This window comes from Erpetoichthys calabaricus, chromosome 4 (assembly GCF_900747795.2).
Source record: "Erpetoichthys calabaricus chromosome 4, fErpCal1.3, whole genome shotgun sequence".
Taxonomy (NCBI): domain Eukaryota; kingdom Metazoa; phylum Chordata; class Cladistia; order Polypteriformes; family Polypteridae; genus Erpetoichthys; species Erpetoichthys calabaricus.
In genome coordinates this window covers 141,041,331-141,113,419 of record NC_041397.2, presented here as the reverse complement: position 1 = coordinate 141,113,419, position 72,089 = coordinate 141,041,331, and positions in this window count along the sequence as shown.

Genomic DNA, 72,089 nt, shown 5'->3' with positions numbered 1-72,089 from the left:
AACTAAAACAGTGGTTTCATAGTCTCGATGCAGTAACTTCAGCGTTCAATGTCTTGTTACCATCAACTGTGACCTTGATGGCTGACGAATTGTATGCTGCTGCCGATCTTCTTGTTGAACGCTATAACACTGACATTTCACCAGCGTTTTCTGCTCAATTGTTGTCATTTCATGCATGATTTCAATCCATCTTGTCAACCAAGTTGACTGTTTTCGCAGTAGCTGAACTGTTGCTGAGAGATCACTGTTCACTGTTGTCTACTTTCAGTGACGTTTACAAGCCTTACGTGTTACTGCTGACTATACCAATAACTGTTGCTGCATGTGAACGATTGTTCTCCAAGTTAAAACTCATCAAAGATTACTTCAGAAGCATCATGTTGTAAGACAGACATAACGGTTTGTCTATATCCTCAATAGAAAACGAGTGCGCCAGACAACTTGATGTGTCAAACATTGTTGAGACTTTTGCGCAACAGAAGGCACACAAGCAAGTATTTTAAGGTACTACTGATATTATAAGTAATATGATTTGTGACTTGTTAGTCAGTTCAATTTTTGTAAGCTTTAACAGTTTAACATACCTGTAATCTATTTTATTGTGTACCTTAATATGGCTTATTGTGTCACTACTGTGAGGATTTGTGACCATGACCACCTGATGATGTCCATTTTCTCAGAACTTGTGTAAAACAGGTCAATTGTGTAGTAGTATCCTGTCAGCCTGTGTTGTCGTTTTAATTTGTTACAAACTTAAATTGATTCATTTTATAGCACAGAAGTTTCTTCTTTCTAGCTTATGTTACATTTTAATCATCTTCAGTCACAAAGTTGTCTTGGAAAAGTAAGCAAGTCCACATTTTACATATATTTATGTACTACTACTACTACCCACACTTCCCACATTCCATTCCCACAATTTATTTTATTTTTGCTAACTTACAGTGGCTGTAATAAAGCAATTAAAAAAGTTATTACAAATTCCATTTAGAGAGCTGGTTTGTTTGTCACCAACATGTGATCTGATAGAGACGCGGTCGTGGACGCCACTGCCCAGCTGGCTCCTAGGACCTAGTTGCAAATAAATTACTAACAGTTATGCTAGACAGGAGTATCCCACCTCAGTGCGCTGCAGAAGGGCCTTCAGCAAGCAATTACACCACTAGTCACTACTCCATACTATCCGATCCTGGTAGTTGCATTGTGGAACTAAGTCGAGCCTTTTCTATTATCTTCTGCTCTTCATGATTTTTATTGACAGAATATTAAGAAGCGGCTAAGGTTGGGGGTGTCAGATGAGAGAAGAACTCAAACCTCCAAATATAATATTTCGATCCTCTCCCAAAAAAGAATGCCTTGTGTCATTTAGTTCTGTGATGAGCGGCTGTCTCACTTAAAAAATGTCAAGCTTCGTCGTTAAATTGACTAACAGACTGGTGCACCAGAAGCAGTCTTGTAAACATTATACTAGTGAAGTTTAAAGTGTGGATCCTGGGAGGCTGGGCTCATTCTCTGTGATTTTGAAAATCTAGTAACCCAAAATATCTCACCCCAGGAGCATTTCAGACCTTTAAATAAATAATGGGAAACTAATTGCTTAGTGTGACGCAGTCCTGACAACTATACTGTATATTGTTCCTAAAATGGTTCCTTATTGCCAGGAACGAAGGGTCTCAGATGCAGGACTGCAGCTCACTGGCAGGAGACAAAAAAAGAAAAACACTCAAGAATGGCAGAGGATACAGATTAATTGTCATCAATATTATTCTGGTAACTGTTTTTGAATGATGATTTGTGTGTTCCATACATAATTCTTTTGAGGATTGAGACAATAAGAGCATAAGTCTGGTGGTTTAATTTACCCCCTTTTCTAATTATGTGCTTAATTATGAGTTATGACATCAGCAATGCATTCTCTTCTTGAAAGTTTCACTGATTTGGTAAACTTTAGAGTAGACACTGTGCAGTCTGGAAAATAGTGTTCTGACATCTGCCAAATCCTGGTACGTACATCATACTACCAAATAGCGATGTGTGATTCCTGAAGACACATGACTCCAGAAGACAAGTTTTTATTTCTCCAAAGTCCAATGGCAGCATGTTTTACACCACTCCAGCCATCACTTGGCACTGAATATAGTTATTTTAGTCTTCTGTGCAGCTGTTTGGCCGTGGAAACCTATTTTATGAAGCTCCTGATGCACAGTTTTTGTGTTGATGCTGCTTCCAGAGGCAGTTTCGAAATCGGTTGCAAGTGATACAACATAGTATAGGCAATTTTTAATCTTTATGTTCTTCAGCTGTCTGTGGCTTTGCTCTGTGTGGTCTATCTGTCTGTGGCTGAGCTGTTGTTACTCCTAGATGTTTCCACTTCACAATAAAAGCACTTACAGTCCATCAGAACTGATCTAACAGATGAGAAATGTCATGTACTGACTTGAGGCAAAGGTGGCATCCTATGACAGTGCCACATTCAAAGTCAGTAAGCTCTTCAGTACGACCCATTCTACTACCAATGTTTGTCAATGAAGATTGTATGGCTATGCACTTGAGTAAGGTGGCATCCTCTGACAGTGCCACATTTAAAGTCAGTAAGCTCTTCAGTACGACCCATTCTACTACCAATGTTTGTCAATGAAGATTGTATGGCTATGCACTTGAGTTTTTTCCTACTGTTAACAGTGTGTGCATAATTGAATCTCAGAAATACTTTGGAGTATCATACCTATAGTACTCCCCAAAATAGTGGTGCATGTGCATAATAATAATAGCCAAGTGTTATTTGGGTTTGGAATTTACTCACATGTACCGTTTTCACTCCACACTTTTATAAAATGCAAATGAATTACAGTTTCTCAGCTCCTGATCAACCTGAAAACTAGCACAAGAAATTCTAAAGAATGGTGAGACCTCCTGATGAGTGGGATGCTTTAACAGAGGATGTTTACATTATAAAAAGTTGTGTTCTTGTTATTCTACAGTCACAAAGGTTTTGAAGTGGCATCCTCATTTATGACAACTTTACCTTAATGATAAGAATTCACACTGCTATTAATAATTTTAATTGTAATTACTTCACTTACCAGAGACTTTCTGGCAAGTGGTTTGCACTGCCACAGGCACTTCAAAAGATTTATCAGTTCACACAACTTTCTCTTCTTCTTTTTAAAGACATCAAAGGGCAGTTTATATATTAACCTGATAATCAGAGCTATCTGTGTGTATAAGACATGGCTCCTCTTTTGTGAGCTGTCAGACAGGCAAACCCTCCATGCACTGCCTCACTGCCCATGACTGTGGGACTACTAGCAGTCCAGATCCCTGTGGTCCTAACAGATATTTAATATGCATAGGGATCTTCTAGGCTCCAGCAGGCAAAGCCTGGCAAAGGCAGCCCCGGGCTTAAACGCTAGGTAGCATTACTCAAGCGTGTCAAATGAATATTATTTGCATGGGGAATTTAAATTATTAAAGTACGAAGGGCATTAGGAGAATAAGTCCTTCATCAGGACATTTTAAGCTTAGCTTTTTTAGCGAACATAAAATTCTCCAGACAGCTTGCTGTCTCTCTGCAAGTTCCAACTGAGCAGTGGGGTAGCGGTATGAAAGGATTCATAGTCTTTGTGAAAATGTGTTTGATAGAATACTACAGTTTTCTTTTTTTTTTTTTTATTTATTAATTTTATTGTAATCATTCCATACAAATAGATCAATTTATACAAAAAAAGATTGAAGACAAATCAAACCCCACCCTTGAGAAGGAGAGCATGGCCAAAGGAGAATTGCTAAGGGCTTTTCAATAGGGCAAAAATAAACAAGGAAAAAAAAAAAAAAAAAAATATATATATATATATATATATATAAATAAATAAATGGAGAAGGAAAAGAAATGTGGAAATAATTGTTTCTTCTTATTCTAAAATATTATTGATTAGATCCTGCCAGGTTTTGAAAAAATTCTGTACAGATCCTTTACCTGAGAATTTGATTTTTTCCAATTTCAAATAATATAAAACATTGGTTTCTCACTGACTTATCAGAGGAGAGTTAGGATTCTTCCAATTTAACAAAATACTGTAAGTCTGCGTGCCAAAAGTGTAGTGAATGTAATCACCGTTTGGTTGTCCTTCTCCACTCCAAGTCCATCTGGAAGAACACCAAACACAGCTGTTAATGGGTTAGGAGGGATTGTGATACCAAGGCTGTCTGAAAGGCACTTAAAATTTTGGTCCAAAATGATGTTAATTTGGTGCATGCCCAAAACATGTCACCCAGTGAGGCAGGAGCTTGGTTGCAGTGTTCGCAGGTTGGGTCTTGCCCTGGAAACATTTTGGACAGTTTTAAGTGAGACAGATGACCTCGATATATCATTTTTAGTTGAATAATTCTATGCTTTGCGCATATGGAGCTCGAGTGAATTCTCTGCAATGCTACCTTCCACTCCTTTTCTGATATATTAATTAAGAGATCTTTTTCCCATTGTCCTCTTGGATCTTTGAAAGGAATGGACTCTAACAAAATTTTATATAATGCGGAAATCGTGTCTAATTCCTCAAGAATACTACAATGTGTTTGATAGAATACTACAGTTTTCTATTGTTAATCTCTCTCACCTTAATTGTCACCCTTGTACAGTAGTTGTTTTGTGGGCCGGGGCAGTGAATGGTGATGCTAGTAAAAAAATGTAACCATTAAAAATAAAACTTTGTCTTATGTAGTACCTTTAACAGAATTTACCAGTACAAGATGCTTAATAAGGAATACATTTAATTTATTCATTTTTGTTGTGTAACTTACATGGACAAGCCTAGGCTAATGAAACAATTTACAAATGTTTTACAGTTCAAGTAAATAGCATGGATTAAATGCATAGACTGCACAAAATATTTCTATCCATGCATGCTCTCATACACACACACACACACACCCACCCACACACGCACACACATATACAGGATATACATATATATGGGAAGGGCATGTCTTAGAGATATGGGAACAGTTAAGAATATAGGAAATAATTTAAATGTATCACCTTTACTAACCCAGATTCTGTTTGCCTTAGAGTGAAGAAGGACTTATCTGAAGAACACTGATGTCACTTTTACACATCATCTTGCCTGTTCCATCTCCGTCTCCAAGTGCCACTTGACCTGCAGACAATGGGTCAGTTCTGACCAGGAGTGTGGTGAAGACGGAAGTCAGAGAGATGAGCTGCCATTCTTACCTCATGTGTCACATTATCTCAAAGTGCTATTCTTTTACTTTTTTGTTTCAAAAGTCTATTAATCCTGGAATTTAAAATGGGGAGTACCATCTCTCTCTTTTTGTTCCCTAGAGACTGATTTACTATCTATCTATCTATCTATCTATCTATCTATCTATCTATCTATCTATCTATCTATCTATCTATCTATCTATCTATCTATCTATCTATCTATCTATCTATCTATCTATCTATCTATCTATCTATCTATCTATCTATCTATCTATCTATCTATCTATCTACTGAGCATTCCCATGACTTGTGTATGGACTACAATACCACTCTGGCTCATGAAAAGGGACTGTCATTCACAACTCTGCAGACGAGAAGTTCCCAGACTCAATGATCCATCAAGACCCAGCTGCTACTGCAGGAAACCCCTCCCCTTCTGGAAAGAAAAAAAAACTATATAATGGCCATGACTACATCTAGCCAACAGTCTCATTATGGACTTGCATCAGGAATACATTCCTCACTTGATTGCTTTCATTTTTGCAGTGTTTATGGGATTTACCTGGTGATCAAACTCTTTACCTGTGTATTGCCTTATCTTTTACTATATATATATATCCTCCCTACAAGCTTTGTACTCTTCCTCCCGACTCTGGCCGATGGCTTCTGCCAATTGGCCCCTTTTTATAGGACTCCAGGTGCCTAATGAGCTTCTTCCGGCAGCACTTCTGGGTGTGGTGGATGTGCTGCCAAATAGGGCCGTGAAAACATCCATGCATCACCAGGCAGCGGCCACAGGCCCCAAAAGGGTTGAGCTTCTATGCTTATGAACCATTGCCCCGCTGGAAACCAAGGGGGCTGCCCTCTGTTAGTCCAGGGGAGAAACTGTCCTTGAAATACTCTCTTCCCCGGTCCTCCCAAAGTCAGGGTGTCCCACCACAATATATAGTAGATATATATACTGTATATATATGTGTATTTTAATATTTATATATAACTATATATATTTAAAAACCACCTGCCTAATATGGTGTAGGTCCCCCTTGTGCAGACAAACCAGCTCTGACCCATCAAGGCATGGACTCCACAAAGGCTCTGAAGCCCCCTGTGGTATCTGGCACCAAGACGTTAGTAACAGATCCTTTAACTCATGTAAGATGTGAGGTGGCCTCCAAAGATCACATGTGTTTTTCCAGCACATCCCACAGATACTCAATTGGACTGGTATCTGGAGAATTTGGAAGCCAAGTCATCACTTTGTACTCTAACTATGTTCTGCAAATCTTTTCTGAACCATTTTTGCAGTGTGGCACAGTGCATTATCCTGCTTAATGAGACCACTGGTATCAGAGAATACTGTTGTCATGATGGGGTGTATTTTGTCTGAAACAATATTTAGGTAGGTAGTATCTGTCAAAGTAATATCCACATGAATGCCAGGACCCAAGCTTTTGTAGCGAAACATTGCCAAGAGCATCCTGCTGCCATTTCTTAATCAAGTAAATAATGTACACGTCCATTCATATGATCTCAAAAAAACACGATTCATCAGATCAGGCCACCTTCTTCCAATGTCATTTATAAAGTCCATGATCCAGAACACTGTGGGCACATCCACCAGTATCGCCTCAAGCGTATTCACCAACAATATATATATTAGTTTTAAAATTATATCATATAATGACTAGCAGACAAAAAGAATATGAGAAAATGAATAAATCATAAGATAGTAAATGAGATTGAGTAATTAGTAAGTGAAGAAATCATCTCAGTGTACTTTAAAATGAAAAAGTATAAAGTATGATAAAGATAATAATGAAGATTGTTTTCACAGGAGCCATTTTCAAGGTTGGTTCTTATGTTTTGCCAGTTGCTGCCAAGGTAGGAGCCACTTAGTGCCACAATGAGCTGAATAAGTGGTCCAGAAAATGGATCAATGAATGGATGGACCTTGTACAGGGATCATATCATAAGATACTTTACAAGAAAACAAAATGAAGGCACCACACTAGACCATGAGGTAGATCAATGAATGAATCTGCTAATATTTATTTTATATAGCTCCTTTCCCAGTCATCAAAACTAAAAAGTGTTTTACTGGAATAAAGTGTAAAGCAACAAACACTGATAAGGTAGATCAATATATAGTTTGCTATATAGTGCCTTTCACAGTAATTACAACACAAGAATGAAATGCAAATCAACCCAAGATGATGAAAAAGATTATTTAATCAAGTTTTATTTTACACCCCATCATTCAAAGTCCCAGTAACTCCGAAATTGGCTTAAATATGTTTGACAGTGGATAGATAGACCTTTCAAAATGAGCTGTGTCAAAAACAACAATAAAATGCAAAGCTATATACAATAGCAAAGTACAGTACACCAACTGATTAAAAAGTCAACCTATTTTAACTTTTTGGAGCAGCTTTCACTGGTTGGGTGCTGGTGGCAGCCTGAAATGGAAGATCCTCACATACACTTACCTTTGTGAAAATTATCTCTGGATATGCGGTTCTTCACTCTTGTACAAAAATGGAAGCATTTTGCCACTTTTATTGGGGCTAATTTAATGGGGATTCAGGCAAACATCATTCGAGGCAGCTTAAGAAGTCACATGTCTCTTTCTTCTCCACAATAAGGAAGTGGCAAACCTGGAAGGAGACCCTTGACAGCAGCTAACTTCTGCTCATTGACACAGGTCTTTTACCCACAAGACTATAAAACATCCTCGAAATCTCTTTCTGTGGCTGTTTGATGACCTTTTTGACAGTTCTACTGGAAAAGCTAAGGCTTAAAAATTTATCTCACTTCAACTAAACAGGATTTTCCAATTGATACCACAAGTCTTCTTGTTTTCTCACTCTTAACTTTTAACAGTAGTTTAACTGTTGACTTTAAATTTGTACCATTCCAACGCAAAAGGCTTTTGCCCAGGATCATAAGTGATTTAGGAAAAGGAAAAAATTGAAACAAAAGATGAACATCATAATGAAAAAAGTGATTTTGCTGAGTGATCACCCACAGAGAAGTGAATATCTGCAATCAAGTGCTATGCTATTTTATTTTCTTTCCACTAATTTGTGGCATGGCTTTTGTTTGTTTGTATAGTAAGCCCATAACATTATTATGAGCCAGAACATATGCAAATATGGCCCCTCCTGACAGTGTCACAGCAGTCAGACATTAGACAAAAAACATAAAAGCAGCATGAGTGAAAATAAGATGGGGAACTAGTGTAGCAGTATAGGTACTATGTTTGCAGAGGTTAGCTTCACATCTCCACGGTCCTAGGTTTATATCTCAATCACTATAGATAGATAGATAGATAGATAGATAGATAGATAGATAGATAGATAGATAGATAGATAGATAGATAGATAGATAGATAGATAGATAGATAGATAGATAGATAGATAGATAGATAGATAGATAGATAGATAGATAGATAGATAGATAAAAGAAAATTACAAATGTAACAAAACAACAACCTCCCAAACACACTCAAGAACGTCTGGCTTGGTTACTGTTAGGTAATCTGTTGCCATCTAACAGCAGGGTTGTGGGTGGAAGTATGATTGATTGGAACACAATCAGATTTGCTCAATTGTGCAAAATGTTTATATTTAAAGGCTTTTGACATTTAAATAAAACAGGTCCAGATACTGATAGAAGATTGTCACTGTCTACCTATTCGGATTGATTCATCATATGAGTGTTGGTAACAGAGCCAATCTTTTCAGTTTCCTAGTCCATCCATCCATCCATTTTCCAACCCGCTGAATCTGAACACAGGGTCACATGGGTCTGCTGGAGCCAATCCCAGCCAACACAGGGCACAATGCAGGAACCAATCCCGGGCAGGGTGCCAACCCATCACAGAGTTTCCTAGTCCTTGTTTGCAAATAGATGACTATAAACATTAAGCAGGATGATATAACTAATCTCCCAGTCTCTCTTCTGCTTTTTTCCACTCGCTGATTGTATATCCTCTGGTATTTGGAAGTTGCCGGTTCAAATTCCATTACTGCCAGAAGGGATCCATATTTCAATGAGCCCTTGAGCAAGGCTATTAACCAGAAAATTGCTCCAGGGGTGCTGTACCATGGCTGAAACTGTTCCCTGTCCCCCAAAAGTTATGCAAAAAACATTTCCATCTCAGGGATTAATAAAGTATATCATTATCATCTTCAGATTAAATCTGTCCAGCATGAAAATAGTGTTTGGAATGAAAGGTTTAAGCCAGTTCTTTCTGCAATACTCAAAATGCAACAATACCTGAATATGCTGTGACAGCCCATGAAAGGTGATAGGTGACATTTCATCCATCGTTATTGAAAGTGATAGAACGTTCCTCATTATGTGGAGGCTGGTCAATTCTGAATCCTTTCTACCTCACTTTAATCTTTGCTCTGGTTGTTCATTTTTTCCATCTTTGGACAAACTGCTACTCCAATAATGTGTAAAGCTCCTTAGGTGCAAGTGATCACAGTGCTACCAGCTGACATTAAAAATATTTTATACACCTCATTTTGCATTTCTCAGAGTCTCTTACATTTTCAGGTGTTGAAGATAAAACCTTCAGATCCTCTTCACTCACTCTGTAAATTCTCCCAAGTTTACAGATGTCCAAAGAGAGCTCAGACAAGCAAATGCTTTCGTTTGTGAAGACAGGTTCATATCATCAATTTAAAATCCACTTATACATTTCTAGTGACAAGTCAGAAGTCAGATTGCATCTAATTTTAACATTATCTCAGGGTATTTCCCAAATCCCAAATATGTGCAAGTTAGGTTAATTGGCAGCTCTCACTGGCCAGTTGTGAGTGAGTGTGGCTATGTTCAGCAGCTGGTCCTGTGATAAGCTATTGCACCATATAGGTTTGGCTGCTGTTTTGTACTAAATGCTGTCAGAATAGGCAGTGGTTCCACACAACCCTATATTGAATAGGTGGGTTAGAAAATGGATATATGGATAGCAAAAATATTGTCAGGAGTCTGTAGGTGCTACAAAAAATGAAATAACTCGATGCACTAAGGTTTAGTAAAAGCAGAAGACACATCAGAACCAAAGCATGCCAAGAGCATGTCAATCAGAAATAAACAAGTCTATTTCAAGGAAAGGTTGGCACCATCTAGTGGTTATACCTTAGTACTGCCAGTAAATACATCATCATTGTACTGTACATTAAAACACTAGTGCAACCTGATTGGCTGCTGAGATCATGTGTTTGTAGGGCTATATTGATAGTGAATGACAAACAGTATCTGAAAGGCTTGTGGATTTCAAGTATTACACAAATATTGTATTGGAGGGAATTGGAAATGACACTAGATGGCACATAATTCATGAATCTCAGCTTTGATAAAGCACAAATTTATTATTTAATTTGTGCCAAGGCATGCACACTAGGAAATTAGTATTAACCACTTGCTAAAACTATCTATTCTTGTTCACTGTGATCCTGATGATATCGGTGGATATTGTCATTGGGAGGGTGATGGCATGAATAGGTGAAGGCAGTGAAGAAGCATTTGCCATTTACTTGTGATTTATATTAATTTTAAAATGAGTCTAATTTATATTTTTTGCCTTTTTGACATTAAGGCAAAGGTGCAGCATCAGCTTCAGATCTCTACATTTGCCAAGTCACTTAAATTGATAGAAAAAAACTCAACTGCCTAATTCTGATTTATAAAACATAATCATTTAGCGGTCCATTAAGACTGACATCTTTATGTTTTCTGTGTAATTGTACTTGAGATATGATGAAACAGCCTTGAACAATTTTGAAGAAGAAGTGGGGTAAAAGAACTTTATTTTTACAGGCCGGTCTAAAAGTTGAACGAACCTGTGACAAAGAGTTTCTTGAGCAGAGCATATGGCTTTGCAGGAATCTGAAAGACATGCTGTGACTTCTAGGTGACTTGAACTAGGAGTTTCAAAGCAAACAAGTCCCAAAGGCACTTCCAAAAATGCCTACTAGAGGAGGAAATCCTGTCAAAAACCACAGCTAGTTATAAAATAATAAGGCTTCTACAAACTGCCTGGAGTCACAAAAGAAAGCTCTGTGGAGCACAAAAGGCAAAATGGAATCACCTGTATCTCAAAACAATCCAAAATAAACAAGGTACAAAACTGAATCCAATAGCAAGGGCAAAACACAGAGCAAAAAATCTTGAATTTTATAAAAAGCACAAGCACAGTGAAAGACACACAAACTCACCAATTGAAGAGTGCATTCACAATGAGCCAACAAGAACTGTGAGAGATCCCCTTGATTTATAGGCGGAGAGTAATTCTGTCTCTTGGGGGACCACCAACTGGATCTCAATCAGCATTGATGGAGAAGGCTGGTGGCTTTAGATCCATTAAAGTGTAGCATCAACAGAAGTTAACAACATTCCATTCCTGAGAATGTGGAATATGAATATGGCCACAGTCTGTATCAGTGGAAATGGCTGGTTTCTTCTCATTTCTGAAAATTACATTTCAGTTACAGTGGTGTGCAAAAGTATTAAATCCCTTTGAATGTCATTATAATTTTCTGCATGACAAAAGATTTGTACACATATTTATCCATTCAGTATTTTTTTTTGTGAACTCTTACGCTGTAACAATACATTTCCAAAGTCAAAATAAACCAACTTCTGTAAATATTTAACTGAAGAAGAAAAACTTAAAGCTAGTGTTTGCATAAGTATTCATGCCCTACACATTAGTACTTTGTCAAGAACCCTTTTGCTGCAATAACTGCCTTAATTCTTTTGGGGTACATATGTACCAGTTTTGCACATTGTCCAGGAGTGATTCTTCCCCATTCTTCATGGCAGGATTTATAGAGATCCTGTAGTTTGATGAGGTGGCACCTCTGGACAGTTTTCAAATAGTGTCACAGATTACACTGGTCAACAGGCATTTTGCTACTAGGATTCTTTCATCTGTACTTTAACAAATTTCACTTGCTGACTCCAAATCTGAAAGCCGTTTTCATCCAGCACGTCCCGTTTTTTAGCTATGATGTTCCATGTCTTGGACAACTAGAGTGACTGGACAGTAAAGGTGATGCATTTCAGCATTTAAGAAATAAGTTTGGTCTCGAGGAAAGTGAAGCCAAAATTAAGGAAGGTGTTTTTGTTGGCCCTGAAATCCGTGAACTGATGCTTGACGATGAGTTCATAAAGAAACTGAAGCCAACTGAATCAGCACCCTCATTCGTGCAGGTTGTACAGAATTTTCTTGACAGTCACAGAGAAGAGAATTGTGCTGAGTTTGTGGAGAATATGCTGAAAGTATATTAGCTTACGGGAGACAAAATGTCACTGCAGATGTATTTTTTACATTCTCAACTCGACGTTTTTTCACCAAATCTAAGCGATGTCAGAGATGAGCACTGGGAAAGATTTCATCAAGATATAAAGGTGATGAGCGCTGCTGCCTCGCAGTTAGGAGACCTGGGTTCGCTTCCCGCGTCCTCCCTGTGTAGAGTTTGCATGTTCTCCCCATGTCTGCATGGGTTTCCTCTGGGCGCTCCGGTTTCCTCCCACAGTCCAAAGACATGCAGGTCAGGTGGATTGGCGATTCTAAATTGGCCCTAGTGTGTGCTTGGTGTGTGGGTGTGTTTGTGTGTGTCCTGCGGTGGATTGGCACCCTGCCCGGGATTGGTTCCTGCCTTGTGCCCTGTGTTGGCTGGGATTGGCTCCAGCAGACCCCCGTGACCCTGTGTTCGGATTCAGCGGGTTGGAAAATGGATGGATGGATGGATGTCTCGGGTATCGTCTTCTGGTTTGTTTTCAGAATAAACATATCAAAACAATTTTGGTGGGACATAGTCCAAACTCTAGATATCGTGTTGATACTGTATATTATATTGATATTCAAAAGTGTCAAAACGTCAATGATGTGTATTTCAAAAACCTGACATGCTAGTTTAATTCCGATTTCATAGAAGAAATCAGTGCAAAAACCTAAATACAGAGCTGCTCTGAAGTTCCCAGTAGCAAACAAAAAATATTTTTTGTAGACTAGTGTTATCAGTAGGGTTAAGCTCAGGGTTTTGACTTGGCCATTCGAAAACATTCACCTTTCTGTTTTTCAGTGTCACTTTGGCCTTATGGTTAGGGTCATTGTCATGTTGAAAGATGAATCTTTTCCTGAGCCATACTTTCATAGCAGTCTGGATCAAGTTCTCCTGCAATATTATGCTGCAATTGTGTCCATGCATTGTTCCTTCAACTTTGACAAGATTCCCAGTCCCAGCACACGAAAAGCCTCCCCATAGCATGATGCTGCCACCACCATATTTCAGTGTAGGTTAGGTGTTGCATGGGCAGTGTTTAATTTATGCCACACATACCTCTTTGAAGTCAGGCCAAAAGTTCTATTTTGGTCTCATCTGACCATAAAACCTTCATTTACGTCTTAACTGGATCTTTCTCATGCTTTGTAGCAAATGCCATACATACTTTTATGTGAAACTTCTAAAAAGTGATGGCTTCTTTCTTGCTTCCCTCCTAGAGGCCTGTTTTATGGAGAGCTGTTGAAATTGTGGACCCATACACCGTCACTCCAGTTTCACCCAAAGAGCATTGCAGACTTCTGAGAGTGACAATTGTATTTTTAGTCGCCTCTCTCATCAGTCGATGTCTCGATCTGATGTTTAGTTTTGAAGGACGGCCTGTTCTAGTAAGAGTCCTGGTGCTGTGATGAACCTTCGATTTTCTGATGACAGATAGGATATTCAAACTCTTTGATATTTTTTGTAGCCATTTCTTGCCTTGTGAATTTCAGTGTCTTTTTTTCTCACATTAGCAGAATGCTCCCTTGTCTTCATTTTTGCAGTGATTGTCCAAGAAAGAGTTTGGCCCTTACAAGCGGTGCTTTTTATATCCAGAGAGATATAAAGAACTCACAAGTATTACCTCATTATGTTTAATTATGGTAACATGACTGTCACCTCAAGTTGTTTGTTATCAGTTTGTCATTTGTGTAAAACTGGAGCATCCAAAGCACAGTGGTTTAAATACTTTTACAACACGACGATCGCCAGGCTCGTGAACTTGTCAGTAAGGGTCTCACAAAATTTGATGACCGTCCTGAAAGCTATCGAGCCTAGCGATCATCATTCCGGAGTGCAGTCAGAGACTTAGACTTGTCAGCCAATGAGGAGATAGACCTTTTAGTTAAGTGGCTTGGAAGTGAATCAGCTGAGCATGCAAAACGCACCAGAATGATAAACATAAATTACCCGGCCAGGGGACTGAAAATGGTCTGGGCAAGGCTGGAGGAATGTTATGGCTCACCAGAGATGATCGAAAACGCACTCTTCCAACGAATTCATGACTTTCCAAAAATATCCAACAAAAAATTACCAGAAACTTACAGAGTTAGGTGATATGTTGATGGAACTCCAGATTGCCAAGACTGAAGGGGATTTGCAGGGTCTCACATTTTTAGACACTGCATATGGCGTCAACTCAATTGTGTAAATACTGATATACAACCTACAAGAGAAGTGGGCAAAATAGGATTTAAGTATAAACAGCAATACAGAGTCTCCTTCCCCCCGTTTTCCTTTTTTGTGGACTTTATTTGTGAACAAGCAAAGGCTAAGAATGACCCTAGCTTTGTTTTAGGGTTATCTAATATCGCTTGCCCCAAATCTGAGAAGTCTTCTACCTCACACACTTACCGGAGCACAACTGTAGCAGCCCACAAAACGAATATAGCCTCCTCGGAGTCATTATGCAAAATCTCTATTTCTAGTTCGGCAGATGAAGATGAAAGGTCCAAGGTAAAGGACCCAAGTAGACAATGCCCTATACACAGGAAACCTCATCCGCTCCAGAAATGCTGTGCCTTTCAGGAAAAGTCATTGGAAGACCGTAAGACCTTTCTCAAGATCAACAATATATGCTTTAAGTGTTGCTCTTCAACTTCCCATCTTGCAAAGAACTATAAGGCCAGTGTGAAATGCTCAGAGTGCGACAGTGACAGTCATAATACAGCTTTGCACCCTGGCCCAGCACCGTGGACTGCACAAGATAGAAACCAGGTCAGAGAGCATGGCGGGGAGGACCAAAATGCTGCACCCCAACCAGAGGTAAATACTCACTGCACTGATGTTTGTAGAGAGGGTACTAAAGGCAAATCTTGTTCTAAGACATGCCTTGTGAAAGTATACCCTGCAGGCCATCCAAGTGAAACGATAAGACTTTATGCTATCCTCGATGAACAAAGTAATAAGTCCCTAGCAAGCCCAACATTTTTCAGCCTTTTTAAAATAAAAGGCCCCTGTTCTCCTTACACTCTTAAAACCTGTGCAGGAGTAGTGGAGACAGCTGGAAGGAGAGCATCTGGTTATCAGATTGAGTCACTTGATGGATAGCTCTGCATGCCCCTGCCAACGTTGATCGAATGCAATCAGATTCCTGATAACAGATCAGAAATTCCCACACCAGAGGTAGCCCTTCATCATGCACATCTAAAACATCTAGCTTCTCAGATCCCTGAACTTGATCCACAGGCTCAGGTACTATTGCTCCTTGGGAGAGACATTATAAGGGTTCATAAAGTCAGAAAACAAGTAAATGGATCACACAATTCTCCTTATGCCCAGAAATTAGATCTAGGATGGGTCCTAGTAGGTGATGTTTGCTTAGGAGATGTGCACAAGCCTTCAAGTGTTAGTACTCTGTTTACAAATACGTTGGGAAATGGTCGTCCATCCCTTTTTCAGCCATGCCCTAATCGTCTCTCTGTGAAAGAAACTTACAACTCTACCAAACAACCCAGTCAGCTCCAGAGCCCTTACAATGTTTACTCACTCTGTGATGGGGATGAGAATCATTTAAGGTGCACAGTTTTCCTGAGGACAAAAGAGGACAACAAAATTGCCCCTTCTATTGAAGATACAGCCTTCCTAAAAATCATGAAGGCAGGACTGTTTAAGGATGCCTCAAACAGCTGGGTGGCTCCACTCCCTTTTAAACTTCAGAGACAATGTCTTCCTAACAACAGGGAGGAAGCCTTCAATCGTTTCTGTTCACTCAGACGTGCGTTTCAAAAGAAACCAGAGATGAAAGAGCACTTCTTTTCCTTTATGGAGAAAATATTTGAAAATAAGCATGCAGAGATTGCACCTAGTCTTAAAGAAAAAGAAGAACGTTGGTACCTTCCAATATTTGGGGTGTAATACCCACAGTAGCCGGGGAAGATTAGAGTAGTGTTTGACTCCAGCTCTAAATACAGAGGAGTTTCTTTAAATGATGTCCTCCTTACTGGTCCAGACTTGAACAATAAACTTCTCGGGGTGCTTATCCGATTTCGCAAAGATTCTATCGCCTTTATAGCCGATATTCGCAAATGTTCCATTGTTTCCTTGTCAGAGAAGAATACAGAAACTTCTTAAGGTTCTTCTGGTTTAAAGATAATAACCCCTCCGAAGGCATAATCGAATATCGAATGATAGTACATGTATTTGGGAACAGTCCTTCACCTGCAATTGCAATTTATGGCCTAAATCGGTGTGCACAGGAAGGGGAAGCACAATATGGAATGGACGTTAAGCAATTTGTAGAGAGAGATTTTTATATGGACGATGGACTGAAGTCCTTGCCATCTGTTGAAGCTGCTGTTAGCTTGTTGAAAAGAACACAAGACATGCTTGCTTGTTCAAACCTTAGGTTGCACAAGATTGCTTCTAATAGTTTGGATGTTATTAAGGCTTTTCCATCCAGAGACTATGCAAGCAACCTGAAGGATTTAGACCTAGGAGCAGACACGTTGCCAATACAGCGCATTCTTGGTCTGATCTGGAATTTAAAAACTGACACCTTTGAATTTAAAGTCAACAATGAGGAGAAACCCTTTACTCGCCGAGGTGTTTTGTCTACCATCAATAGTTTATACGACCCCCTAGGGTTTGCTGCTCCAGTCACTATTCGGGGCAAAGCAATACTCCGGGAACTGACTACAGAGTCAAGTGATTGGGACTGTCCACTGTCTCCAGACAAAGAAAGCTTGTGGGAGGGGTGGAGAAACTCTCTGAAAGCTCTGTCAGACCTCCAAGTCCCGCGCTCATATTCCTTTATTCCCCAAGAGGAAATACAAACTAGGAAACTCTGTGTCTTCTCTGATGCTTCTATTAATTCAATATCTGCTGTAGCATACATTAAAACCGTAAACCTTAAGGGACAATGTAACATTGGGTCTGTTATGGGAAAAGCAAAGTTAGCTCCACGTCCTGAGGTCACTGTACCAAGACTAGAGCTCTGTGCTGCAGTGTTAGCAGTAGAAACGGCAGAGCTCATTTCATCAGAAATAGATGTTGAACTTGAAGAGACTGAATTTTACACAGACAGCAAGGTAGTGTTAGGCTACATTCACAATGAGACAAGGAGATTCTATGTATATGTTAATAACAGGATTTTACGGATTCGGAAGTCCACACATCCAAAGCAGTGGCATTATGTACCTACTGACTTAAACCCAGCTGACCACACCACAAGAACAGTCTCAGCTAGTCGGTTGAAAGATACCACTTGGCTTACTGGACCTGCTTCATTGGCAAAGGAGGAGCAATACACTGCAATGCGTGAAACATTTGAGCTAGTCGACCCAGGCTCTGATATGGAAATCCGCCCTGAGGTATCAGTATTCAATACCACCACCTCAACTCAGACTCTCGGGTCACATCGTTTTGAAAAATTCTCAACTTGGAAATCCTTGGTCCGTGCTGTTGCCAGCCTTCTTCATATAGTTCACTTCTTCAAAGCTTCTGCTGCAGGTAAGAGCAGCTGTAAGGGATGGCATTACTGTAAGAGAGCACACACAGTACAAGAGCTTAAACAGTCAAGGGAAATTATCATCCGCACTGTACAGCAAGAGACGTATGCTAAAGAGTTGCAGAGTCTCAGAAACGGAGAAGCTATTCCCAAATTCAGTGCTTTAAGAAAACTCGATCCTTTCATAGATGAGAAAGAAATGCTCAGAGTCGGAGGTCGTATTAAGGAAGCCAAGTTTTCTCTTGAAGAAAAGAACCATCTTTTAATCCCTGGAAGTCATCACATTGCTCCTTTGTTAGTGTACCATTACCATGAGCAGACTAAACATCAAGGGCGTCTGTTTACAGAGGGAGCTGTACGTGTTGCTGGTATATGGATCATAGGTGCAAAAAGAGCTATAAGTGGCATCATATTTAAATGTGTCATCTGCAAAAAACTTCGTGGAGTTTTCCAGACTCAGAAGATGGCTGACTTACCTTCTGACCGGCTTAGTATGGAACCTCCCTTTTCTAATGTAGGGCTCGATGCATTTGGTCCTTGGATTGTTGCCTCATGTCATACTAGAGGAGGTCTGGTGAACAGTAAACTCTGGGCAGTCATGTTTACTTGTATGAGTATCAGGGCTGTCCACATAGAGGTGGTTGAATCCATGGACACCTCAAGCTTCATTAATGCTTTCCGGCGGTTCATATCTGTTAGGGGCCCAGTTAAAAGAATCCGCTCTGATAGAGGGACTAATTTTATTGGAGCTTGTAAAGAGCTAAGAATTGCATCAAACCTCGACATTGACTGCATTGAGAGATACTTGTCTGAGCAAGGTTGTACCTGGACATTTAACCCTCCACATTCTTCACACATGGGAGGGGTGTGGGAGAGCATGATAGGTATAGCCCGGAGAATACTCGATTCCATATTTTTATAAGCAGGGACGGCAAGACTCACTCATGATTCTCTTGTAACTTTCATGGCTGAAGTAATGGCTATTATGAATGCCAGACCCTTGACTTTAATGTCTGATGACCCAGAGGATCCACAGCCTCTAACTCCTTCCACACTGCTCACCCAAAAGATTGGCCTGATTGAGGCTCCTCCTGGTGACTTCAACACGAAAGACTTGTACAAGCGCCATTGGAGACAAGTGCAGTGTTTGGCTAATGTCTTTTGGGGCAAATGGAGGAAACAGTACCTCTCCACTCTGCAGCCGCGCAGTAAATGGCAATCTGGAAGGCCAAACCTAAAAACTGGAGATGTGGTTCTAGTGCGGGATTGTCAATCTAAAAGGAATGATTGGCCTCTTGGACTGGTGACTAAAGTGTGAGGATGGTAGAGTTCGTAAAGTGGAGGTTAAGGTTTGTAGAGATAATGAGACCAGACTTTACAACAGGCCTATATCTGAACTTGTTCTTCTTATTTCATCATAGTTGTAAAGGATGATATCTTCGATATCAGGCAGGGAGTGTCATGTTTGTTGGAAAGGGTAAAGTGCTTAATTATCGACCATTTCCATTTGTGGGCTGTTGTTGTGTTCAAGTATGTACTCTGAAGTGCGTTGGGCGGTGCTGTGGAGACTGAGCTCTTCATCAAGAGTTAAGTTCCGTTTTCCGTTTTCATATTCTGCCTCCGAATTCGTAAGTTCTGCTTTCTCAATGGCCGCTGCTTCTAGCGCTTCAGCTTCGGCCACAGCTGCCGCCGCTTCTCTTCTTCTCGCTTATTTTTCCAAAGTGGCCTCTATACGAGCTTTCTCTATTTGTATCTGCATTTCTTCGTCAGCAAACGCCGCCCGCGCTTTTGTCACTTCAGCTTTTGCGCACGCCGAAGCAGCCGCTGCGCTGCTGGATGACTTGTTTGAGCGTTTTGTGGAGCATGACACACAGGACCTGGTCTCAAAGACAGACGACCATTTCTCCGACATTATTTAGAGAGCTCGTCCACGTAACTTCTGTACAACTCTATAGCGGCACAGATGCAGTATCTGGTCCGTTCGGTCCGATCCGTAACCCGTTTTAAAGCCTGCCAGGAAGTAGCCATTTCACTGTTCTGATCTCACTATTACGTGGTAATAGATATTCTGACTTGACACGATGTGTACAAATCTCCAGTTTATTAATAAAGAGCAGGTTGGCTACAAGTAAAGAAATATAATATTTAGCATGCAAATAACAGTTTGATAACAGATTTAAACTATAAGTAGCAGTACAGAACGGTAACATTTTACAAATATAAACTTACCGGCTATGCTACCATAGGATTAAACAGGCAGGATGAACTTCGCTGTATGTGTTTGTGGCAGATACATTACCTACGTCTGGAACACCCCAGTCTAAGGCGGCTCAGGAAGGACAAACATTACAAAGCATGCATATCTGAACACAACAACAGCCCACAAATGGAAATGGTTGATAATTAAGCACTTTACCCTTTCCAACAAACATGACAAACACTAACTTTTGAGTTTTTCTTCTTCAGTTAAATATTTACAAAAAATGGTTTATTTTGACTTTTGTAATATATTGTAACAGAATAACAGTTCACATTAAAAATACTGTTTGGGTACATGCATATACAATTTTTTTGTTTTGTAGAATATTATGATATCTTTCAAGGAGGTTGAATACTTTTGCATGGCACTGTACCTCTGATTGTTAATCCATGCTGAATGTACATCACTGGTTATTTATCACAGGGCCTTGAATTTAATACTTGACAAGGCAGAAACAGTCTTCCTACCCAGACAGAACAGTGAAGTCATTACAGGGTATACAATATGTCATTTTGAGAATTTGCTTTGGAACATAGGTGAAAGCCATATTCAAAACTGCTGAGCCAAAGATTGTTGAAATAAACAAAAAATGCTATTACATGCAAGAGCAAGAGCATATGCAAGAAGGAATGGAGAACCCTAATCAAAAACATGCAAAGTACAAAAATGCTAAGCAAAGGCAAGCTCTACAAAAATTTTTAAAGGGTTCACAAACCTTGTGAAATTCAAAACAATGTGTTGCTAATGTCATTAATACACATGCCTACTGATTACTGAATAATTAATATGAATAAGCAACTCCACAAGAGGTAAAATGTACCTGTATGATGTTATCAGCAGAGAGCTTTGTATGAAAATAAAGATAAGCATTTTATTGTCCTAAGGATTACTTGTACAAATAACATGAATTAACATCCTCAAACCTTATTAATTTAGTTCAGAATGGTGTTGCCCTGGGAGCATTAGAAGCAAGATGCAAACCCATTCAGATGGAGCACCAGTCCATTGCAGGCACCTTCATTCATATTAATTCTTTATTTAAATCCCTCAAAATGCAAGTATTAGCCACCTAAAGATGATCCATTCTATTATCTGACCTAGAAGCCTCTCCATTCATGCGTATATATTGCTGGCTATGCCTTCTTCAATGTAGATTGCAAGATGGACTGGCATCCTGACTGGAGCCGGGGATGAATATCTACCCATCCAAAGTGGTTTTTGAGTTCTGTCCTAGTTGTGACGACCCAATAATGAATGGACCGGGGACAAATTGTTTCTGAAATTCCTGGAAAGTAACAGTATCCCACTGATGGGAGCTCAGCTTGGACACCTGCATGGTTGTGTGGGACTTGTAGTATGGAAGGGCAGCCCTGTCAGGTTCCTTGGGCATTGTTTGGGTTGAGTTATGAAGAATGCACCTCGGCATTGTGGGGAGTTTCCATATAACCTGTAAGTGCTTCCCACAAGCAATGTGGTGACACAGGGAGCACTCCCAGGTTCAAGATAAAAATCTTTGTTCATCAGGGGGTCAAGAGTCAGGAGGTAATGGTTAAGGGAGATGTGGACTAAAGGAGACAGTGGTGCTTGATTACCTATTTATTCATTTATACATTCTGCATACATTACTGGACTGCCCTGAACCTGTCCAAGATACACATCTGTAATAAATATAATTTTATTTCATCTGAATTTTTGTCTGATGTTTGGGGCTCTGATCCCCCTTCCCTCAGCATCCACAAGATTTTAACATAGTGTTTAACATCTTAGTTACCAAACACATTTTTATATTTCTAACAACATTTCTTAATTCAGCTTATCTTAGGTATAGTTTTTCAGTTGACAAAATATGCAGCCCATGATTTGATGCATGAGTGAGAATGGTAACATGATGGAAGGATTTAGATGTAGCATCACTGATCATACATCTTTAACATCTAGCCAAGAAGAAACAAACCCAAAACCAGAATCCTGAAGTTATCTCTAACTCCAGCCTTCAAAAATTCAGAGTTACTCTGTGACATCTGTGCTGCCTATCACACTCTTAATAACATAATAGCTTTCTTTCTTTCTTTCTTTCTTTCTTTCTTTCTTTCTTTCTTTCTTTCTTTCTTTCTTTCTTTCTTTCTTTCTTTCTTTCTTTCTTTCTTTCTTTCTTTCTTTCTTTCTTTCTTTCTTTCTTTCTTTCTTTCTTTCTTTCTTTCCCTTATTTATGGCAATACGATGGCTTTTACTTTGTGGTACTCCAACACTTTATGACATTTGCTCTTTTTTCTTTTTATAGCTTATATTATTGTAACAGAGCTGCAAAATTGCCTCAGGCTTTGGAGAGGGGCATCAGGGCTGGCATGCAATCATTCACATCAGCAGCTTCAGTTCCAGCTGCAGTGCAGCCTAAAACAATAGCAAGTGTGCCAAAGTTGCATAAGCTGCAACTACTGTAAAATGGCTGAAGCCTTCTAGGGACAGTGAGGTACCTAAAACAAAAAGAAAGAAAAAAAAAACAGCATTTGGGTCTGTGATGGCGAGCAAACAAACCTACAGTTACAAAGGGCAAAGACAAAAGTATAAAAAAACCACATTTTAAATATTTTAGTTCATTGCCAGGGATGAACTAGTGAAATCTCGTGTCTGTATTTTAGCTATAATCTTCAACATCTTGATTAAGTATTATTGGTTTCATTTTGACCTCTGCCTCCAGACTCTCATTCTATCAATTCATGGTTCTTTGCTGCTTAATGTTCTGTCTTGCTATTTTCCCTTCAGTCAAAGGCCTTATGATGTATTTTCATTTTAATCCAGCCTTAAATTTGCATATTTTACTGTTTCTGTTTAGGTTACTATTGCATGTCTGTACCGCAGATACATTTCTTAATGTGTATAGTATATTCTGTTTTACTCATTACAGTCACACCTTAACTAATATCTTCTATATTTTAAGGTGTGCTTTTGTCTTATTTCTCTAACATTAACAAGTGTTACTTCAGAAATTTGTATTTTTTTTAAGTTACAAAAAAAATTAACTTATTTTCCTCTTAAAGCTGACAAGATCCACTATTTCTAAGCCAAAGCCTATCCTGACAGCATTATGCTCAAGACTGAAACCAGCACTCACAAACCTACTCTAACTTGTTTGAACTCAAACCAGGATTCATCCTAGCTTACATGTGCTTTGAATATAGGAAAAAAAAAATCACCTGGAGAAAACTTCACAGAGACTGAACAAGAACCTGCGATCTTCCAGACAAAACATGACAAAGGTAGAAATTGAAAATATTGAATGATATTGTTGGATTTTGCAAGGAAGTATTCTTTCAGCATCATTAACTTTCTTAACATTTCTCTTTCAAGATGGAGGTTTATTCTTAAGCCATATGTTCTAATAAAAACAGTCCTAACTCAGATACACACCAAGCTATTCACCCCAGGAGGTCACCTGTGAATTTTCAGAAAGGACATGCTCAGTGTTACCTTTTATTTTCATTGTCACGGTTGTCTTAACTGGAAAATTTCACTGGTGTTTTCACAAATATGAATTAGCATCTCCTGCTTCTTGTAGCCCTGAACTAGATGAGTAGGTAGATGGATGGAAGTATTTTTGGCATTTTGTTCTTTACTGGTCATCTTCAATGAGTGATATAGTTTACAGAGCCCTTGATGCTCCTCATTAATTGTCATGCACTGTCTTTGAATTCACCTCAGTTTCCTTGTGGCTCATTTGGCTACGCACTTTAATATGATGGCTGGATCTGCACCACACTTTATCTTTGATGGGAATCAGAAAATTCATTGGTGTCTCCTGCAAGCCACTGGTCCTGTCTGCACTATGCTAAATGTAGGACACTATTGTTATTGAATATGTCTATATCAGCAAGATCCAGATTATGAGGTCAAATTTGCTTTTATACGATAATTAGGAAATGTAATGTGGCTAAATAGTTATAAAGCACACTGTGGTTTAAAAATTAAAAAACCTAATTATTAAACAGATAGCAAGGTTTAAAAAATTAAAAACGCAATCTAAGAAAATGTTAAGATCAGCACTTATGATATTTTGCAACATTGCTTGCACTAAATTAAGGAAGTAATTCTTTGAAATAAGATAGCTACATTATGCATAGCTAATTTAAAAACTTAAGGCAAAACTGGAGGGAATAGAAAAATTTGTACAGCTTACAGTATGTGTTTGAAGAATAGAATTAAGCAAACGGTCAGCCCTTAGTCTTAAACATTGTACCGACTCGCCTTATTCTGAATGTACAGCATATGGAGAGTATACAAGAAAATGTGCTTGGAGAATATATGAATCTGTGAAAGAAACCATCAGATGATGTCATAAAAATGGTGTCAATTCTTATATTGCAATTCACTACATTGAACTATCCAAGAACCTGAGGCACATCCTTTTTTATCATATTTAATTTACCATTCACATCCCCCTTTGGAGAAGTTAAACTATTTTATTTTATTGCAGTGTTGTGGTTCATAACCCTAGGACCCTCACATAAGGAATTCCTAAAACAGCATTTAGAATTTAGTAACTTCATGAAACTGATGTTAAAACAATATATGAGTTGGCTATTTTTCTTTTACTGATTACATTGTTTAAATGAAGGTTTTGATTAACTCAGTGTGTTGACTTCAGTTCTGCAATACCCACTCATCCATCCATCCATCCATCCATCCATCCATCCATCCATCCATCCATCCATCCATCTATCTCAGATCCACTTAACTCAATTCAGGATTACAGGGGACCAGAGCCTATCCAAACAGCACGCAGCAGCAAGCACAAATCGGAAACCAAGCCTGGTAGTGGTGGTAGTGAATTGGAGGGTATACCCTACTATAAACCCACACTCAGGAACACATTTAGATTTTCCATTTAACCTAATCTGCATTTTTTTAAGATTTGAGGGTAAACATAAAGTATTTGGAAGAAAGCCTATTCAGACAATTATCAGGATTTGAATGCTGGACTCTACATGTTACTCATTGCTCTACTCATACAATATAAGGTAAAATTACATTTTCAATCTCACCTAATCCAATTCAAGGTCATGGGGGGCATGTCCAATTCCTGCAGCAATGGTGCCAAGGCAGGGGAACAGCACCAGCCCATCAAGTGCAAACAGACATTTTCATCCACACAGGAGCTGGTTTAAAATCACCAGTTAACTTACTCAACATGTCTTTGGGGGTGCAGGAGGAAAACAGGAGCACCCAGAGGAAGACCCCCAAGATACATGGCATGGCAAATATTCAGATTGTACATGACCAAAGAACAACTGCAGGATTAGAATGCAGGATGCTCTAGTAGTGTTTCCTGACACACTTCTGCTGAATAATCTGCTGGCTGAAAGTCTTCAGTGTTAGTGTGTCAGAGAGAGGTTGTACAGCATTGTTCAAAATGCCATTGAGTTTTGTCTTCATTCTCTGCTTCTCTGCTAACTTCAGTGAGTCAAGAATGCATCTGTTAACTGTTCCTGCCTTTTTAATTAGCTTCTTGATTAAGTGGGCCTCTCTTAAAGTGATGCTACCAGCCACAGCAGGGTAAATTTCACTTGCATCACAGAGTTGTAGAACATGTAAAAAATATCACTACCCACATTAAAGGAGCACAGTCTCCAGAGAAAAAGAGTCTGCTCTGCCCTTTCTTATATAGCTACTTTGTGATATGAGACCAGTACAGCCAGTTATTGATGTGGATTCCCAAGTACTTGTTGAAGTGCATAGCCCTCTACTTTGGCTCCCTGAACAGAGCCCAGGAATAGCGTCTCTTTGGTGTGGCGAAAGTCAAAAATCAGTTCCTTGGTTTTACTGATGATAAGTTGCAGATAATTTTTTCTGCACCAAGAAACAAAGTTCTCCACCTGAATCCTATACTCTGTCTCATCCACCTTACTAATACAGCCCATTAGTATGGAATCATCTGAGAATTTCTTCCAGTGACCTGACCTAGTGTTGTATCTATTGTCCAAGATGTGCAGAATGAAAGGAAAACAAGACAAGACTGATCCTTGTGGTACTCAAGTGTTGCTCACATCAATATCAGAGACACAGTCATTGAACTTCACACCTGCAGTCTGTCTAACAGATAGTCCATTATCTACAACACCATAGATTCATTCACTAGCAAATCCCTGAGCTTGGATGGTACTGAAGGCACTGGAGAAATAAAATAATAATAATAATAATTATTATTATTTTACTGACAGTGCTACCATCTTTGTCCAGGTGGGAATAAGCTGTCTTTTACAGATATATAGCAAGTCTACATAGCACTAAAATCAGGTTTGCTTTCTTGACTGCCGTCACTATATTATAGGGACTGGATGATGACCAAGGAATATCCCTTCAGGCATTATAGTTGACGACTAAGTCTGAAAGGATCCCGTCCGGTATGAATCCCAGCTGCCCAGGGCAGGTGTCATATTTCTATGATGACTGAAGCAGGAAATGGGATGTTTCAGTGGGAAACTTTTTTTTAAGGGGAACAGCTGACCAAGAGAAAAAAAAAAGAAGCAGAAGTCAAGGAGCTCAGCAATCTAAGCCTAAGAAGACAGCGAGATTGAACTTCACCCAGGGACATCTGCTATTTGTGAGTGGCCACCCAGAAGATAAGAAACAGCGTGGTGAATCCCCGAGAAGAGGCAAGAGTTTCATTATATGGCCCAGAGTTCTCTGGGTGCTTCTGTTGGTGAGTCAGACTCGCCCTTAAATTCTTCAGGATAGCAAGAAAGCAGCCATATCTGCCTGGTGTCTGTTTTTTATTCCATAACTAACAATGAGAACTGTAAGACCACATTTATTGTCATTTCCCACAGACTATGCTTAATCATTCTCTTTTTGATTTATTTTTCTTTTAGTGTGTGTAGCGTTCTGAGGATTAAGTGTTTGGTACCCAGGGAAAAAGGGATCACAAAACGAGCACCCAGTCACCTTTCATGTACATGTATAAACATTGGATTCTGGATTGCAATATACTTGCATATTTAACAATTTAACTATCATTTAAGTTTCTTTTAAGTATATATTTTTAATACTGATATATCTTTTGAGCATTATCCAATTCTTTCTCGGGTGGTGAAGTGTAGCGATCGCCACCCTTTTAAGGTGACTGTTACAGATAGATAATTGCATCTTCCACTCCAACCTTTGTCTATTAGGCAAACTGCAGTGGGTCCCCATAGTCTTTCATAAGAGAATTCATATAGTCCAAGACCAGCCCATTAAAGGTCTTTACAGTGTGGGATGTAAGTACCACTGATCTGTAGTCATTAGATGAAAAGTGCCTGTCTTCTATGTAACTGTAGTAATACAGGATGTTTTCCAAAGTAGCTGCACTTTTTGCAGCCTTAGTGACAGACTTAATTTGTTACAGAGGATACAACAAACCTGGTCAGGAGAGGCCTTAAGAACTCGAGGACTGACTAAACCAGCCCTTGTTGTTTGGAAGGCAGCATACTGTCCCTCAGTATCTTCCCGTTAAGTCCCTCAATATCATCCTCTTTTGACTTACACTTCATTTCCCAGTATCTCCTTTAGAAGCAGTCATTCAGAGCCATTTCAGCTTTCTGCATTTTCACCATGCTCTTCTTAACAGGTTGCTGTCTAATAATATATAAAGGTGGCTTATCGGTAGATGTAAGAAAGATTAGATTGTGGACAGACCTGCCCAAAGGTGCCACAGGTTCACACTTAAAAGCAACTTTAACATTTGAACGTCAAACACAATAACAATAATCACTAGGGAAAACTCACCACCACCATCACGACTACAAGTACGTTCAGGATGAACTGAAAGCGAGTGTGGTTTTTCCAGCCTTAATAGGGCTGAGGGCAGCCCTTTGACAGTAATGGGCAGGTGGCCCTTCTTCTTTGGGGACCACCCACAAAACACAAGGAAAATAAAGGAAGACACATAGAAACTAAATAACCAATAATGTTAACATAAATAAAGGAATAAAAAATGAGCAAAAGAGACATAAAAATGACATTTGACCCACAGCCAGGACAGGCATCCTAGCTGAAACATGACATAGTCCCTTGGCTTCTAGACACCCCATCCTACTCCTAACAATCTAAAAGCCTACCTGTCCCCTGTGGGAAATGTAAGAAGGGAAGACTTTTACCCAGTTGGGCAGACGAGATGAGAAAACATTGACGTGTTGCAACTCAGCAGCTCTCCCTCCTGGGAACACTGCCAGCAACACATGGAGTGTTCCCTACTGAAGACAGCAGCAGCAACTCTGGACTGCCTCCTCCTGAAAACACTGGCATAAACTTAAAGAGTGTCCAATCCTAGGGACTTTGGCAGCTGGACACCACCACAGCAAGAACTGGATGACAAGAAGACCACCATCTGGCTGGGGCAGATGGACAGAAACAGATTAACTGAGAGGAGAGTATGGAAAAAGGATACTCATCTTTGTGCAGTTTGAGTCCAATGAAGTCTCAGGCTTTTTGGCGCACTCCTGAAGCGAAGCTTGCACCAGCTCAGGCAGAATGTAACCCATGTGAGTGCAGTAAAAGACAACACAGCATTCCCTCCCTCCCAGGAATGAGGCAGAAAGAACTAACTACAGTGCAGGCAGCAGTTCCACCCAATCAGAAAGCTGTAAAAGCAGAGCCTCCAAGCACTTACTTCCAGAGTATCCTTGACACCTTCCAGACACTCTCCGTAAGAAGCTTTTGAATGAGGGCCCGATCTTAATCATAACTTCCAGGTGTTTCAGATACTTCATTACAGTGGCATGGGAAAAACAAAAGGCTGAATAGAAGTGACCGTATGCCTCTGGGTGGACGGCATAACAGAGGTAGCGGCAAAAACTGGTGAAAGTGAAAGGGTTGACATGGTGGCAAAAATTGGAAGTGGTGATAAGGTGGAAGCAAAGGCAAAACACCAATAATTTGGCTGCAGTGACAGGTATAATAGCAGTGGGAGTGGCAGTGAGTCCCAGTTTATCTGGGCTGGGCTTTCCATCTGCCTTCGACTGCTTTGATAGTGTATCTTTCCAAAAGTATCAAACATTTGCCTGCTGAAGCCTCAAAACGTTTGTCTCTAGTTCCATGTAGGTAGTTGCAAGACACACAATCATAGACAGGTCATCATTCAAGGCATCAGAAAAATCTTGGACATAATTCTTCACTGAATCCAAAGATTTTTTCAGAAACTGCAGCTCCACTCGAACTGAGCTGATGTAAAATTAACTTCTTATTGCAGCATTTCATTTTGTTGTGAATTAGAGAATTCACGAAGCAAGAATGTTTCAATAATTGCTCAACCTGGCCGCTAGAAGGGAAAACATCATTCAAAAACATGGCTAGTCACACAAAGGGCAAAACAGTATCTTATTAATAAAGCTATTATTCAAAAACAGCTCTGTTTAACAAGAAGCTCTGAAGATCACAAAAATATCAAAGTTGCAGCCTTCCACATTGGTAATCCAAAGCAAACATAGTACCAAAATTTATCTAAAAGAGAAATTGAAAAACAGGGTACAGAGGTTAAAAAAAATCTAGAAATTCATAAAAAAGCACAATTACAATAGACAACTCACCACCTCAACCAGCACATTGACAATGTACCACAAGGGATTATGGGTTTTCCCAGTCCATATAGATCTAAGGGCAGTCCTTTCATGATGATTGGCATTTGACCCCATCTCTTGGGGAACCACCCACAAAACACAAGAAACACAACAGAATACACATTGACATATAAAAATGAAATAACCAACAATATTAAGATATACAAAGGAATAAAAAATGAACAAAACAGACATAAAAATGGCATTTGAACCTCAGGTACAGGAGGAACCCTAGCAGAAACAACCAAACCCTCTCACTACCATCTTCTCTGAGCTGCCCTAAGCCAAGGGTTTTCAGGTTTAGTCCTTGGACCCCACCATGGCTGCACAATCATCTTTATTCATTGAAATTTTCCATTATTTAAGCAAGCTGTTAGGTCCCACTTTATATTTTTTATTTTGATTATTTTCTTATGCCAATCCAAAAATCATAAACTGTTTATGCTAAATAATTGCTGGCTGAAGCAAATTATTATGTTTTTTTAGACAGGGATAAATTAATTAATTTTATCTTGCTTTTTAATTGTGTGTTCTTTGTTTAATTTCAGGTTACTTAAGGTATCATTTGCTAATAAGTACACAAGTGGAAAACAGTGAAGTGGCTTCAGTTCTTTACCATTCTTCATTATTAATTGTCAGCACTCAGATAAAATTAAGAGAGCAAATTCAAAAGAATGAATTAAAATGAAAATGAGGGAACAGAGTTAAGCATTAAAATCTGTGGTATCTTGCATATAAACGTCTACGTGTGGAAGTGTGTGTGTCTGTTCGGCCCAGAAGTGAGAGGTGGAGTCAGGGTAAGGGCTCCACCTCTGAGGATACACAAGCAAGGCGAGCAAGTCAGCAAAATGAAACCTCTGAAAAAAGACAAAGTTGCTTAGCCGCTAATACAGAAGCGAGGCAAGCACATTGGCAAAACAGTATCCCTTTTACTTTTCCTCCCACTGCTAATATACAAGTGAGGCGAGTACGTCAGCAAAAAAAAACCTCAGAAGAAGGGCAAAGTTGCTTAGCTGTTAATACACAAGCGATGCGAGCACATCGGCAAAATAAATCATCCTAGGAGAGAGATACTCAGAGTAATTCCTTTCAATTACCTGACATCTCTTTTTTCTGATGATTTCAATAGTTTCTAGGACCCCGTGATTTTTACAGAAAGGGCTTACACAGCTAGTTTCTTATAAATGTAAATCTCACACTACTGCACTTTTCTGAATACAACATAAGAGAAGGAAGAATGTCACCTGATTAAATAATGAGATTAACTGAGGTAAAATGACTAACTAACTATGAAACTGGATGGGACAAAAACTGCCGGGTTGTGGTGGGAGGCACCTAAGCTGCCATGCCCTTAGCTCTATACAGTAAATTTAAACCCATCTCTCTCTTTGTCATTTTTCTCTTGAGACCCTAGTGGTTGGTTAACTGAGTTAAGAGGCACCTGCTAAGCTCAAAGGATTCAAATTCAAGTCCACACCAGAGTGGCATAAAGGCTCAGTAAGGACACAGGGCTGTTCAACAATTGGATTCAATACAATTCTGGCTACATATGAAAGAGTGCACTGATAATACTATTAGACTTTAAATGGACTCAAGGGATATGATGCTAGGCTGCCACAAGAGTTCAACAGTTCATTTCAGTATACTTTACTGTCTCATGTAGTACCACTTGCTGGCTCAAAGCATTTGACAACAGCTACGTGGAAGCTGTCTTGTGAACACAAAAATGATCAGTAACAATAAACCATAATCAAGAAAAGAGCTAGAACCTTTCAAGCGTTTTGATTGTTCAGTGCAACAAAAAATGTTCTAAAGTTGAAGAAAATAAATTTCTGAACCAGTTCTTGCAGAGAACAAATAAATTAATTCATATTAATTTGAAGAATACAGTATGATTCTTATGAAACCCTGGATCATGTGGGCATAATAAGGACATGCAAAAAGTTTTACGTTGGGTCCTGCTTATGTGCTGGACACCTAACAGAGCTTGAATTGAAGATTCAGTCATTAGTATTATTTATTAGCTAAGTCAGATAAAATAAACCTAAAACAAGCGTGGTGACAAGCAAATATAATATGGGAATTAATCCAGTTCTTATTTTTATAGCTTATTTTTTGCTTCATGTGATAAAAGGCAGAAGGCACTGACATTTCTGTGATTTAACATGTATGCCTGTACTAACTCCAGCTTTCCTCCTGTAGATGAATAATAAAAAAAACATATAGTTAGATGCAGTCTATCTTTAGTCTGACAGAATGGTAATAAGATGGCCCTTTAGGGAGATGACAGCTTTGTATGTCTGAATGTTTGCCCTTCATTCATGGGAGTACTTGTAGTTCAGTTCAAATTTTATTCTTAGGCACTATCTAGAATTATCATTGTGAATAGTTAGTTGTCAGTCTTCTATTCTTATTTGTCCTTACATGCATCTCTTACCTTTTCAGTTATGTTATTTTTTTACATTATTACATGGAGTTATGGAAAGCTGGAAAGTTCATTGGTTAGCTCTGCTGCCTCACAGCTACAAAGTCATGGTCATCCATTCCCAGGAAAGTCACTTCCGGTATGAAGATAAGGTTTCCCTCAGACATTCCTTTTCACAAACCAAAGACATATTTGTTGGGTTAAAGACAACTCTGCTATAAGTGAGCATAAGTGGGCTCTGCAATGGACTGTTTCCCTGTTTAAGGAGGCTTCCTGAATCAAACCCAGTATTGCTTGGATAGGCTGTAGCTTCTGTAACCACAAAAAAAGTTGATTAAACTCATTCTAAAAGAAATCACTGGACCCCTGGTTTACTCTGAGTGATCAATAAGGACTCGTCACTTAGACCTGAAAAGAGCATAGCAGGTAACAGAGTACTCCTGTGGTGTGGCAGAAGAGAGCAATACCAACCCGATCTGCCATAAGCAGGTGGCAGTGCAGTGGAGCCTTTGAATAAGAACAAATTTCTCATTAACCAGACTTACTGAACTTACAATGGGCCACTTGTACTGATGGGTAAGTCATAAATGTCACTAAACATTAATGGGCTCAGATTCATGGTCTGTTGTTTCAGACTGACTCTGAGGTGGATGGTAGATTATAAAGAGGGACAATTATTAGCGTTGTTATGTATTTCTGCTTGCAATTTCTAATTACACCCCACCAGTGATTTGTTCTTTCATTGCCAGTCTCTGCTTTAAATAACTATGTAAAGTGAAATAGGGAGGGCATGCATGTGGGTGGCACTGCATGGCATCCCAGAAAAGAAAATATCAGACAGCCTTGTGGTATTATGGGGAAAACAGTAGGGCTTGAGAAACACCATGAGAACAAACAGTTCTATTAGACAAATAGCCTTGCAAGGTGTGAAGATTACATTTTACTGAAAAACAAAAGCAGAACAAAATTGATGGAGTTTCACAGGTAAACTCCAGCAAAGAATTCCATAATATAAGGGTCAAGAGGTCTGTAGTGAGACTCTAGGATGGCTAGATGATCAGCATCTTTAAATTTAAATGGAGTATGCAATGAAATGCTGGGGTGTATTGCCAGCAGAACTACAAGTGTGCAAAGCTTGTAAGGACTTCCCTAGAAAAGCTGTAATTGCTTCTAGAGGGGCTTCTAAAAAGTACTAAATTAAGGGTCTGAATGTGAGATTTCAGTGTTTGATTTTTAATAAATTTAAATTTTTTTTCTGAATACATGTTTATGGATTGCCGAATGTGCACTGATGGGAGAAAATGGCAAATGTATCCATTTAAAATTGAATTTACAACACAATAAAGTGTACAGTGTCCACTGTATACAGATCATTCTGTATTTGACAGAAAATTATTGTAATTAAGACAGATATTGTGACATGTGTTAACTATAACTATATCTGATCCCAGTTAAGACTCTAGAAGCAGCATTTTGGACTTGTTGACATGAGTTAATACTTTAAAAAACCATTTCATGAACTTTGGCTTCTGACAGGGAAACGTAAGGATGGACTGTGGCAATGTTATACATATAATAAAATGCCTTCTTAACTGGACATGCATAAATTCAGGTAGCTGTTGATAAAAATATTCAAATTCAATAACATCCACCAAACGCAAAGCATGTCACACAAATAATACATGTTGTATTTAGTCTTGTGGATTCATATCTTCTCAGTCATTTAAGTGGGTTAATCAGTGGTAGTGATGTCAGAAGGGGACCTTGTTTTTCGATTTCCTGGATAATCCATTTACTGATTGTGTCAGGGTTGTCTGTGTAGGTATTTGCTGTCTTGCAAAGGAGTCACCGCTTTAAAGTCTGGCTGGTTGAGTATACAAACAATACCAAGTTGTGATAAAAGACCTGCTCCTTCCTTGGAGGATGTGTGTATTTACCTGACTTGGAAATTACATGTCTGATGCTTTTGGATTCTAATCAGCATATCTGAACTTATTCATGATTGGTAACAATTATTTTTGTTAACTTGTGTTTTCATTAATTGTTAAACCCAGGAAATGTAGATGTGCCATTGTTTAATCTGATTGTCCAGAACTGATAATGGCAGGGACTGGAGGAGATTTAAACTCCTGGGCAGGAGAAGAGAGGAGGGGACGGTCCACACAAAATGCTGACAGAGCACAGGGGCTCGCAGGCAGACAAGGGTACGTGGTTGGCACGACGTGAGGCACAAGGACGGCAACACTTCCAGGGAGGAAGAGACAGCTCCACAAGGAGATGCCGGTTGTGGGTCCAGCGAGAGAGGGAAGCCGCATTAAAGGACCAAGCAAAGCTGGCAGACGAGAAATGAGGCGTGCCTAGGTCACAGCAACACAAAGAGTTGGAAAAAAAAGGAACGACGAAGAGACGCTGACAGAGATTCAATGTTTTGACACAACTTCTGTTGGGATACAAGTGCCTGGTGAACAGAGTGAACACAGTGAGCAACTTGGACTCTGCACCACTAAAGGTTGTATCCTCCGATTCTTGTTTTTAATGGACTTTTAGAGTGTGGACTGTGTATTTTCCTTTTAAAAAAAGAAAATTCATTCCTGATATATTTAGATTTTGTTATGTTCGTTTATCTTTTTAATGTACCTTATATTGTCTTGTGTAATAGAACTTACTGTTGTTTTTTTCTGAAATTACTGTTGTGTCTTTCATTGTGTGTTTACTCACCGCCCAATTTAAAGAAACCTGTGTGCTATTATTGGTAAATTTCAGGAGTTCCCAGTCTCTTAATAAAACTGGGTGGCGTAGTCGGATATTTAAATGGCGTCTAAGTTAGATTACCTGTAAGTGTGACCAGACACCTGTCACAGTGAGAGAAAGTACCCAGGGCAGGCAGTAGTGGTGTAGTGGTTAAGTCTGTGGATTTCATATCCTAAAGCTGGGTTGTGAGTTCAAATCCTATTATTGATGCTATGTGCCAACGTGCAAATCCATACACCTGCCCATGATCCAACTGACAAAAGAACAAAATAAATATGTGTTATTGTGAGTGTGTTCTGCACAAGAGGTACAACAGGGGACGGGATTGGATGTAATGCAGTTGCTAACCTCTCTTCCTTTTCCTACTTTAGAATGGAGGAAGAGCACACAGAAGACCAGTAACCTCAATTCTTGACTGCCCAGAATTCCTGCCTCTTCCAGTTCCATATAAAGGAACCGCGCTGACCAGAAGCTAAATTTCATTTTCAGACTCATAAGTGCCAGAGAGTCACAATAGCCCACAGGAGCAATAACTTAGAGACCTCTCCTGAATTGCCTTATTCAAAATCTTTTGTTATTACTTTATTTATTTCTTTGGCATTGCTGCTATTAAACAGGGTTCTCTGGGAGTCTCCAACACTTTATGTTGTCCTGTGTTGTGGGGGATAGCATACTGTGTAGTGAGATTTTCATGTAGAAAAAAACACAGTAATGTGCACAATGTGACATTGTGGTGTATTTTTATGTGAAAGATATGCAGCATATCACATAAAAAAAGAAAAAAACACACTGTGCTTCTTTGCAGTGATGTGAACAAGGGACGTAATTAGAACTGATTTTGCGAGTCTAGAACAGATTATATGTATTACACAGCTGCAGAAAAAAACACAGATAAACATGAAAGCGTGAACGAGGCTTTACTGAGTATGCAAGCTTCCGGGTTTTCCATTGTAGAAACCTTTAAAACATGCAAAAAATGTAATTTTAATGAGATGTGCATTTCTTAGATAGGCTTTACTTATCTATAGCATCTGATGACCCTGATGCTCTGGATGCCCTGATTCAATGTCTTACTTGTATTTCTGAATAAGAAAATAAACTGAAATCTTAGTTGTTTATAAGAAGGGAAATAATGAGGGTCTTAGAAATAATCTTGTTCCTTTAGCATTAAAAGTTTAGGCAGAAGTCTTGGGCTCTAACCTAAACTTTAAATCCCACATTAAACAGAGTACTAGGTCTGCATTTTTCCATTAATAGTACATTGCAAAAGTTTGACCCCTTATAATATTGCAATATGCTGATAAAGTTATTCACAATTTATGATTACTGTAATCCACTCTTAACTTCAGAAATACATGAATTGTTTACAGTTAATTCAGAATGCAACAGCAAGAATCTTAACCAGAAAAAGAAAAACCTGAACACATCTCACCAGTTTTACATTGTTACATTGGTCCATATATGGGTCTTCCTGACTTTGACTTAAATTGCACGATTGTTCGATGAATAAGTTTCAGTAAAGTGATGGACATTAGGTAATGCTATGATAGTTATTATGGCCAGTTTTGGTCACGTGATAGACATTAGGTAATTTTGGGAAGAACTAAGAAGGAGGAGAGTATTTTGCATATGATGATAGGAAATGTAATATAACCAGTGCACTTCCTAGTTTAGGCACTTTCGCCATGATCAAGTCTCCTTGTTACATTGCTGTGTAATAAAGATGTTTTTCTGCACCTCCATCTGGGCTCAGAGACTGCCTTCTTTAGCAAGATGAGTTTTTCTTCATGACAGTTACTACACTTTAGTTCTACCCTTATTAAAATAGATATGAATAGAATTATCATATTATTCTGCAATCATTAATTTGCTTTCTTTTTTGTTTTTTTCTGAACAAAGCACTGAGCAGCCCAACAGAGTGTAATTGTAGACCACAGTACTTATGATGTCAGTCACATAACACCCCAACTTCACAAAACGCCCTCAACATCAGTCACAAAATGCCCATTGTATTACACTATGGTTAAGATTAGGGTTGAGGGATGGTTATCTGACTCAAAGGACATTTTGTGACTGACATTGTGGGCATTACCTGACCTACATCATGGGTACTGCAGGCTGCAGTTCGGCCCATCTCGAGCAGCTACCTGTGATATTTGAATTACACTGGATACTCCAACTGTCCACGACACCTTTTACATCAATTCCTGTAGGATGAACCGTACAAAACAATAAGGAACTACTTAAGAACATTTATGTTAGGCAGAATGCACAGTGGGGATTGGGTGGTCTTTTGGCCTTGGAACCCCTATAGATTTTGGATTTTTGTCTCTGTCTTAACTGGATTTTTTTTTTATTTTTCTGTCCCCATCACCATCTGACATTATCATTGGATTTGTCTTGACAGACTTAAAAAATGATACTATATATAAGAAACTATTCATCTACTATTTATACGTATATCTATTATTTATATTTATACCTCTTTTATGGAAGTCCATATTGATGTATTTTATTTGTTTATTTAATATTTTTTTTACCCAATTTTAATTTGCTTTCAAGTTTTTGAAACTATTTCAATGACATCTTGTAAAGCACTCTGAGCTATATCCTGTGTAAGAAAATGTGCTGTAGAAATAAATGTTATTGTTGTTGCTGTATATTTAATCTGCTGTTTGTAATTCCCAGTATCCTAGTGATGCATCCCAGCAGTGCCATCTCATGGAGTAGACCTGCCAGGAAGACAACATGTCTATACTGAGGGATCAACCATTGGTTAGTGGTGGCTTTTTGTGCTATCAATATGCTCCTTTCAGCTCTATGAGGGACTGCATCATTATCAAAAGGATTTTTAAACATAAAATCAACATACTATCAGATCAGATTAGATTGCATTAGATTAGATTGGATTACATCAAATCAGATTAGAGCTCACATACACTGCAAGTGCATAATGAAATCCTTATGCCACAGATGCAGTGATATATAAATAAAAACAGTAAACAAATAAGAATAACAGAAAATAGACAAATGAATGAATAAATAAATAAATATGATAAATAAAATTAGAATTAAAAAAAAAGGTAATGTACAGTACAATTACACATAAACCAGCAGGTAGATTTTGTTGAGCATTTAGTGAATTGTCTAGTCATTTTATAGTGTGTAATAAAATGTATAATGATTAAATTGTCATTGTAATAATCAAAGGAAAAATAATTAAAAAAAAACATAAAAATAATTACATTCTAATTCTATGTTTTTCATTTTGAGATGGTAAATTAAAGCTAAGAATTTCTTTGTGGAATGCACATCGTACCTCATTCATTTTTCTATGATAGCCTTATAACTATTTTTATCTGTATATAATTATATATCAGAGCAATATTTTCTAGGCTGCAGTCTAATGATAAGAACAATCTCAAAGTACATTGCAAGTTAAAATGAATGCTGCTAATTTAAAAATATGCATTATTTTAAATGGAAACATTCATATATTGTTCTTTTAAAAAGAGATGATTAGATTCCCACTTCTTTTGTTTCAAATAATTATATGGTAGGTCTTGCAAAAATGTAGAAAATGTAGATTACACTTCTGTCCCAGATAAACTTTACATCCCAAAAAATTAGCATGTTAAGTTAACTGGTGACTCTGATGCTGCTTTTCCACAAAGCCTAGTTTCTGGATTATCTGCATATTATTTTATCGCTAAAATTCCTGGAGCCAACAGGGAAACTTCTCTCCTGTATGTATTGTGACAGATAGGGGCACTCTCGCTCCCTTGAACCCTCAGATCAGACGCCAGACACCAGGTAAAAGTCCAATAATTGAATTTATTGTGACAATAACGTGCACAAAGCACCCTCCTCTCCACAATACTCATATAATTAAACAATACACTAATCAATAACACTCCACCACTCCCAGACGCGTTGCCACCCTTCCACCCAGCTCAGCTCAACGTCTGTGATCTCCCATAGTCCTATTAAAGTCCTTGACCCGGAAGTGTTTCGCTCTCTCTGTCCATGTGACTAGGAACACTTCATATAAAAACTCTTCTTCTTCATCCCGGAAGCACGTCATTCCTCCTGTCGCTGTGATTAAGATGTACTTCTGGGTTATAGGGCACGTAAGAGTCTCCGGGCCTCCCTGCAGCGTCCTCTAGCGGCCCCCATGGTATCCAGCAGGGCTGTGGATAAAAACTCCATTGTCCAGGATTCCCTGCTGGCCTTCGGGGCACCTCCATGCTACAGGGAGAGCACCATCTGGTGGCCTGGGGGTATTGGCCGGGATGAACGGTTGGCCATATATCACGGTTGGCCATATAGGAATCCCTTAGTGGCTCAAAGGTGACACTATGATCATGACCAGCCATGTCCTCATGCAGATTACAAGCATGTATCTTGATGCATTATTGCTCTTCATGCCACTTTTAAACACTTGAGTTCCTTGGGTGTATTGGACTTATTTTGTGCAATGTTTTGGTATGAGGTCCCTGATATGGTTCACATCCAGTAATTACCATAGAGAACATGAGAAATGATGACATGTATGAACTGTAAATATAAAAAGAGGCAGATAGGATTAATGGTTCAGACACCACATGGTGAATCCCATATAAATTGGCAGGTTTTCAAAAAAGGTCTTGAAAAATGAGGCTGTCAAGTGACGTCTTTGTAGAAGCAAGTCCAAATTGTGACTTCTGAGTTATGGTGGTGACACCCTATTTGAGAACTCCTGACAAGAAGAGGTAGATTCTAGACTTCCAGAATCAGAAGAAATGTCAACCGACTTTTATGTCAATAACCTTATGGTCTGTGGGTGGAAGGAAAGGAGAGGCAGTAAATGACAGCACCAGCACTCAACTCAATGTGGAATTACTGTATAATAAGCCATGAGGCTGTCCCATTCATGCGTGTGTGACAAAAGCAATTGCGAATGATCCTGTTATAGTGAATTATTTCTGGCAAGATATGAGTGATCAAGGAATGTTTTGAAGAGCTTAACAATAATGCAAACCACATGGCTGTACCAGGAAGGTCTTGCCTCAATTGATCACTTAAGGGTGAATCTAGAGCAGATTCTGTTTTTAACCACCTTTATCAAAGCACCAAATTATGGAATTTTCATGCAGTAATGTAGACACATTCTTCCCATGCAGTTCCAGTACAGTCTCGCAAGAACATTTTCATAGTTATTTATATGTATTATTATTATTATTTGGCTGTTTACATTTCTGTATGGCTTTTCAGTTGGGAAGTATTAACATACTATATATATTAAATAACCAAAGGCAGTGCAGAGGCAATTTAAACTACATAATTTCACTTTATTATCTCATTCCCAACACCATATGGGCCTCTTTGAAATTACCTTCTTTTAGAACTACTACATTGCCTTTTGTTTCCCATTCTCTTTTTTTAAAGCTTTTACTTCCAACTATGTAAGAAATTCATGGCTTTGCCTGCTCAGATTTTAACAGTCCAATTACTTTTATATAGGTCTAAAACAATATGGTTATCCACCTTTTAGTTGTTTCCATGTAGATGTGGAGTTGGGCATTGAAGGTTATGTAATGCAAAGGTATCACCTGGTGCAAAAGCCCGGTATAAATGAGTACCCTTTTCCATGCTGTATTACTGCTGGATATTTATAGCATCTGTGGAAATGTCTTTCCAAGGACATTTTGTAGGTTACATGTCTGGTAGTGGGTAATATCAGGTCTTAGAGATGCCAGCACTTGGACTGTGGCTTCACAGAAAGATTAATAAGAGTATTGTGGCTTCAGGAGGAATGATATGCTAAAAAAGTGATTAGTAGTAAGATACTTGAACTGGACACATACATACAAAAAGAAAAAAAAAGAATTATTGAGGTGGTGATAAGGGTGTACTAGCAATTATGACATTCTCATGGACAGCCTCTATAAGACATGTGCAGAGGGACAGCAGGCTTAACTTATTCATTTTGTTCACTCTTACCTTCTTATATTTGATATTTTTATACTGTATATAGTCAATGGAAAAACATTAGTTCTGTGTCTCTGGGACATCTCTGCATTTTTATGAATCCTTACTGAAACATTATGCATGCACAGTAAATATTATATGGTGAAGTTTTACATTTAATAATTTCTGATTTTGCTTTTCTTCGGGTAACAGATGTTAGTAATATAACCACTGTGACTGTTGGGAACATAAATTAATTTTACACTCTGTATAAGGCCAGGTTTATACTTCATGTGACGTGACGCGTGTTCCATTGGACACTACTGCTATGCAAATGTTGTACTGTTCATACTTGCATGTGTACTTTACATAAATCTGGAAGATTCCACCAGGTGGCAGTGCAAGATATCATCACGGTGAGAAAAGGTTCGGCTTCACTGTGTTGTGAATTGCCTGAAACACCCATTAAATTCCGAAGACACCTTGCCACAATATCTCTGAAAAGGATGTTTAATGATTACATCCATCAATCCAGGGATGTGCCCATTCTTGCAAGCATCAGGTGCGAGACAGAAACAATCCCTGGATGGGGCATTAGCTCATTGTAAGGTGAACACAAGCATACACATACACTAGCATCATTTTAGCATCACCAAATCCCCAAACCTTCATTTCCTTGGAAGGAAACTGGAGCAAACTGTGGAAACCCACCAGTAAAACATACAAACTCCAGGCAGGGAACACCAGGGACGTGACTCCTTGTGAGGCAGACTGTGTCGCCACAACATGTGTAATTATTATCAGTATTCATTATTTAAATGAAGTTAACAACATATCTGTAAAATGTAACATACATTCTTTAATGCATTTCATCGTAAATGTGATATCAAGTATACATCTAAGGATTCTAAATGTGCAGAGAGCTGGAATATCATAAATGTAATGTTTTCCATATGGCGATTGCTGCTGTCAGGTCAGGAGGAAGCCCCAGAAGTACATAGCAATTAACAACTAGGTCAGTTTTAAGATGACATTTACAATGGTCTACTTTAATAATAAAGTAAACTACGAGGTTAAAATGGAAATTTCGAGATTAAAGCCAAAATATCCTCTTTAATCACAAAATACACCTTTTCACCATGTCCTTAATTTTTTCCTCTGTCGCTCAAATACACTGCTGTACTTTCTGATGTTGTTGTGAAGGTGCAAAAAAAAAAAAAAAGACGGCACAGAAGATTGTATGTGAGATTTATAAAATGTATCGTGTCATTATTATTGTCATTTGTGAATTTCCCCTTGGGATTAATAATCTATCTATCTATCTATCTATCTATCTATCTATCTATCTATCTATCTATCTATCTATCTATCTATCTATCTATCTATCTATCTATCTATCTATCTATCTATCTATCTATCTATCTATCTATCTATCTATCTATCTATCTATCTATCTATCTATCTATCTATCTATCTATCTATCTATTACATTGGGGAATATGCAACGCTTGAATATAAAAGCACCACGAATACATTTGTACAGTATGTTGGCATTTTGCTTCACCACATAGAACCATTCATCAAACATCCCATCTGAGGACGTGCTCCGAGGACGCGTCAAATAAACGCTGAGAACGTGTGGCAGCCGTGATGCGTACGTGTTCTGAGCGTGAAGTATAAACAAACCCTAACTGTCCCCAAGGTTTCTGCTTTAACAACATGACTCAATTATTTATTCCAGATTCCCACAACTATTTATGTGATGAAGTGCTTTCTCGCTTAAGTACTGTATACTCCTCTTTAATTTACGCTGGTGTCCAGTGGTATATGATTCATTGTTTTAGAACTTCCCATAGCCTGCTCATGACTAAAAAGGTTTAACTCCCTGAGCCTGTCAGAGTAGGACACATCCTTAATTCCTGGGATGCACTTGGTTGCTCTCTTCTGCAGGGCTTCAAATGCCCCATGTCTTTCTTTTCTCAAAATTCCCAGATTGGGTCTAAATATTTATTTATTATAGTCTGAGCAACAAACCCGTGGCACTGCTGCAAGCCAGGGGGACTCAGTGTTCTGGTGGAAGAAATGTCCTAGATAAGCTCTCCCCCCAGTCCTTCTAGTACAGAGGCATCCCGGCCAGGTCCACACCACACAATATAACTTAACATTGTATTTATTAATAGCTTCTGTGCATTGCTTTGATGATGAAAATGGTGAACCAACACAAAGTCCTAAATCCCTTTCAGAGGTTGATTTACTCTTAATTCAAAATCAAAAATACTATTGGCATGAAGGGTGACTTGGCAAGGAGAAGGAATGGTACATGGGATAGGATCCAGCAAAGCTCAGAGATGGCACATATTGCTATGTCTTGGGCACTATATTCCAAGTGTGGTCTGATTGTCCTGAAAGGATAAGAAGCAAAGGTAGCGATGAAGAAGAGAGAAGAATGACTTGGAAAGAACCTGATAACTTTACTCTCCAGCAAGACCCAGAACATATGACAGGAATCCCTGACCTTTTACAGAAGAAAGAGATTGAGACCACAGGAGATAGGCTGGAGCGTAAAACCAACAGAAGGTCAGAATGCCTCCAGAGGACACTATATCCTGGTAAGTAAGCCCAGGTCTTTATACACCTACCCAGATCACTTAAATCATTTGTAGTCCATGTTCTACTTGTGATAAGTGAGCATGAGTTTGATGATCTGCAAGGCAATGTTTAAATCACTTTGGATTTATCAGTCCACCTTATACATACTGTGGCGCACTGCCGGGGACCTTGCCCAGCCAGGACGCCTCTTCTGTATATTGTCCCGGGGAACAGGCATGGACAAAACAGTACCTCCCCCAGGATGCTAGATGGCAGCCCCCCTGGGTGGCAGTGGTGCCTCGGATTCCTGCTGGGCTCCATGGGAGATGGAGTTCTCTACAACCCTATTGGGATGTGTGCCACCAGGTCACACTGCAGTGGTTCCTGAGCCCATGTGGGCAGTTCTTCCGACACACTCGGAAGTGCAGCCGAAAATGGGCCATCAAACACCTGGAGCACTTCCAGGTGGGCTATAAAAGAAGCCAGCAGCCACCACTCCAGGAGCCAGAGTCGGGAGGAGATGGACTAAGCTTGCCGGAGAGGAGTGGAGGATAAAAAGAAGGAAAGTATTGTGTGCAGTGGTGCTTTGGACTGTGTTGTGTGCCTGTGGGAACCTGGAAGGCATTGCCCACAGGTGAAGAAAAGAAAAAATAAAAACACTTTATTTTAGTAGTGTGTCTGTCTGTGTTGGGTTAAGTACTGGTAGAGCACCATCTATAGTCACAATACTTTTCTATTCGTTTATTTTTAACTATCAAGCTTCTGTCCAACCTCAATGCTCTGACACGACCACCTCTGTCTGACTTTTTAGAAGTCAGTGACATTTTTCACTTCATTTCCATTTCTTTCCACTGTGCTGCAATTTTGTACTGTTAGACAAACTATTTAAGATGCTGGCACAGATTAACTTGCATCCAAGGTTTTGGATAAAATATTACAAAAAGACTTCAAACTATTGCACAGTATTATAATAGTTAAGAAAAGGACTCATTTAGCCATGGTTAGGGATTTTTTGACTTGTTTTTCATTTAGATTTTTCAATGATCTCATTTCAGTTTGGATGATCATTTACCAACTCCCTTAACTTTGTATATCTTTCTTTTACTTTGACCAGACATTTGTCATTCTGACCAGTATAGCTTTCTTGAAGTGATTGATGCACTGAAAAATGTAGAGCCCAATGAAAACTAGTGTTCTTTGCACTTGATGTGCCTTTGTAAAGCATTCAACAACAGTTCCTTACTCATTTCTCTCTGTTTTAATATTTCCTCAAATTCACAGTTTATCTCTCTTGTTTAACTCTTTTAAATTCTCTTTGACATGATCCTGAAGCTGAAGAGCCCATCCCAAAACACAAAATCTGATCATTTCATTCAGTCCAAGTTGGATGCCAAAGCTGGTGCACCAGTTCTACCTGTCACAACAGTACAGTATCTACAAGGAGGAGGAGGAGAGGAGAGGTAGGGAGCAAAAGGAAAGTGTTCCCACTATGCAGATGGGCCAGACAGCCTGCAGATTTCTTGTTTCTATTCTATTCAGCTTTTACAGCATTACTCCCTTTATTCATCTCTGCCAGTTACTATCTCCATTGTATTTATAATCATTACTAGGAAACAATTTGACCTCTGGTCCTTGAAGGTGGTTCATGTGCTTCTTACAAAGTACAGCACCCCAATATACTCTGCTGAGTTTGCTGCCTCAGTTTCCATGCCATAATGGTGTGTATGACAGTCTTTTGCCCTCAGAGTGTATGACATGGCATTTGCAATGAAAACAATCAGTCAGCCTGTACAATGTGCTTCACTGTCAGCAGATGTCTCTGTGGTTCTTTTCCGGTCTGCGGTGCTATTGTTCTCCAGTCAGCTACAACATGTGGCCACACCACTGCTTGCTGTGAGAAGGACTCAAGGACGAATTATTGGCCAAAGTAGATGGACCTCCAATTCTTGGGTCATGTTTCTTTTATCATGTCATAAGCTCTTGATTAAAACCAAGGTTAAGGTTCAAGGCCCAGTGGCTCATGAGTTTTTGTGTGACAGATGGGCAACCCTTAGCATTTTATATCTATATAAAGGTTGTTAAAAAATTAAGCAATAGTGATTATAAGTAAATAAGAGTAAATCAAAACCTTTAAATGTCAGCCTGATTCTCCACTCTTTATCTTACTCTCTCTCTTTCTTACTGTCTCCTCACTCCTATCACAGCAGCGCACATCCAGTCTGCCGGCAAATGAATGTATGTTTAGATGATTTTGTTCAGAGATAAGCCACTGCTCATCAACACAGATACTTTGTGTCTGAAGCCCCTCTCTGAGGGCTGACAAGTTAGTGCTTCCTTTGCCAAGCATTAGCCTGCAATGAAAGATAATTGAGATGGAGGATATTTTTATCTTTAAAATACATCACATTAAACCAAATGACTAAGATGAAGTCCTGCTAGAAATAAATTAAACACATTACTTCCATCCTAGCAATTAAGTTACAGAAATATGCAGCATCTGGCAGAATGCATTGATGTGGCCATCAGCCTTTGGCTAGACAGTCGTCTCATTTACAAACACACACCCTGAGTTTGTGTAAATGTGTACTTGTTACAGCTCAGCCAGGGAAATGACCCTGTATATTTATTATTATTATTATTATTATTATTAATAATAATAATAATAATAATAATAATAATAATACATTTTATTTATATAGCTGTAGCATATTTAATGAGCCTATAATTTTTCCTGTTGGATTTACTGGTTTTGATCTTCCTTCTGCTCTGTGAATTGGAATTCAGCTTTGAGTTACGTTTTGGGACTTGTTCACTTAGCCTATTAGGCAACTCCTTTCTCGGACCTTTTGTTATATTTTTCATTGTTAATAATTTTTTTTCATTAATAAAGATTATTTGGTGGACTGTTTCTTTAAACCAAATGTTTTCTATGATTTTTTTCCTTTTCTTTGACTGGAACTTTGAAATTTTAGGACATTTACATTATTTCTGAAACTAGAACTCCTCTAGGCCTGCAAAGGCCAAAGCAGGCTAATAGAGCTGGGGTTTAAGTTATTGGTGGTGGTGGTGGGGGGCTATTCTATTCAGGAAGAGGAGGTCTTGCCTGGCTTTTAGAGCTTTTTGGAGGCCACACACCCTTTTTCACTATGTCTCTGTGTCCATGTCATGACAGTACTATGTGGGTTCTGCACTTGGGTTTTCACTGAATGCCAGGCTCCTTGTTGTTCACCTTTGGATATAGTGTTTTACGCTATGGTTGTAAAGATTTTAATTTTTTTTAGCAATTCAATTTTACATTTATGCACTTGATGTGGTACAATGGCTCATTAGTTATATTGGCCACCTACACTTCTAGGATCCTGGGTTCAAATCCAATTGATTTTCTGTGTGGAGATTGCATGTTTTTCCTGTCCCCTTGTGCATGGGCATCATAGTGAGGGGGGAGGGAAATGATTAACCAAGGCCCACTGGGTGAAGGGTTGGTGGCTCAAAGCCTTTGTAGGCCTGGAATGAAAAAGAATGTGTGACAGAAATAGATTGAGAGGAAGGGGCCTACAGAGACTACTTATGTATAGGGCCCAGAGGTCAGTGGTACACTCCTGCCCTTGTGGTCTGTCCACCAGGCTCTTCTTCTCACATCCCCAAAGACATACAGTTTAGGATGATTAGCAACTCTAAATTAGTGCAAGTACAGATATGTGTGTGTAAATGGGCCCTGTGGCAAACACTTGGCAAAATTTAGAATGTGAATTACCCTAAATGTATATGCAACTTGAACCTGCAAAATGGGGAAAAGTGGTAGAGTGGTCAATGCTTACAATGATGAGAAAATGAATTGGAATCCTACAGTTTGTCTCCATCTATATGGAGTCTGTAGTTCTCCCCATGTCTGAGTTAGCTTCTTCAGCTTCTCCACTATTCTTTCCAAAACTTTAAAGATTAGAGTGACTGATGTCTCCACATGAGAGTAAGTATATGGAGGTGCACCCAATGCTATGCTGATGAACTCTGCTTTCTAGTGACTTTAAAAAATTGGATTAGGCCTACTTGGATTTAGAAAATTGATAAAAAGGTGGACACTCCGGTGATACTTGATTTTTCATTCACTGTAGCAAGGCAGAAATACTGACAGAAATCCTACTAATTAGTCAGTAGGTATGCCTCAAATGTGTGCTACCAAGTCTGTTTAATTCTAATGACAAACCAAATTCCTCTAAATGTTACAACTTTTAGCTGCAGGGATGTGGGAATAATGTGCCAGTAAATGAGAGTGATGCTATACTGGTTTCAGAATGTACACTGGGTCAGAGGACCCAGACAGGATTAATAAACAACTGTTCTAATTCAGTAGGTTGCAATAATCCCAGTACTGTTTAATGAATGAACGGTGTAGGCATTCTGTTTATTTAGCAGAATTTCCTGTTAGTCAAGTAGGAAAACCAATGACCAGAAAATTAACAATTTTTTGGGTTCAGGCTTGCTGTTTTGAATGCATGTAGTAAAGTGAATACAATCCTATGATGTGCCTGATATCTGCCCTGGTGGTTCCTATCAAGAGACCCTTGAGAAGCAAATGTATTTTCTGTTACAAATGAGATCTGAAAACAAGTAATTTTGGGCATAATAATGAGACTGGAAAAATACACTCCCAATAAGCATGAGGCACAAGGCAATAGCAATCTTTGGACAGGGCACTAGCCCGTATGCAGGGTGAACACACACACATCAGTGGGCGATTTAGCACCACCAATCAATCTTGCCCCCATGTCTTTGGCCTATGAGAGGAAACCCATGCAAACTCCATGTAGGCACTGCTGCTAGGACTTGAAGCCAAGTCTCCATGATGCAAAGCAGCAATGCTACCACCGCACCACCTAAATTCCTCCTTGCGTTATTAAATACAATAGCCTGAATATGGATCTGTTTTGGTTTACATTATTTAAAGGAGGACAAATATTGGAAGAGGATGGTTACTTTTCCCAGTGGGAAAGGAGAATATAACAGGTTCAGGTTTGGCACACAGAGGAAATAGCTTCCATACTGCTTGGACCTGGGATTTTCAGTTGTTACATACGAGGATGCACCAGACAATAAGGACACATAATATTAAGATTGTGCAAAGTGATGCTTAGTGCCTTTATTTTATAAAATTCAAAACGCAAAATAGGGCAGTGCTCCATACATAATAAATACATAAATAAATAATCCATAAAAACAGGTGATATGGAGATTAAAATGTCAGTTAAATAATCAATAAATATGTCCATAAAAGTATATTAAAATCACTGACAGCATTCATATTTCACAAAATTCAACGCTGAGCCACAGTGCTTCCACTCATAAAATCAACGGTTCCTTTGCTTACACTTTAGGGATCTCAACAGCCAAAAGAGATGTTCACCAACAGGTGCAGTCAACCTTAACACGGGCCCAGGTTGTTTGGCTTTTCTTTTCTAACCCCTAACCCCCATTCACTGCACAGGTTCCTCTTTATACTATTAGGGATATAGATGTTCTGGTGCTTATTACAGACCCCAGAGCAATAATGAGGAAATTGACTGAACCGCACATGTCTGCATGTGAATGCATGATCAGTTAATCACCCCATCAACACCTGCTCCACCATGCTAACCTACACCCCTCTGTAGCAAAAGGTTTGAAGTGTGCCACTGTGATCTGCGAGGTTTATTCCATAGTACATTATTTTACTCAAGACAGGTAGTTAAGGCCAAGAAGAGACACAGACGCAGACAATTGCACTAAAAATGGAAGCTGACCTTTGGATGTATGGAAAGCATCACTCCTGCCAATGCCTAAGAAAAACACCTCCCATATTCTCTCAAAGTGGCCAGAGCAGACTGAGGAACCCCATAACTGCACACTTCTACTTCTACACTCCACTCCCAGACACTTCGCCACCCTACCTCCCAGCTCAGCTCCACATCTGGGCTTTCCCACAGTCCTTTCATATTCCCTGACCCAGAAGTATTTCCCATCCTACAGTCCATGTGATTTCTTATCACTTCCGGGTCAGATAAAAAGTCCTTTTCTTCAACCCGGAAACACGTCGTTCCTTCTAGTCATATGATCACGACGTGTTTCCGCGTTATAGGGCACGTACAAGTCCTTGAGCCTCCCTGCAGCGTCCTCTGGTGGGCCCCACGGTGTCCAGCAGGGTTGGGAATAAAAACTCCATTGTCCATAATTCCCTGCTGGTCTTCGGGGCACCTCCATGCTACAGGGAGGGCTCCATCTAGCGGCCTGGGGGTATTGGCCGGCCATCTCCCAGAATATATATATATATATATATATATATATATATATATATATGATATTTGGTTTAGTAAAAGCTGGATTCTTTAACAGGCATATTCCCAGGGAGCATATGCCCCCTGCTGGATTTACCCTCCAAAGCCTGGGTGATCCATTTTTATTGATTTAAAATTGTGCTTTGCCACAGACCCAAATAAGTCTTACCACACCATCTGTTCTTTTACAACACATTTTTTTTAAAATCATTATCAATGGGCACAAGTGATCATAAAAACTTTAGAAAGAATGCAAGGAAAATAAACTCACAGACAAATTTTATGGTGCCATTCTGATTACATTTGTTTACAGATACTTATTAAATTTGGTACACAGACAAGTTAAATGGTTTTTTCAGGGTCTCACAGTGAAGCAGACATGAGGAATGAACTAGTAATCATGAGGATTAAAATCCTGTGCTAGACTTTAAAATGAGTAGGGAAGAAAAGTCCCCTCTATGCTGTTGTTTCTGATTTTAAGTAGATTTCTTATTCAGTGGCTAGTTCCTGTCTTTATTCAAGTTCTGTCTGTTGTGATACGACGCACACATACAGCCATATTTAATGAGCAAAGGGAAGTGTCTCACTTGTCTTGTGTTTTACTGTCAGATCTCTTAGTTCACTAGAGACTATTCATCTTCTTCAGTCACGCAGCTTTGTTTTAATTTGCTTGGTGAAACCATTCCACCGTAAGGTAGCTGCCAGTTGACAATAAAGAAGCACAGGGCATATAACATTCCTGGATGTTATATGCACTGGTGACATAGTATTATGGGACTCAGACTACTCATATTAAAGATAAAAGAAGAAGAAAACTGAGACACAAGTAAGGTTGGAATGTCATTCTGGATCAAATAATATAAAACTGAAATAACGTAATTGTCCAAGTAGTACTTAACTCACACTTATCACTCATTCCTATAAAAGTCAAGTGTTTTAATAATGCACTGCCTGATTGGATCTTATCGTGTGAATAACATGCCCCCATAACTAACTGTACTCTGCTTATATTGATTGGTCATAACTGTGCCTTCTTGTCTTTTCCTTCTTCTTTTACAACACTGTCAAACTAAACCTCTTTCCTGTATTGTGTTTCTATGTATTGTAAATTTTATTGGTAATTACTGAGAATGTATTATAGATCTATATCATAGTGTTATATGACCACAGTAGTGTTCAACACAGTTCAAAACCCTTCTAAACAAGACAAGAGTAAGAATAATAACTGAAAAGGTTTGGAGGTAAAATGAGGATACTTTAATAAAGAAGATGTTATATGTTTTGAAATGCCAATATTTATGGGGGACTTGCATTCAACTTCTTACAAATAGTTCTACTTAATGATTGATTAACTTACATTATTTAGCAGAAAATGTAAAATTATGATCCACCCCAGGGGTATTCACCTCTCTCAAACCAGATTAAGTGTGGTATAATGAAAAGTTTTCCATTTGCAGAAGTAAAGAATTCTAACTTCAGCATTTGGTGTCTGCCTGAATCACAACCAGATGGTGGGAGTAAGAGCATTCAAACATCATTTTCAAGAACTCCAATGTTTGGCGTAGTTGGCAGGATAGTGGAACCCAGAAAATAAAGACAGCATATGTTGAGTATTTCTGTATTAGCTCTTACTATAATTAAAGGTAGTGCCTTTGTGTTGTGATTATGTTATAAAAAAAATGAAAAAAGAATAATAAGGAAATCAGCAGGGGCCTCATGTATAAACGGTGCGTATGCACAGAAATGTTGCATACGAACGTTTCCATGCTCAAATCGCGATGTATAAAACCTAAACTTGGCGTAAAGCCACGCACATTTCCACGGTACCTCATACCCTGGCGTATGCAATTTCTCCGCTCGGTTTTGCAGACTGGCGGCACCCAGCGTCAAAGCAATGCTACTGTTCCTGTGTAGTTACCCTTTCTTTCTTAGACCCACATTCCTGACGCGGCTTTATAAATACACTGAAATTAACTGCATATTGTTTATTAGTGTAATGCATCTGATTGTAATTAACCTGTAGCAATATAATGGTCCAGGGAATTGCCATAGTATTCCAAATACCATAACTGCTTTAGCATTGTTACTCTCACTGCATCTTCTTCTTCTTTTAGCTGCTCCCATTAAGGGTTGCCACAGCAGATCATCTTTTTCCATATTACTCTCACTGCACCACTCAGAGTATTTATATCACTGTATCTGAGTGGGGAATCACAGCAGCAGCTGATCGAAAAGAGAATTATCGGTATACAGTATCAAGCACGCTGCCTCAGCCACAGCAAAATGGTTCAAAGCCTTTCCTGTACGGAACTCGCGGTTCAGGAACAGTTTCATCCCAAGAACTATAAATGCACTCAATCAAGTGCTCCTTGTAGAACTGTTTGTACTTATAAGTACAATTACCCCAGTGTAAACTTGCACTACAGTTATAAAATTGCACAACCTGAGACACTTTATAAAGCGCATATGATGACAATATCATTTTTAAGATGAAATGCAGCAAAATATGTAGATTATAGTATACAGATAAAACTTTAACTTCATTTAAATAATCTGTATCGTTAATAATTAAACATGTGAGGACACGGTGCCGCGGCGCTAGCTAGTTCACGGATTGCTCCTGCCTTGCGCTGTATTCTTGCTGGTGCTGACGCGACACTGGAAGGATAGATGGATAGAATAATTAAACATGTACTACGAAGATATTTCAATGTTCCTTAAACGTTTTGAAGAATCGGCATTCTAAACTTACAGATGACTTAACGTCTATTACAGGGCTGATTGTGTGGTGATTGGGTATTTGGAGAAAGAAAAGTAAGGACAGGAATTGGAGGTTAGTACATTTGAAAGAGACAGTACTTCTGTAATAAATTATTTCATCAAAGGTCGCGCATGGTGCAGCAAGCCTCTTGCGTAAGATATGAACAATCACTGCGCCACCGTGTTCCCATGTTTAATAACATGATTTCATTCCTATCATCATGAAAAAGATATCACGTATACATCTCAGTATTTTAATTATTCAGAGAGGTTTAATATCACGAATGTAATGGATTCTGTGTCCTGTTGGAGAAAGAGAAAGAACAGAAGCACGTAGTGATTCACACACATAGAGCACATAGAAGATCAAACACAGAACAAAGCATTTAACGTGCTACTTTAGTTACGATGGGATTTGAGAAACTAGCAAAATAAACTATTTTAAGATGAAGTTTATGATGTTCTAATTTAATGACAAAATAAACTAAGTGATTAAAGTGGAAATTTCGAGATTACAGTTGACATTTCGTGCTTTTTTCCACTGTGTGCCTATTTTTTTTCTCTGTACCCTAATAAGCTTTCATATGACACTCAGACGGTGGGCTACGAGTTGCCTTTTCACGCCGACTTTGATATGTGACAACATCTTTTTTATTTCAGGCACTGTGCGACTTTGTGAACTTGAGCTTTCGAGTTTCTCCGACACTATGTCACTCGATCAACTTCCTTTTGTTGATTATACCACTGTTTAAACCAACAAATTGTATGTTTTTCATTGCCTCCACTTGGTATTCACTGAAATTCTTATATTTTCCCCCGTGCTTTTCCCATTTTCTTTTCACAGAAGGCTGAGCTTAAGGGCTATTTATATTGATTTGCATATTCAAAGAGGTGTAATTCTGGGAGGAGTTGGGGCTGGATAGAAGGCGCGTGCACGTGCATTACTTTTCACGCTGATCGGGATTTATGTAGCGGAAGAACGTGGAAGTTTGCGTACGTACAGATTCCTGCATCTGGATTTTTCTGTGTGTACGCACATTCCCACTTTTGTGCTTACGCCATGTTATAGTGTGAGTTCTACGCACGGCGTTATACATGAGGCCCCAGGTGAGGAGAGGGATTATTGTTAGAAGTTTGTTTAATCTCATAAGATTCTGACACTGTAGCATAGTTGTGATGTGAAAAAACTTTACACTGTATGAGTACATACAGTAAGATGGTGCTCTTTCATTTCAATGATGATCAATTAGGTTCTATGCTGATATTCTTTTCTTGTGGGTCATGCAGCCTCAGTGCCAGGTTAAAATGTATACAACAGTTATGTGGAGTAAGGCCTCTCTGATGAACTGTGCTAAGGCCATCTGAGGTGTCGTGTTGAGTCAAGTACTGTAGCACCTGGGAAATATGCATATAAAGCTACTCTGAATCAGCATGTTAAGTTGAGCATTAACTTGCTCTGGAGTGCGGTGTGAGTGGCTCAAGTAGGTGCAGAAAATCTCAGTGGTTCTCTGACTATTTGAGTGCTAAGATGCTTTAAGGCTCAGAGAAGCCTTATCTGAGAAAGACATATGCCAAATTTAGAAATTCATCAAAGCCATTGACATTATCCCCAGTTGAGGTCAATATTTCTCCACCTTTGCTAAGAACAGTCTGAATAACTTCCATCCAACAGTTCTTAGTCATTAAGTGTTCCTAGGCTGACCAAAACAAATCTTCAATGGCCTAATAAAACTCCACTTAGATAAGCATTCAATGCGACCAGTTCCATATTTTTTGGGCAAGTCACTTCCTTTCTGTGAAGTATGGAATCCTTCCTGATAACATTTTAGTAGCTAACATCCACAGAGCTATGTTGACTACCTATGTTGGCAGGGTTACCTGTGGCAAACTGGTGTAATGAAAGGGGTCAGACATAAAGCAATTAATAATGTGACCCAGATTAATGTCCCAATGAAATATAGGAGAATATCAGTTGGAAAGAGGATACCAGAATTCACTCATAGACATTGAGCAACCCACAAAGCCCAGTTATGCTCAGCCCAAAAAGCTGCATGGAGTCACCAGGTGGGCTCACCACTTACAACGTGAAGGGCAAGGGTCACGTGCAGTGCCAGACAGGTGCAAAATTACAAAGTTGATTTTCTAACGTCCTTGACTCGACTTTTATCACAATGCACACTTGACCTGAGAATCTCTCTAGAAATTGCTGCAGTGGTGCTGCATGTACAAAGGAGAAGTATGGAGCTGTCCAGGGTTTTGTTCATGTTATAGCCTGTGCTACACAAATGAACTAAACTACTGTGAAACTCAACAATTGGTTTAGAACGTGGATGGATTTTTATTATTTGTTTTATTTTTAGCAAAGACTGTTTTGCAAGGTGATTTACTGAAAATCAAAATACAAATAACTTGTAAACATCACTCTGAACCTACATTCAGTGAAAACAGTTACACAACAATAAACTGAATTGAATTTGCTGAAATGGCATATTTAAATGATTAGAAAAAAGTATAAAATGAACAAGTGACACAGGACACAAATTAGGCATTAAGACAGTTGGTCATACTGAAAAACAAAGCAGTTCGTTATTTCTTTTTATAGTTCATTAGAAAAGATTTCTGGCTGTTGCGGTTTTGTTGCGATTTTAAAATTAGGAACCCAAGTATCCAACTTAAAAACATTCAGAATGTTATGGTGATGAAATCTAATGAATATACCAAGCAATTTATGCTTCAATTAGCTGTCATAAAGTAATCAGGCTACTTCTGCACAGAGAGAAGTCTTCACGACAGCAATGTCATTTCTTGTCAATCTCATGTGGTAGAGTAGTCAAAAAAAGACACTACATATAAAGACTCGGCCATCAGAAATGGCTAGCCTGTCATTTGTTCAATTGTTCTTTGAGCAGCCTGTGATTATTCATAAAAAAATCAGGACACATTTTCAGTCTGTGAGTTACAGCACTGGATAAGCTAATATAAATTGAATTTTTTAAAGCTGTAAGTTGGCAAAGTCCCTGCAGGGAGTGTCATTCATCAAGACTTTACACTTAAAAAGAAGAAGCCTGTGAGTGGGGAGCAATGCACCTACGGGTATACTTTAAGCTTTTTGAGAACTAATGACTTTTTCTAATTAACATGGCTTTGAAGAATGAGAAATCAATTTCTTCCAAAAATGATTCCTTTCACACAATGCCTCTCCAGTACTTGAGAAGCCTGGGCACCCGTTATTAAGTGTTAATGTGGGTGCTGGTGAGTTATCTGACAGACACTGATGGGTTGATATGTGCCCAGTAGGGCATTGCAAAGTTCTGTCGGTAAGCACTTGAAGAACCTACGCAGGTGCTCACAGAGAAACTTTTCAACCAGTGGTTGCTGGAGTGTCTTCAAGTGGACTTTATAGTATAGTGCCCACTCACTGACAGGAAGATAAGACAAGAGAGTGATTTTTCAGAGTTTCTTTTAAAAAAATAATCACATTGATAGCTCTGCAACAGCTAATCACTGGAAGCTTGGTATGTTATAGAGCTTCTTCCAGTAAGCCCCATGTTCCATGACAGGACAAGCATGTACCAGATAGAGTGCTTGTACACAGTTGAAGAGTTTTGTTCAAGGGTGCTTAAGTAGCTATTGAACCTGCCAACTTCATGGTCAGCATTGCTTAGCTTTAGCAATATAGTATATAAAAGTGAACAGTACTTAAAATTAAGTGTGTATAACTAAATTATCTCAAAAATGTAGTCGTCCTTACCAGCACTCAATAGTATGAAAGGATGTGACAGTTAACAGTGTATACTAGTGTAATAAGAACCATAAGACATAAATATAAGTATATTAAAGAAGGCCTGTGGGTGTCAAAACCAAAGTTAACAGCAAAAGGTGGAGTATTTTACGAAAGCATTATCTTTTTAGAGCAACTACTTATGATGTTCATGTAGGTTTTAACAAATGTTGCCCTTATTTTGAATGTTACTGAGCCTATTTCATTCTGCCCTGTGCTGGCACTTTGTGTACCTTGAAATAAATATATCATTACCAACAATAATGGTCTGCTAAGCCAGGACCTGGAGTGGCGCCCCTCTGTGTCCATAGTGGGTAGTATTGTGGAAAAAACTTTCCTCCATTTTCAAAGAAGTCAGTCACGGAGTCATATGAGAATGCAGAACAATTCTTTATTTGCACATAGATATGCATAAATGTTTTCAGTCCATGAATTGAGCAATTAATTAAATAATTAATTCTCATTTATTCTTGTCTATTAACATTACCTAATGCAATACATCACGTCATCTGACTCCTCATAGGCAGATCTATCATCCTAACCAATCAACTGCAGTCACCAGTATTTTCAGACTCATGTTGCCCGAATGCTATCTTGTTGAGAGTGGAGACGTGTGGACTTTACTATTAATTTGGTGTTGCTTCCTAGGAGGGTTCTTTTGGCTTTCCCATTAGTTTATTCTCACTATTCAGAGGGGTGTTCATTACTCATTTACCTCATTTTAACCTTAGTAACTACTTTGGTGGCTCCTCTAAGATGAGGCAAAAGCCCCACATGCTTACACTTTAAGCCATTTCTAATTAACCCTTTAGTTACTTTTAGTCCTTTTCATTATGTTTTAATTCATTATCATTAGTACATACTTGTAATAATTTGTAAAAATTATACAGTTTAGCTAAAAATTCCATATTAGTCAATGTTAAACTTTGACTAAAGGGAGAGGTTGGGGGTCCCGTTTTGTGTCCAGAGCACACGCCACTTCAGTTATATAAATGGTGCCTCTCTGTGTACATAACAAGGGCTTTATGGCGCACGCGCCATGCAGTATTCCCTCAAAAGATTTATTAGCTAAGGCTGTAATCACCATTCTAAAATTTTTGATGTGGGCACCCTGTGCCACCAGGAAGATGATACCCCAGGTGGTTACCCATTTTGCCCAAATCTAAATCTGCCACTGATTACCAATGATAGACACAATGTCAGACCTTTATCATATTCAAACCAAAAAATGTCATTGTTCATATGCACTGTGAAATACCACTAAGACTTTTTTTGTCCAAGTGCAGCTGGACTCTGATCTAAATTTAGTTTCTCCTACTGTCACCTACTTTACTGTCTATTACTTTATTAACCCCATTAGCATAAATACTTTGTAACTTAATGACACCCTTAGACAGTTGAGCACACCCAAATAATACTAAGGAAGTCATAAAGTAGGCATAAAAGGGTTGGTTTCCTAACAAAATATACTACCAAGAGGTGCCACAAAGTACCAAAGTAAAAACTCAGTAGAAGCAAACCCTACTGCCACCAAACAATAGGGCTCCTGTATCCATATCTAACTGATAGGGTAGTTTCCCCTACTTCTACTCATTATTCATCTCTCTCTTTCTCTGTGTGGTCTTTTCCTCCTACCCATTGAGTCTTTCACTCCTCCTAATACTAGAATCCATTTCTAATCATCTCTGACCAAGGTCCAGAATCACATCTGTGGCCAGGGGTATTTCCATTCTATCTGAATAGAAACCGAGTAATATCTCCCTTTAGTGGCTGCTGGTGTTCCAGCACCTCTAGGCTATCTGTTGCCATAAAGGGAAGATCTCACAAGGAGTTTCTCATTTGGCTGTTCCTTCCAGCATGGTCTCTATGCTTCCATAGGAAACCATTTACACCTTACTTGGTTGATGAAACACAATTAGCCTTCTGCAAATCATCTTTTGTCTCACCCGGTAAATGACATCTTCAGTTAAAGGATAACTTTGTTATTTTAAAAGTTAAACTTATTTGTTCACAATTACAACTATATTAATTTGCCACTTGATGAATTGTTTTCTAAAAGGAAGTATTTTTAATATATTTATAAAATATCTTGTTCATACTTACAAAATACAATGGGGCTTTAGGGTACATGGGTCCTGGGTCATAGAAAAAGTCTTAAAACTTTCCAGTTACATCCTGTGAACAGCAGGGGGTGCTACTGAGTTACCAAACCCCACATACACAAGACCCAGCACAATTCCAGTTCAATAAAATGGATTTTTATTTACACATAACAAATTAGTGTAGCCAGTACACAGATTGAATTGTTCGTTCTCTCTCCTCACTCTCTCTCTCTTTTACTCCTTCTCTCCTCCAGGTAGTTTTGCTCACTGCCTCCTGTCTCTGACTCACTGAGATATGGTGGCAGGCTCCTTGTAGGCTGGAGAATTTCTGATGGCATTTTGTGGCTTCTTTGGAAGCACTTTCAGGTCATACTGAAACCAAGGAGGTCCTCCACTGGCAGCACAATCCATTGTCTTCCAAGGACTCTTACAGTGCTGAGCTTCTGCACTCCAATTCCCGTGCAACCCTGCAGGTGTCCAAACTGGGACTGCTTGCAGGGGATACTGTCACCTATTAATTTGGGGGATGAACTGATCCCAACTTCCAGCTCTCACAAGTCCATCCTTTCTTCCATCCTCCCAGCCAGGACTGGAATCATAAGGCTTCATGACAGGATGGTAGTGTCATGAACCTGGCCATCCTCCCACAATGGCTTCCCAGTTGGGCTAGAAATCCTTCTTAATCCTGGCCTGGAAGCCCGTCCATCCATCTGGGCACTTATAGTCCACTTTGAAAGGTTTTCATTTAAGAAACTATGCCTATCATGTTTTTGAGGTATACTAGTATTAATGGAAAGAAACTATTTTATCATAGACTCTTGGTACTATTTTCTCGAGGCAAGAATGTTTCTATCTCATTTGTTGGCTCTGTGTGACAATTTTGGGTAGTTGCAACCCAACACCAATACCCCCAGCCCATTACATTGTTATTTTACATACCACTATAAAGTGAGATGCATGCCAAGTGGGAGTGTAGGGAAAAGAGGACATATGATTTTCATTGTACTTTACGCCCATAACAATACATTTGATATGAACTGATTACACTATATCGTGATATTAATAAATACCTTTTTCATGGCATGTTAAGTGCACACACAATCACAAAAAAACTCAGAAAATGAAAATGGACAGAGTGTGTGATAGAGCAGATTGAAGCACTATAAACCAATTATCATTTTTTTTAGTGCATAATGAATCACTCTTGCTGATGATAAGGTAATGATATAATGGAGCACAATTCACTAACACTGATGGCAATCACTCCTAAAATAAACTAGGAGAACATACAGACTCCATGAAGAACCTGGCACTGTGAGGCAGGAATAACAACCCGCTCTGCCAATATTAAAATATCAGTACCAAACTCATTAACCCTTAACCTGATTAAACCTAGCTGATCCGATGTTGCTAATTTGGCCTTATACTGTGTGTTCATTTGTCTGTGTTTGCCCTGCAACAGGTGTTGTTCCTGCCTTGTATCCATTAAATGATTGCTGGGGGAGACTCCAGCTAGACCCTGACCCTACCTTGCATAAGTGTTGCTGATGCCTATATATTCTGTACTGTTCTTGTCACTTGATTACATGCTACATGTAGTGCATGAAGTGGAAACAAATAATTGGTATTTACTCTTTTTTTTTTTTGCTTGTTTCTGATTTCTTGTCCTCCTCGTGATGCATTTCAAATTTTATTCAATTTCTTAATGAAGAAGCTGTGGGGCTCTCCCTTGGAGTTTAGAACATGCTGTTAGAAGTATATTATATGAAAGAGTGGGCTCGGGAGTGGGGGATAGTGGGAGTTGGTTGGTGGGCAGCCAGTTCATTGCATGTTCTTGTTGTGTTAACTTGGGTTGTATCCTGAAGTTCCAGATTTCTCAAAATGCCAGGGATATGCAGATTTCACTGACTGGTAACTCCAAACGGATCCAGTGTGGGCAGGATATGTTTTCCATGCAATGAACTGATGCTTAGTCCAAAATTTTTCTTGCATTCTACCCAATACAGCCTGAATATGTTTCGACTTTACACGAAGGTCACAAAGTGATGTTTCTGCTACCTGAACATTACTTCTGAAAATAGTGAAGGCTTTTTATTATGAAAGGGGTTTGTGGAAGGAGAGAAAGAGAGTAAGCTATTTCTAATCTATCCTTCTCATCCCCACAATTGTAAGTGCCAACACAACAACAGGCTTCATAGCCATAACTCCATCTAATATTGGAAATCAATATTAAAGCTATCATATGTAATAATGTACAACCTTAATTTAAGATTATAGAATGACAACAAAAGTTCAGAAGCAATGTCTCTATGACCAAACAGTAAACTTTGTGAGCTGGAATGTCAAAGGTCTCAAACTGAACTCAAGAGGAAGAAAGTATTATCTCACATAACAGGTCTAAATGCCAAGATAGTGCTTTTACAGTAGATCCACTTTTTAAGCAAAGATGTAAAGAGACTGGACAGCCCAAATATTCCACTCCAGCTATACAGAAAAAATTAGAAGTGTGGGAATCTTAATTCACAGAACAGTTTCATTTGTAGTTTCAGATGCAGTACCAGATCCTGAAGGGTGATATGTGATGGTTATGGGTAATTTATTTAATTGTAATATGATTTTAATCTAAAACGTATTTGCATCCATTCCTAACTTGAACATTCATAAAATTATAATGGCTAGAGACTTTATGTTTTAAATCCAGACCTGGATAGGTCTTCAGCTACAAGGGTGACAACATCTAACACTGCAAAAAATAATTAATTTTTTAATTTTTAAAGTTTTTAATTGATCATAACTTATCAGACTCATGGAGATTTCTAAATCCATACTTAAGAGCATATTCCTTCTTCTCACCAGTACATCATTGTTACTCAAGAACTGAATATTTCTTTACAGATAACAATTTTTTGCCCATGATGAAATTTTGCAACTATGATGCTATTTTTATCTCCGACCATGCCCCTCTGATCATGGAGCTCACATCACTATGCTCCACATACTCATCTCGCAGCTGGCATCTTAAACCCTTGTCATTAGCTGATGAGAACTGTACAGAATTTATATCCAAGCATATTGATATTTTTTTAGAGACAAATGCATCCTCTGAGGTTTCTGCAGGAATACTCTGGGAAATTCTGAAGGCTTTTTTAAGAGGACAAATTATCTCATATCTTTCTTTCTATTCCAGAAGAGAGAGTACAGTGGGAAAAGGAACTCTTACTCAACATTTCAGAAACAGAGTGGAAGGCAGCCATACACAGAATTCAGTCTAGCTCCATATGTGCAAAACATTCAATTATTCAACTTAAAATCTTTCATCGAGCACGTCTGTCTCTTTGAAATTGTCCAAGATATTTCCAGGGCAAGATCTAACCTGCGAACCTTGCAATCAAGCCCCAGCTTCAGTGGGCCATATGTTTTGGTTGTGTACCAAATTAATATCATTCTGGACAAAAATTTTTAAATGCCTATCAGAGAGCCGTAGTATCACAATCTCTCCTAATCCATTAACAGCTGTGCTTGGTGTACTTCCAGATGGTCTTAAAGTGGAGAAGGACAAACAAACTGTGATTGCCTTTACTACAGTATTAGACTTATCCTAACCTACCTCTTTTAAGTCAGTGGGTAACTGATGTTTTATACTATTTGAAACTGGAAAATATCTAATTCTTACTTAGAGGATCTGTTCAAAACTTTTTTAAAACCTGGTAGGACCTAATCAATAACATTTTAGAATAAGCATTTATTCTGGGGGAAAAGACTTTTTTCTCTCTTTACTACTCTTAACAGTTTTGCTCTGATTGTTGGCCTTTCTTTCCTTCTCATGGGTGGGGGTTGATTTGATTTTAGTTTTGTTAAGTTTGACTTGATTGTATGGAATGTTATATGATTTTAATAAATTCAATAAGTAAAATTAAAAAAAGAAAAAGAAAAAAAAAGAAATATGGTATAAAAGTTAAAAAGGTATGTTGCGACTAATACAAAGCAAATTTCATGTCTGTATTCCAGATACAAGAAAATAAAACCCTCCCTATAGTGCTGTGTCTATCAGTATATGGGATGGTGTTGTTGGCCATGGAAAACACTATACAATGCAACATACAACTGACTTGCCACCAGCGGAGGCTTGATTTTTACACTCAAAACCCATTCCTTTCACAATATGGAGTGACATCTTCTAGTAAATCTGCAAATGTCTGTCTTGTTACACAAAATGCAAGTGGGGATAATAAAAATTCTGTATGCTCAAAGTGAAATTGGCATCTCAAAGCTGTCATGAGCAAGGGAGCCTGTGGGCTTATGATACATAGAGCAGTGAATGTAAAGCCACTACCGGGGATGCTTAATAAAGAAAACAATGCCATATATTTTGAATCCTAAAACCCAGAGGATGATACATATATACATAGTAGCTTTTTTATTTTTTTGTAGTTGTCTTACACACTTTCCCATTTCCTGACACATCAAATGATTTTATCAAAAACTGCAGAAGGCACAGCAGCCTGACAGCTTCATCACACATAGCATTTGCTTTTGCGTATTCAGAGTAGATTTTAAAATGATAAAGAGTCCTCGAAGGATGGCCTTCTACACATGCTGAATGATGTAAATCTGCACAAATTTCTGCAGCAGTCAGCTAATCCAAATCTTATAGCAGCAGTTCTCAAGTTCAGTCCTGAGGCCTTGTGTATAAAACCTTGCTTAGACCCTATGCTAAAACTTTGTTTGCTCTCAAAAGGCAAAAACAGCATATGCACAACAAAAAATGAATTTATAAAACCATATGTATGCTACGTGCCACTCCAAGTTCCTTTATAAATTTCAAATCAACGTAAAATTATGTGCTGATGCATGCACTTTTAGCCACTCCCAGTCACCTCCTCCCACAACTGACCATGTATGACGTAGATAATTCCATCCATCCATACATCCATCCATCCATTGTCTCCTGCTTATCCGAGGTCAGGTCGCGGGGGCAGCAGCTTGAGCAGAGATGCCCAGACTTCCCTCTCCCCGGCCACTTCTTCTAGCTCTTCCGGGAGAATCCCAAGGTGTTCCCAGGCCAGTCGAGAGACATAGTCCCTCCAGCGTGTCCTGGGTCTTCCCCGGGGCCTCCTCCCGGTTAGACATGCCCGGAACACCTCACCAGGGAGGCGTCCAGGAGGCATCCTGATCAGATGCCCGAGCCACCTCATCTGACTCCTCTCGATGTGGAGGAGCAGCGGCTCTATTCTGAGCCCCTCCCGGATGACTGAGCTTCTCACCCTATCTTTAAGGGAAAGCCCAGACACCCTGCGGAGGAAACTCATTTCAGCCGCTTGTATTCGCGATCTCGTTCTTTCGGTCACTACCCATAGCTCATGACCATAGGTGAGGGTAGGAACATAGATCGACTGGTAAATTGAGAGCTTCGCCTTGTGGCTCAGCTCCTTTTTCACCACGACAGACCGATGCAGCGCCCGCATTACTGCGGATGCCGCACCGATCCGCCTGTCGATCTCACGCTCCATTCTTCCCTCACTCGTGAACAAGACCCCGAGATACTTGAACTCCTCCACTTGGGGCAGGATCTCGCTACCAACCCTGAGAGGGCACTCCACCCTTTTCCGGCTGAGGACCATGGTCTTGGATTTGGAGGTGCTGATTCTCATCCCAGCCGCTTCACACTCGGCTGCGAACCGATCCAGAGAGAGCTGAAGATCACAGCCTGATGAAGCAAACAGGACAACATCATCTGCAAAAAGCAGTGACCCAATCCTGAGCCCACCAAACCGGACCCCCTCAACGCCCTGGCTGCGCCTAGAAATTCTGTCCATAAAAGTTATGAACAGAATCGGTGACAAAGGGCAGCCATGGCAGAGTCCAACTCTCACTGGAAACGGGTTCGACTTACTGCCGGCAATGCGGACCAAGCTCTGGCACCGATCGTACAGGGACCGAACAGCCCTTATCAGGGGGGCCGGTACCCCATACTCTCAGAGTACCCCCCACAGGATTCCCCGAGGGACACGGTTGAATGCCTTTTCCAAGTCCACAAAACACATGTAGACTGGTTGGCAAACTCCCATGCACCCTCCAGGACCCTGCTAAGGGTATAGAGCTGGTCCACTGTTCCGCGACCAGGACGAAAACCACACTGTTCCTCCTGAATCCGAGGCTCGACTATCTGACGGACCCTCCTCTCCAGGACCCCCGAATAGACTTTTCCAGGGAGGCTGAGGAGTGTGATCCCTCTATAGTTGGAACACACCCTCCGATCCCCCTTCTTAAAGAGGGGGACTACCACCCCGGTCTGCCAATCCAGAGGCACTGTCCCTGATGTTCATGCGATGTTGCAGAGGCGTGTCAACCAAGACAGTCCTACAACATCCAGAGCCTTGAGGAACTCCGGGCGTATCTCATCCACCCCCGGGGCCCTGACACCAAGGAGTTTTTTGACCACCTCGGTGACCTCAGTCCCAGAGATGGGGGAGCCCACCTCTGAGTCCCCAGGCTCTGCTTCCTCATTGGAAGGCATGTTAATGAGATTGAGGAGGTCTTCGAAGTACTCCCCCCACCGACCCACAACGTCCCGAGTCGAGGTCAGCAGCGCACCATCCCCACCATATACAGTGTTGACACTGCATTGCTTCCCCCTCCTGAGACGACGGATGGTGGACCAGAATCTCCTCGAAGCCGTCCGAAAGTCGTTCTCCATGGCCTCCCCAAACTCCTCCCACGCCCGAGTTTTTGCCTCAGCAACCACCAAAGCCGCATTCCGCTTGGCCTGCCGGTACCTATCAGCTGCCTCCAGGGTCCCACAGGACAAAAGGGTCCTGTAGGACTCCTTCTTCAGCTTGACGGCATCCTTCACTGCCGGTGTCCACCAACGGGTTTGGGGATTGCCACCACGACAGGCACCGACCACCTTACGGCCACAGCTCCGGTCAGCTGCCTCAACAATAGAGGCACGGAACATGGCCCATTCGGACTCAATGTCCCCCACCTCCCTCGGGATGTGGTCGAAGTTCTGCCGGAGGTGGGAGTTGAAGCTACTTCTGACAGGGGGCTCTGCCAGATGTTCCCAGCAGACCGTCACAACACGTTTGGGCCTACCACGCCTGACCGGCATCCTCCCCCACCATCGAAGCCAACTCACCACCAGGTGGTGATCAGTTGACAGCTCCGCCCCTCTCTTCACCCGAGTGTCCAAGACATGTGGCCGCAAGTCCGACGACACGACCACAAAGTCGATCATCGAACTGAGGCCTAGGGTGTCCTGGTGCCAAGTGCACATATGAACACCCCTATGCTTGAACATGGTGTTCGTTATGGACAATCTGTGACGAGCACAGAAGTCCAATAACAAAACACCGCTCGGGTTCAGATCGGGGGGGCCATTCCTCCCAATCACGCCCTTCCAGGTCTCACTGTCACGTAGATAATTCCTTCTTTGAATATTCATGATCTGATCATCATATACATTTGGCCATGTTCCTGAGTGACAACTTTACTGCCTACTATTGGAGAACATAGACAATGAAACTTCAGTGAATATCAGTGAGTCAGTCATTATCCAACCCGCTATATTCTAACTACAGGGCCACGGGGGTCTGCTGGAGCCAATCCCAGCCAGCACAGGGCATAAGGCAGCAACAAATCTTGGGCAGGGTGCCAGCCCACTGCAGGGCACACACACACAAACACCAAGCACACACTAGGAACAACTTAGGATTGCCAATGCATCTAACCTGAATGTCTTTGGACTGTGGGAGGAAACCGGAGCACCTGGAGGAAACCCACACAGACACAGGGAGAACATGCAAACTCCACATAGGGAGGACCCGGAAGTAAACCCAGGTATCCTTACTGCAAGGCAGCAGTGCTACCACTGCGCCACTATGCTGCCCCCACTTCAGTGAATGTGAACTTGAGATCTTACTGGCCCCCTCAAGATATACATTATATTACTGAAATTATTTTCAGCTAAAGGGTATTAATTCCTCAATTATTTTAAGAACACAGTTAATGGGACTATGTTAATAATGATGATAATGGTGTGTGTGTGTGCGTGTGTGTGTGTGTGTGCATGTGTGTTCACTTTACAACGAACTGGCTCCGTGTCCAGGGGTTGCTCCTGCCTGCCTGCTGGCTGAATTAGGCTCCAACTGCCCTCTATCCTGGACAAGCAGGTGAAGAAAATGATTGGATCAATAAATATTCTAACCCGTCCTACCCAAATCACCTCTCTCTTCACATATTCTTAAAACAAACCGAGAAATATTGTGTACAGTTTCAATTATTGCTTAGTTTATTGTTTCAGACTTACCTTGAGACAGGTCATTTCAACTTGTATTCTTTGTATTCAGTATTTTCCCTTTTTACACGCCCACCAGCTGCTCCACTCAGCAAAACACAATCTCAGTAGTGAGCACTAATGATTGAAATGGCAGCAAAAATATACCTGAAAGTGCCACCTGTACAAACAGTGACATGGAGATCTGAGTAAATCTCCATCACAAGTCACCCATACTGTTATAAATATGATATATGTCCCTCTGAAAAAGCGAAAAGATGACAAAAAATGCTCCAACTTTCAAATCAGTTAACTAAGTCACACCTGAATTTTATGCTATTATTTTATGCTATTATTATTATATTATTTAAAATAAGAATGTGTTTATTTTGTCAAATTTAAAATACACAAACAAATAAACTTTAAAAAGCAACATCTTCTATCCTTTAGATATCAGTATTCATGCACTTACTGTATTTGCAATTTCAAAATTTTCAATGCATTATTGTAAATGAGATTTACTTCATATTGAAAATTTATATTACGGTCAATTTACCGTATTTGACATGGGATGTTTTATGTATATATAGGAGTCAGAGACTCAAAAAAATGCAATTATTTTTAATAGTGTGTCTGGCCCCCTAAGCTTAAATGTCAAATTTTGCCCTTGCTTCCCACAGTACCATGTGATTAAATTAAGGAATCATGGGTTCCACGGTTCCACCTCTGTGCAGTAATAGTCAGATACATGTGAGCATCACATATTATTTAAATGTTCTTTGAATGAAACTGCTTTCTGTTTAAAAAAGAAAATTAAGTCTGTACATGTGTGCAGTCAATTGCATTGATTATAATAGGAAAATCAGCAATCATTGCAAATTGCCTTTTGATCTCAGTTTGCTCAACCATGGCAGTAAGGAAAATGGATGTATTTGGGTATTTTCAAAAAACAAAAAACGAAGCAATAGGATCCATAAAAATGTCTCAGAGAAATAAATTTTCATTTTATAATTATACATGCAGAATTGAAATAACCGGACAGATATATGATATCATGTTCCTAACAAGTTCAGTTACAAGTAGCCAATTTTAAGTGAAAAACAAGCCAAACATATTCTTGTTGATGCTGTTCAGGTTCCTAAGTAAATAATCGTGTCCCGGGAGTGTGCAGGCTTGGAATGGGTACAAGATTGTGTATGATAGCACTGCTCTGGGATTAATTGCAGTGCTTGGCTGATCGCACACTCACATGAAAATTATACCTCGTTCACCCCTTAAAGTGGGCAAGGGGCACATCTACACTCAAACAGACCATATAAATGAGCCTGCACAGCAGAACAAGAAGGGGAAAAAGTGAAAAAAAGGCAAAGCAGATACAAGGACAAACAGAGAGAATGGAAAGGAAAGACGGTAGTTAAAAAGAAAAAGAGAGGGAGAGGCAGGATCAGGAAACCTCATGCCAAAGAAGAATGAAGGCAGGTGGTCAGGAGCAAGCCTCGGGGAGAGGAGTCTGGGAGTGAAGAAAGAGCACTCCTATTGAGTGATGCTGGGGAGTAGAAGCGTCCCGTGATGCAGTGTCTTCCACAGAGGACTGGTGGTGGGAGATGTGTGTGCACAGCACCCCAGGGATGCCGAGGGCGTGGCAATGGGGACCCAAGCCAGGAATTAAGGGTTGACTGCACTTGTTGGCAGCAGCTCCTCTGGCTGCAAGGTCTGAATAGAATAATCAGAGGTAATGCCAGGTTGTTGAAGAAACATTAGGGCTCATATTTTTAAAGAACTGTCTCTGGATTTTAACCTTGTTTTATTGTATTTATTTATTGGATGTTTTTTTAACCTCCACATGCTTTACCGGTTTTGTGCATAATTTATCGATTTATTTAGTAGAAGAAGATTTGATGCCCTCCACTTAATCTGAACACTGTTTGATTTTGATTGATTTTACTAAAACCACTGATGCTTTTTGGACCTACCCCTTGCTGGATGTATGTGTTCTCATTTAACTGGCTCATTTTGGTTTATGACTATCAACGGTACCAGAGTAAATAGGCTCCTTGATGTGACAAGGAAGTGTGGAGTAGAACCACACTGACACATTATCCTTTTTGATATTAATCTCTACAGTTGTTTGTGCATTTTCTTATCTGTTATCAACTGCCAACTGCCTAACTGCTATTACAAAGAACCAGCTTAATTAAACAGGGAATCATTTTAACAGAAGAATACAGAAATATTTAACAATAGAAGAATTTAAGGTTACACTTTTCAACAGTAGCATTTTAATTATGACATCCCACACAGATGGCTTGACATGGCTCGTAGACGACCGCGGGATACCTGACAAGTCAGCCAGGTCATGCTGAAAAGAGCCCAAATTATGTATCGTTTTTAAAACCTGTAACAGAACAGGGATTGAATGCTACCTAGCCTTCAGTATTATTACTGGAAAGCAAATATACAGGCCATAAAGACCCAGACATTGACACAAATTGATTAACATATGCAAGCCTGGTCTACAATAGAATTAAATCTTGCAGTACTTCTTTATATTCCCTGCTCTGGGCTCCAGTAAATACAAACTATTGTCAAAGCTCTTATCTGTTGCAACTCCACTCTACTCTCACAAACATACACAGTATTTAATGCTTGCAAAATGTCTGGAATTAAAACATTTAGAGACTTGGACATCGATGATGTTTTTGCATCCTACAAGCAATTAAGATTCAAATTTAACTTCTCATCAATACAATTTTTCCACTACTTTCAAGCGATAAATGCTGCTAAACAGAACCTGCCCAATTTTCCTCACCTTCCACCTATTTCTATTCCAGAAGAAATATTGATCAGTCTTGAAGACATAGATAGCATCAAAACATTATAAAAATCCCCTCCTTTCAAAGATCCCATAGTACAATGGGGAAAGGATATTTCACTTAACATTTCAGAAAAGGAGTGGAAGTAGGCAGACATGTATCATCAAGAGTGAAAGGGAAGGTCTACAGGACGGTAGTGAGACCAGCTATGTTATATGGGTTGGAGACAGTGGCACTGACCAGAAAGCAGGAGACAGAGCTGGAGGTGGCAGAGTTAAAGATGCTAAGATTTGCACTGGGTGTAACGAGGATGGATAGGATTATAAATGAGGACATTAGAGGGTCAGCTCAAGTTGGACGATTAGGAGATAAAGTCAGAGAGGTGAGATTGTGCTGGTTTGGTCATGTGCAGAGCAGAGATGCTGGGTATATTGGGAGAAGGATGCAAAACATGGAGCTGCCAGGCAAGAGGAAAAGAGGAAGGCCTAAGAGAAGGTTTATGGATGTGGTGAGAGATAACATAGAGGTGATGGAGGTAACAGAGCAAGATGCCTCAGAGGATCTGTTCAAAACTTTTCAAATATATGACAGGATCTAATCAATAATATTTTAGAATGAGCTTCGATATCGAGGGAAAGGATACTCTTCCTTCTTTGCTGCTTCAAAGATTTGCTTTGCAGGCTGGCTCTCTTCTCTTTCTTTTGGGTGGGGGTTGAATTTTTGTTTAAATCTGACTTGATTGTATGGATTGTTAAGTTTCATTTGATTGTATAGATTGTTATTTGCTTTTAATTAAAATTAATAAAATAAAAAAAGAACAGGGATTGAATGTTTTTCTTTGTGATGGTCTCTCTAATGTATTCAGCAGCTCCAAAAGAGCCAGCGCTGCCATTGCCACTTATGTCACACCTTTAGAGTAGACAAAATAGATAGGCCACACACTAGACAATTAACATTAAGAGTATGCATTAGTTGCTACAGCCAACATTGAAGACAGCGGTACTGAGAGAACATGCCTGTTATCTATGATACAATAAATACAATACAATATGTATAATAAATAGTTCAAGAAGATTGGAACATGACTGATGTGTTATGGAAATGCACAATATTCATTTCATTGTTTTGCTGCCTGGAGTTGCTTAACGGCCAACACCAAAGAACTCCATGTAAAATTTAGGATAGTCAATTATCGTGCCAAGTTTGTGTTTTATAACCCCTCACTTTTGTATAACAAAATGGATAGCAAATATTTCTGAGTGTAAGCGTGTTTTATACATGAAGCCCCTGGACTGCAGGTTTTTAGTCCAGCCAGATTCACAAATCAATTGGTCAGCCTAACTTCTAATTGATGTATTTGTTTAATTAGCTTGCCTTTTTCCCTCTTGTTTAACATTCAGTAAATTGTGCTAGAATGATGTTTACAAGGAGAATAAATCTGGAAATTTCTGTTTTGCCTTAGCTTGACATGTTTAACTTTATTTTACTATGTTCTTTTTATTTCACCTATTCTTGATGTGTTATACTCCCTTAATTGTATCCAAATAGTGACAAATAGGGAAAGAAGTGCAGACACAAGTGCAAATGACACTGAAAACTAAAAGATAAACAGTAACATCTTATAGAGTAACACATGAAAATAATTCACCAGTGTAACACACACGAGTGTAAAACTTTTGCAAACCATTTTGTCATTTCCAAATTGACACAGAAAAGGTCAGAAATGAGAAATAATATGCAGTTAATAATAATAATAACAATAATAATAATAATAATAATAATAATAATAATAATAATAGGTAGGAACATAAAAGCAGAAGGTATTTGAGATGAACATCTGCAGTTACGGGGGTCTGCAGAACTGAACTTTAGAACCACTCAGTTAAGCTTTTTCCTTCTAGTTGGCATGCTAAGGAATATGACGCTGAAGTGGTGGCTTCCCTTTATGTCATTTGTACCTGCATCTGCACTGCTCATGTATAATTGTCAGTATTTGGATACAATTATGGGACCAGATTCTACAGAAAAAGGTGAATTGAAAAAGAAAGGAAATTAAAAGAAGCTAAGTTTTTAAAGTTATGGAAAAAGAAACTTTTGAATTTTTTCTATATAGAAATATACTAGAGAGCTTTATTGAATTCAAAATAAACGATTAAAATCTAAATAATTAAACAATTAAATTAATTAGATATGAGAGTGACTCATTGATTTGTGAAACTAGTTATAATAATGACACACAGTGATACCCCAAGTCTGAACTTGAGAACCCCTGCCTTAGAGCATGTAGACTTTCAAGTCTCAGTGATATTGATTGCTCTTTCTTGCTGAACAAAAGTCTACATTTTATTTGGCTTTCTTCTTAAACTGAAAAACTTTAAAACAGAAAATATTTGAAGTGATATCTATATCTATACATTTTTGTCAATTTTAATACAGTTGAGGGTTATGGGGAACCACAGTTTATCCTGGCAGCAGTCCATTG